General features: G+C 32.6%; 1 long non-coding RNA gene across 1 annotated transcript; it reads right to left on the reverse strand.

The window, feature by feature from the left end:
• Positions 1-3,799: 3,799 nt before the first annotated feature.
• On the reverse strand, positions 3,800-50,632 carry LOC146999533 (uncharacterized). Its single transcript, XR_015039799.1, has 2 exons — positions 50,510-50,632; positions 3,800-4,565 (listed from the first exon to the last, which is right to left on the reverse strand). It is a non-coding gene; the product is annotated as an uncharacterized LOC146999533 (long non-coding RNA).
• Positions 50,633-72,089: the final 21,457 nt, after the last annotated feature.

Consider the following 72,089-nt stretch of genomic DNA (forward strand, 5'->3'; position numbering starts at 1 on the left):
CCTTCCCTTCAGCGGAAAAAAATTCAGAAACAATGAAAAGCAAAAAATTTTATTCTGAATAATAACTTTATAAAAACTGTTTTTTCATTCTTCGATTCCTTTTGGATGTACCTTCAATATGCGTTTTGAGTAATTTTATATCGCTATAGAAATCTTTACTATTTTTCTTTAATACAAATCTTTTCAGTCTTTTTTGCAATATTTGAGTGTAGGGAGTTTCTATGTCCCATTTTGCTTTATTTCTAACAATTTTTATTGTATTTATGCAAGTCATTTTTACTTACTAATAGATATCGTCATATTCTGCATTACCTCATATTTGTAGTTTTGTACATAGTGTTGGGAAGAAAAATTCATATAAATATAGCTAAATATAAGTATTTGGTAGATCTAGAACGATAGATTTGTCATGTTCATTCTTTTTCCTGCGTTGATAGCCTGTCCTTTCCCACTATTAATAATTTAGCTTGACTTTCCTAGCTTTGAAAGGATAAAGTTAAAAAATTACCGTGAAATGTTTATTTTTTTTACAAATTTGGATTGGTTATGAACGTTTCTTCCCCACTCAGCAAAAATGTATAAGTTTGCATCTTCGATTTTACAAAACACCATCGACAGTGGGAAAATGTCACATTTGTAACATAAAATCTGTATTAATTTCAGATTCAAACTTATTAATAGGGAATTTAAATACATAACGCAAGCTAATTTAAAATGCGGTTACCTTGAAACTAAATTGCAGTCCTATTGTGAAGAAATATAGAATATGGGTTAACACATTCTTGCTAGCTTAAACATAATGTTTTGTTATCACAATGCATTAATATTTAGTTATTTTAGTCATTTCTGAATTTGTTATGAAACAAAGATAAAGGAAGTAACTCGAAGAATTAACATTCGACAACGTACTCGCAAGTGGTATCTCATCAGAAAGTTACAATCCAACAATTATCAGAAAGTTGCAGCCTAACAATCTACTGCAGGAGAAAAAAAAAGCGATTGAAAGATTAGAAGAATTTTGCATATCATGCCGATAAGGGCACATTTCTAACCAACATTTGTGAAAATAAATTTTATAAATTTCGTATAAGCAGCTGCTGAGCTTACTCATATTTGATAACAATGGTATATAGGAATAATATATTTTCTTATGCTCTAATCTGTTGTATGGAAGCGATATGCCGTCAAGGTGCAGAAAGTAGGAAAAAATAATGGAAAGTAATAATTTTCGATTACCCAGCTTCCTATAGTTTATTAAAATGTGACTACAAAAATTTATACTTTATATCTGCTTACAATTAAAGGAGATTTAGCAATTAAATAATTATGATGGACGTGGTTAAATTCATAAATAATTCGCGAAGGTAAATAAAAATACTACTACATTCTCTTTTTTTCAACGTTGATCTCCATTATCGAATACTGAATTTTGGCACTGAAAAACATATACTTAAAAGCATAAAACAAGATATTGGCTCATAGTCACGATGAGTAGATACCGATTGTTGAACGGAATTTCTTAAAAAAAAACGAGTTTGATATATTGTATTAAAAATGTTGTTAATTTCATGTTAAAATAATAATTTTTAACAGTTGTAATAAACGGTTTCCTAAAAATGCTTTGCATTTCATAAATAAATTTAAAGCTTCACACGATTAAATTAAAATTTGATTTCTTTAATTTTATTTTGACTAATGAACTGTTGTTAAATATCAAAATATTCACGATCGTTTAGTAATTAAAAATTTATTATTTGAGAGTACTTATATTATGCGCAAGTCAGATTAAATTATAGCATTTCAAATTTCGTGTCTAATAATAATATTAATTAACAAATGAATTTAGTTAAAGATTATTAAAAAGTAATACATTTAGATAGATAGCACTTTCTTCTTATTACACTAACATGGAATAATAATAGGTCAATAAATAATTACTCGATTTCAGACGATTAATTTAAAAGCTAAAGTATACTTAAAGGAGGGTGACTAATAAATAAAACAAAATCTTTAAACAGGTATGAGGAGAGGACGTTAATTCAAAAACGCACTTTCATTGAGCTAAAACGTTTTTTAATCTAAGCATTATGGCCAATGTTTCAGTTTATGAGTTTACTTTTTAAAATATTGTTGTTATGTAAAGTTAACTATCATGCAAGTTTCGAAAAGCTATAATGAATGAAGAAATATGAATGCAATTGATCTTTGAATAACTTTACTGAGACTGCATTCCTCGTGGCATCATAAATTTAAAAGTTTGCAAAAGCGGATTTGCCTAAAGTATTTTACTTGACTTACCAACGTTTTTAAAAAGTTCTAAGATTTCTAAGATGCGTTTCCTCTGGCTGAAAGGGTATTAGAAACATCAAGATCTTACGCCGATTTTTCTCTCTTTTTTTTTTTTTTTTTTTTTTTTTTTTTTGTGTGTGTGTGTGTGTGTGTGGTAAATGATGTTAACTCGAAATAGAGAACTACGGAAGTGTACTTTCTTCCAATCCATTGACTTAACACGGAGGGAACATTCAATGAATAGACAGACTATTTGCATTTCTTTCTAGCAACTTATACTAATACTTCAATTGCGTTAAACATTTCTTATTAAGTAATATATTTCGACGCACAGAGTTTAACTTTTCGATATCTTACTTTTAAATTGAATCGAAAATTCTACTTTGCTTCTTAAATTCCGTTATCGAATTTTGTTTTACTTCTATTTCGAAAATAAATTTCTGATTGCACACTTTTTGAAGAATTATTACAGAGATATTACTTATAATAAATATTCTTCAAACTAAATTAATTTACCATGCTAACACCAGAAAGATGAAATATTTCCTCTTACTGAAATAATTTAATTTTTTTAATATTTCAAATTTTTGGAATAAAGTATTTTTTTCCATACAAGAAACTAAGTAAAGCTCAAATTAACAGTAAAGTATATCCTATTATTATGGCCAAATTTCAAGGGTTTATTAGGAAACCTTTTTTATTGTCTAGTGTAATGCACAACAAATGGTATTATTCTGTTTTATTATGTATGACGAGTAAGGTTGAAACACTTATCTTTAATTTAAAGCTGTTAGTCTTAATTAGGAATGTGTTGTCATTAAAACTTGGGTTAAGAATAAATACAGTGTTATTAATTGATCAATTTGTGATTGATGGTTTAGAAGTTAATAGGTATAGATAATAGGTGATTGATGGTTTAAAGGTTAATAGGTTTAGAAGTTAATAAGGTATTAGCTTGTTTAAAAATTATTTGTTCATATAATTATTATTTAAACGGACTGAATAAGTGTTTGGTTTAACTTAAATTATATATTTTAGCGCAAATATCATAAAACGCTAAAAAATATAGTTATGCCATATTAAATAGTACTGAGGCATATATATTTACATGTTAAGTTACATTCTTTATCTCTTAAACTAGGACTAGTTTCTTCAGAAAATACAGAGATATTTTTATCATTACATATGTGCATGGATATTGTTTTCGTTGAATATAATATCGGTTGTTTGAATTATTCAAACTGAAGCAAGTGTTTTATTGTGAACTTTATATAAAATATTTTAACATATTTTCACTAACTTATTCTATGTTGTTTTCAAAGTGGATGTTATTCGTGGTAACAGAAGATGCTTTTATATCGAGAGTACAGTACAAATAATCTAGTTATATGTTCATTGGATAAAAAAGAGATTGAATCAATAAGTACATTCATTTTGCATATTTAAATTATTTGTAATATTTTTAAGAATGCTCTGCTCTTGTCTTAAGAATACATTTTACTTCAGCATCTCATAACAAAAATAGTTAGTTTATTTATTTTTTAACAATAACATAATCTTAAAAGATGTTTCTGTTCAGAAAACGTTTCATCTCAATTATGGAAAACTAGGATTGGGATCTTTTATTGTGAGAAAGCCTACTAGGGGTATCTACTTAAAGGATGGAAATCCTCTGTGGAGAATTTTCTGAAAGAAACAGTCTCTTATTAGTCGTATGCGTGGCCACATCTTAAAAACAATCATTCAGCCAGCCGTTCACTAGGATTCAAAGCAGGGACGGAACACCAGCGTTCAACATTTTTATCCAGTCAGTCATTACGAACCCAGGTATAATAAACACAAATTTTGTCTCTAAGATATCAGTATGTTTCAGTGTATTATTTTTGAGCTGCTCTTCAACGTTTGTAACCATATCCTTGTCGAATATTTACAACGGATTTTTGTTTTAAATAATTCCCTTTGGAGAACATCAGACAATGCTTTAAAACGAAGGGGCAAGCAGAATTCGTTGGTTCGATGACCGCCTTACAAGAGCATTAGATAGTAAAGTAATTACGTATCGTTATAAACACTGACTGTGTGACTTAGATCTTTAATGCTACGAGTATCTTAGCTTTTGCTATCTTCGCTATCTGACAATACTTGCAGAATGCAATGTTCTTCAAGATAAAGTCCTAGATCTTCTCCAGTTACCCACTTTTCAAATGTACTTGTCTTCAATATTGAAGAAATAGGTTTCCTTCTCTTCTTTGTATCTCTGATATTTGAACGTATTTCTGAAAATATAAAATAATAATAAAAAGTTAGTATATTTTTATCAGTGTTATGGAAGATTCAAATTTATTTCTTTTAAAAGACATACTTAAAATATTCCAAGAAGTTTCTTCTGATAAAATTTAATACGCTTAAAAGACATAGATAACCAAGGTATGGTTTAGAACCGTTTTCTCTTTGTTTTATACTTCATATTTTATTTGAAATTAAATACAAATATTTTAAAATTCAGAGATAGCTGTGATTCTAAAAACAAATATTAAATAAAAGATACTGGCAGTCTTTAGAGTATTTGGTAATATCGTTTATTTCTTCAAGGATTAAAATGGTATAATAATTATTAAATATTGAACATATTATTATACAGGAAGTAGGAAACGTTTTTCGATAATTTAAAAATGAGTGAAACTAAAAAAAAATGTTCAAATTTCGCTAATTTAATTTCAAATCCGTTACTAATATATCCGACAGCTGATAGAGAATAGAAATAAAATGTTTTTCCCATGTTGTTTCAAAAAACAGTTATGGCATTCCATTACTCCATATCCATTTCAACGTTAGTAATTTACTTGAGAATTACTAAATTTAATTAACTGAGTATATGATTTTATAGTTGCATTTTATAATAATGTTTTCTGTGCTCTTACTGTTTGTTTTAGCGCAAGATTTCATAAAAGCAGATGAGAGGTGTAATCCATTATGGAAGAACTTTATTTTTTTTTTCTCTCAGCATTAAAGCTTCACTTTATATTTAATTAAAAATTGAAGTAAACCACTCCATGTATTTTACTCTCGACACTATTGATAATATCACTAAAATACAACATCTAATGCTGAAATACAGTCATAGAAATGTGGGTACGTATTTCTTTGCCTTTTATTATTTAGCGAATGACTTAGAACTGACAGTAAATTTTATTCGACATTATTTTTTTATTAAGGAAAATTACACTGATTAAAAGACCTCATATCAATTGTTTAAATTAGCTCAATAAGAAATGCAGGTTGTGTTGATTACTTTTACTTCCTTGTACGAAATAAAGGAAGTATTATAATAGCGGAAAATTTCGAGTATCATATTTCAAAGAAAATAATCATTTTAAACACTCTCGAAACCATTTAAATGGCTTTTTGCGTAACCTTTGTACGTACGGACAAAAAAAGGACTGTTTTTGCAAACCAGGATTGTAAAATGAATTAAAATGGATTCAGAAGAGATTTTTTTCCCTGACATCTGTACGTGAAAGTACGTACGTACTATGTATTTATATATCTCGCATAACTCAAGAATGAGTAGCCGGAGAACGTTGAAATTTTGTATAAGGGACTGGCTATAACATCTAGTTGCGTACTTCCCTTTTTCATTGCAATCGGCTGCACCAGTCGCATATATATTATATATATATATATATTCCCACTCTGTTATCTGCCTCGGTGAGCCAGTTATTTTTATTCTTATATGTTGGTAAACTGTGCATTTTTTTTTTGAAAAGTGATTGAATTGTGCTGACCTTTTGTTCCAGTTAAGGTTTTTATGACTTGTTATGACTTGGTTTTTATGCGTTAATCTGCGTGCAATAAACATAGAATTATCAACAATTTAAAAGTTGTTTAGAATTGGACTAAGCCTAAGGTGGCCGACGTTTGTTTACATTTGAAACTCAGCAGAATAGTAAATTAAGTCAGTTTCTGAACCTTCAGTATCTTTTTGCCGAGTGAGACCAAAAGTAAACTTTAAATTTTGAGTACCGAAGCACTAGAAAGCCTTTGTATCTAACTGCCAGAATATCAGAATAATAGAACTAGAAAACTTGCCGTTATTTACGTAAGATAACTAGCCTTTGTGAAATGCATTAAAACTCTCCATTATATATATGTATGCGTAAGAAAAATAAGGAATATGTAAAACATTAATTTATCAACGGAAATTTTTCTTCTCTGTTCTAAAAATAGTAACCTCTATTTGCAGTACGTCATTTGTAGAGTAATTCATGTCACATAACTGGTGTTACATAATTCTGTTGATGTAAATTCAACTAAAATTCAGCAGCCAATAATAATTTTACAGCAATATTAACTATCCAATCAAAATGCATTGAGAACTCAAACTAAGTCTAAATTAAGATGTCACCTTGAACATAACGCACTTGCTTCCTAAGCTTTTTCTTTAAAAAGGCTTCTCTGTCGCTATGCATTTTCTCGTTGAAGGGGGGATATGTAAAAAAAAATCAGAAATATGTAAAATATTAATTTATCAACGTAAATTTTTTTTCTCTATTCGAAAACTAGTAGCCTCTATTTGCTCTACGTCATTTCTAGATTCATTCATGTCACATGACTCTTACATAATTCTGGTGATGCAAATGGAACTAAATTTCAGCAGAAAATAATAATTTTACAGCAATATTAACTATTCAATCAAAATGCATTGAGAACCAAAACTAACTCAGTCTGAATTAAGATTTCACCTTGAACATTAGTTCACCTGCTTCCTACGCTTTGACTTAGCTGGACTGCTGCCTGTCTGCTCCTTCTTTCTTATTGCAAATTTATCTAAAATGTAATAGGATAGTCATATTTAATGTGCCAACTTGATTGTGGCCACAACATATTTGTTGAAATCAAAAAGGAGGATTTAATCTGCCTTCGTCTCCAATTTCCTGTTCAGTATGGGTCAACACTTCTACACCATCAAAATTCTACTAGTCATTACTTCTAAGTTTGTTTTTATTACATATATATATATATATGTATATATATTGTTACGAAATGTACAGGTACGGTAAGATAGCTTCCCCTCAAAGCAGGTTTAGGGTTGACAGAAAATGGCAAGGGAAAGGACGACATTATCACTGGAGCTAATACGATGCAAGAAGCCAAGAAGTTGCAGACACAGTTAACCTGTCTTCTAGAACGTGCTGGAATGCAGTTACACAAATGGTGTTCAAATAATACAGAACTATTGAAGACTAAAGAAAGTTCAACTCAGGATTACTCCTTTTAAAATACTGATGAGCCTCAAATTACAAAGGCCTTAGAAATGTCATGGAATACGTCTACAGACTGTTTTTATTACGATTTAACCCTTTGCGGCACAGTGTGTCCGGTCTGGATACAGCTAAAAATTTCCTTCTGTACGCATAGAAAAATTGAACTAAAAAGGATTTATAGGTTACCATATAGCTTACTCTGAACCTTCTTTATTTATAGTAGATGGCAGCTCAGCACAAACCAGTCCATATATGTTAGCCATGTTTAGTTTTTAAGACTCTAATTTTTCAAATAAATCTCCCAGATTTTTTTAGGGTATAAAAAAATTGTTTAAAAAAATTTCTATGTTATTTTTTGGCTGTACGCTATTTTCCTTATTCTATATTAGTTTTAAATTTTTACCTTGAAATCTTGCCTAAAATCAAACGGCGAACCCTAGGTGTGCCCAGAGCGGGCTTACCGATTATCTAGAACAACTGAGAATCTGTATTCTTTGCTCCTCCGCACCTCATCGGTCAGTTCATTGACAACAATTCTCGTTTCAGCACTCTTTTCGAAGCTCTATTCAATCAGTGTGCCCATTTTGAGCACACCCAATTAGACTGCCTACCTTTTTTTTTTTTTTTTTTTTTTACCAAAACTCCAATTTTAAAAGGTAGCGCGCCGGAAAGGGGTAAAAATACTTGATATTGAAGAAACAGGAACACAAACAGATGGCTTATCAACAATAGGTCGCCTCTTTTTGATCCGTTAGGTTTTATTGGAGCTGTTACTACATAATCTAAAATATTTCTACAAAACCTTTGGCTTCTAAAAATAAATTGGAATACACCTCTTCCTAAACATTACTTTTAAGAATGGAAGACATTTTTGCATAGTCTCAAAATAGTCAACATTTATCACATTCCAAGATTTGTTCTAACCAACGGATTACAGCAGATAGAAATTATAGGATTCTGTGATGCTAGTATGAAAGCCTATGGTGCTGCAATTTATGTGAAATGTATATCATCTTCGAATGAATGTTCATCAAGACTTCAGTGCAGCAAGTCTCGCGTGTCACCTTTGAAGTCAATTACCATTCCTGGTTTAGAACTTTTTGGTGCAATTCTATTGGTTTGACTAATGAAAAGAATATTAAAGGCCATTCTAATACCCATAGTCAAGGTGTATTATTTCACTGAATCGTCAATAGTGTTAGCATGGATTAAGAAGGAATCTCATCAACTAAAGACATTTGTTGCTAATAGAGTATCTGTTATTCGCAGCATGACTGCTGTTCATGAGTGGTATCATGTTTGCACTCGTAATAATCCAGCTGATTTGATATCACGTGGAGCTGAACCTAAGGATCTTCTTCATAATCATTTATGGTGGTATGGACCAACGTTTTTGACTAAGGAGAGGTTCTTTACTAAGCCTTGTGAAGTAATTTCATCTGATATGACCGAGGTGGAATACGTGAAAGAACTCAAGGATAATGAAATCTAAATGTGAACTCTTAATTTCCTTGTTTATATCATATTCTTAACATTAGTAATAACTATATTCGTGTGTTACGTTTTGTTTGTACATTTATAGCCAATTGTAAGGGGAAGAATTTAATACGTTGTCTAATTGTAAGGAATTGGATGACGCTGAGAAAATCATGATCAGGTATGTACAATTACAACATTTTAGCAAGGATATACTATTTTAAAAAAAGTAAGAATTGTGTTTCTTCCAAAAGTAAGTTAAAAAAATTATATCAATTTCTAGATAATGACTCTCTTCTGAGACTTGCCAATAGTAATCTTATTTACAATCAAAAATTTCCTTATGTGATGCCAAAAGATTATGTATTTACTAGATTAATTTTTCAGTATTACCATGTTAAATACTTACATATTAGTTCAAAAGCACTATTATGCATCAGGTTCGTAGTAAATTTTGGGTTGTTAATGGTCGAGAAATAGCTCGAAAGGTTGTACATGAATGTGTAACATGTTTTGAGGTTAAACAAATTGTATGTGAACAACTTATGGGAAATTTACCTGGTGAAAGAGTTAAACCAGGGTTTATACTCGTATTTCATACTTGTGGACTCGATTTTTCTGGTCCATTCCTCACCAAGTAGGAAAATCAGAGAAAGGGTAATTATGTAAAAGTGTACGTTGTTATATTCGTATGATTAGCTACTAAAGCAGTACATTTAGATGTACGAGGGCAATCCCAAAAAAAGGTCTCCTATTTTTTGGGGACGTAGAGAAAGTTTTAATACGGTTGTTGGCAACACTGTTGTGAGTGGTGCCTTCTCCGCTACCACATAAGCACGCAGGCGCTTCGCTCGGATGCTCAGTCTTGGCTTGGCAGCCATTCGAAATGGAGCTCCCGATAAACGTTACCGCCAAGTGCGAAGTGTGCGCAGTTATTCGATTTTGAACGCAAAAGCGTTAAACCGGTTGAAATTCACCGCCTATTGACGGAAGTGTATGGACAGTCGTGCATGGATGTCAAAAGCGTTCGCAAGTGGTGTAGATAGTTTACAGCCGGTCGTACTGAAATTCATGACGAAGAAAGGAGCGGGAGGCCGTCAATTGCCGACGAGACAATCGCAAAAGTTGAGGAATTCTCAACTTTCGCGATTGTTGAGTTCATAAAATGCGTAAAGATCGGAGGATCATCTGGATGCTCCTGAAGATCCTCAACACTTCCTGAAGGGCATGGCGGCAAGCTGGTATGACATGGGCATTGTAAAACTGCCACAGTGTCTACAAAAATGCATCGACCGAAATGGCGATTATGTTGAAAAATAAAGCATTCTTCAATCTTTAAAGTGATGTAGAATTATAGAAAATAAACGGTTCTTTGTATATCTAAAAATATAGGAGACCTTTTTTTTGGGATTGCCCTCGTAGTAACTGATTTAACCACAGATTCATTACTTGCTACTATTAAAAGATTTATTGCTAAACGTGTACAATGTAATACTATAACATCAGATAACGGTACTAATATGGTTGGTGCAAATCATTTAAATATCCTCTTCAGCGTACAACCGGCAGTTATAAATTGACTTTAGAAGAATTTTGGACTGTCACACAGATTGAAGCTATTCTCAATTCTCGTCCAATTTTACCTTATCAACAGATGCGAATGGCTTTGAAGCCTAAACGCCAGGTCATTTTTTTAATTGGACGTTCTATTACTTCTTATCCTGAACCGGAGTTGTCTCATCTGAAGAATAATAGACTTTCTAAATGGCAGATTATTACCAAATTCATTCAAGTTATTTGGAAACGTTGGCAAACTGATTATTTAAATAATATCCAACAACGTACCAAATGGTTTATTAATAAAGAAGATTTAAAGGCAGGCATGTTAGTTGTGTTAAAGGAAGATAATCGTCCCCCATTTAAATGGTCATTACCCAGAATTCTAGAAGTTCTACCTGATAAAGATAATAAGGCCCTAATTGTTAAAGTGAAAACGTCAAATGGTGTGTATATTCGATATATTAGTAAAATTTGTTTATTACTTATCCAAGATACTAATGCTTAGCTTATATTATTATGTTCTTATTGAAAATTGTGCTTTACATTAAGAATAAGTTCGATTGTAGCATAGTGAATGTTTATGTTCTTAAAATGTTTATATTATTTTGTATTATATTCATGATGAAAGATTATCTATTAGCTTTCATATTTGTACTGCAGAATTAGTTGTTCTTGAAATGTTACATTGTATGGTTTTTGTAATTTACATGTTGAGATTTGTAATTTAAAAGGGCGGCAGCATGCTAAGTTAAAATACAGCATCACCTATTGGATATGGAAAGAAACTCTCACTTAGCCTTCTGGAAACAACATGCAGACCATATATTAAAATTGAATATAGATAATTTCTGTAAATAAATTAGTTAGTTCTCTATTATACAGTCCGCTCATTAGTTCAGAATTATAGCATCATAGTACACATATTAAAATGGAATTATTAAAAGGAATCATTAAAAGTGAAAATGCAAACAACAACCTATTTAATTATCGTCATTGACCGGAAGTTAGTTGACTTTTCAAGGGGAACAAACTATGTTCTGATCAATTAAGAGTAATTAATAAATGCGAAAGCGTTTCGTCCTTTTCTCAAATATGAATCAAGACTGAAAAAAAGCTTTTTAGTAAGACTGAGTTTAAGTTGTTCAAATTGTTAGTTAAAAATCAGAAAGAAATTGGTGGAGCTGTCAAGTTTTAAATGCAGTCTTCTAGTCAGAATATACAATTTTTATAAGAGTGTTATTTCTTACATAATAAAATTGCTCCCCTTTATATATACGTGTAAAATTTTAAAACATTCAAGCCACACTTTTACATGAAAATATAAAAATAAAAATATTTCAATGTAAAAAAAACTGCATTTTTTCATAAGGTGGGATATAAGAGGAGGGTAAAAGGAACAATTATACAAAATTTAAGAACAGGTTTCTGTTTTTGTATAAATACTCCCTCAACATACTCTAATTTACATACAATAATTCATCAATTATAGGTTACACTTAATTAATTAATTAATCCCTAATTCTTTACATTTACCTCAATCTTGAAATAATTCAAAATTGTTAAAATTCAAATTTTTAAACAATAATCTAATTTCTAATTATTACTACAGTAATTTTCAATAACTTTCTCTAAATAAAATAATTACAAATCTCTAACTTTTATTGAATAAAATTATGAAAAATTAAAGTTTTGATATCAAATTTTAATTATGTTTTTAAATATAGTCTACATCTTTGAATTCTCATCTAATAAGGAAAACAGTATTCAATATCTAAATCTGTTGTATCATCATCAGGGAGTTGGTGCAATGAACGAAGTAAATATATCAGCCTATTTTAAAGACCCACATTAGAGTTATTGCTTAAAATAATCTCTGAAAAATAATCAAAGCAATAAATGTCTTTATCACTCCAACCCCTGCAGGATGGAGGGGTTGGAGTGATTAAAAGATAGATTAGTAGTACAAAGTAGTACTGTAGTAAGTAATACAAAGAAATTTCAAACCTACAGCATCAATATCATAAACAAGCTTAAAAAAGTGTACAAATTTTAATTTTTTAAAACTTTTTAACAGACCGAGTCGAAAACCTAAAACATGTAAATACATGCAATCTAACACAAGAAAGAATCATAGCATGAAAATTGGAAACCGTACAGTCTAAAATAAACATTTTTCGGCAAAATTACCCGAACAAGCATTGCAGAACCTTCAGTGATATATAACAAATACTGAAGCAAACGTGTCATCCGCTACGTTAACAACGTGTGCAATGTGAAATTCTAACAAGGGTCTCAAATGCGCATTTCAGCAAACAGGAAAAAAACTGAATATCGAAAATGAAGGCATCTCGTGATGAGTAGGTGAGTTTTTCTTTCTAAGCCCATTTCGTCAATTTACAGTGTACGAAATCTCGAGTAAACAAATTTTCGTTTAAAACGTTATGTTCTTAATATTCATGTCCACGAGGTGTATTTTCGTACTAAACCGATGATACTTTAGTACTTTGTAATCTCGTACGATAACCAGTGGCCAAGTGGTAAAGTCACTGAACAATGGTAGTCCAGTCTGAGGTTCCAATCGCACGAACGGGCTGGTCGCACGGGCGTTTTCGTGGTTTTCATTAGCCGTAATACTAACATGTATACGAGTCAGTTTACCTTAGAAAATCCTCCCCTAAGGCATCCCTCCCCTTAGGCAGATAGCCCTAGTGTGCTTTGCCAAAATTTATGTAAAACAAACCAATCCAATCTCGTATAATTTTCGAGATAGGAACATTGCCACTAGGTGGCTCTGTAAGCGATCTCATCTAGAATGCCTATACCTTACTATATCTAGAAAATGTATAGTACTTTATGACTATAACTACAGTCTTTCGGTAGTTAAACGGGTGGTGCCGGACTTAAGTGTGCACCCTGTCTTCTAAGCTTTCAAACTTTATATGAAATATGATAACATGATTTATCAATATTTGTAGCGCACGTTTGTCACATTGTAACCCAAGTGACACTTGACTTACAATCTTACAATCGCCGCATAAATAACTTTCCATTAGCTGACAGCCTTGCGCCCTTTAAAACAAATAAAGATAAACTTTTTTTTTCGGGGGGGGGAGGGAACTAGTATAGGAAAAGAGTAATCATTTAACCCTAATTTAAGCTGACACAGTACTTTGCGTTCTTTTCAATTTGTCTATGTCGGGAGTGTGAAATATGGTCTGTTTCCTAACTTAGGGAATTGGCAGTCTTACTCGTAGGACCATGAATAAAAATTTCACTACAAATGGTAATTAAGCGACCTTCTTTCTTATTTTGTGTTCTCAGAGGTGTAATTAAAAAAAAAAAAAAGAAAAAAAACCTGTGGACCCTATGGACGTTCATTATGCCAGAACATTCGCTTAGTAGTAATCTATTTCTTTATCAACTTGAAACGAATCGTGTTCAATAAAATATTGGCGTTAACGCCCAGATAAATGTCAAACCAAAGAGGCTTTCATTTTAGGTCACTAGGAAAATCTGTTTCAATCAAATATACTTTCTGCTTATACCTAATAACAATGTATTAAGTAAGGTTTTATTCAATTTATTCTTAATTCTCCTCTCTATCCTAGACGTAGAACTGCTTATGCGATGTTTGTAAACAAATTGTTTTTGAACATTGTATGAAAATTACTAATTATTAAGATAATTCTTTTACTGATAAGAAACGAAATACAGGTTGTTTTTAACCATATTTTCGTATATTGGATATAAACTTGGTAAATATTAATGATAATGCATAAATCGTTTTTTAATATAATTAAACTGTATTATTCTAACATTAAGCTAGCTACTAAAGTATTTTCTAAATGTCGATTTGTTGTTCTGTCATTAAAACTTACTTTCCCTAACCAGAGAAGATAATTTATTTTAACTTTTTAATATTAAACAAAGATATTTGCTTCCATTAAAAAATTTCCATGACGAATTATAAATTAATTTCTCAGTTTTCTATAATTTTAAATTTATTTTAATTAGGTTTTTATTTAATTTCCAGAAATAAGGGTAACTTCAGTTTCAGTCATGTGAATATTTCTTAATGAATTATAAACTTCTTGGCAATTTGTATTTAACTTATTGTATTTAATTTTATTACTCTTTCTTTCCATTCTCCCACGTTTGACTTAAAATAATTCAAAATTTAAATGTTATTACAAGTAAAATAGACTTATTTATTAATTTTTAATTTAGATCCTATTGTAATTTACTTTTATCTGCAATCACGATCAATAGAGGACATGTAAACTAACATCGAGTGTTTCTTCAAACAACATTTCAAAATATCTTTCTGATATAAAAAATATCTTGATGGTTATCTGAATCGTCATTTTTAATAATTCTGAACTCATCAAGAAACATCATAATATTGCGAGTAGTTTTTTGATCACTCTACAACATGCTTAATTTTCTAACAATAGTAAGAGAGTTTTGTTTTAAGGATATGCAATTTGTCCTCACATATTTTAAATAACTTCCACAATTTTATTTTATCAACATGAAATCATAATAAACATTAATTAAATAATTTCCTTTAGAAATTAACTAGCTCAAAAAATGCGAATATCAGAATATGATTTGCAAAGCATTCTAAAGTATATAAAATTAATTTATAAAATTAATTTCAGAAAGCTGTGCAACTATATCAGACTCTCAAACAGTTTCTTCATCAGTTACTTAATAAAAATGTTAAAAATAAATAATTTAATAAATAAAATCTGTAGTTAAACACTCCATGATAAAATCTATTATTTCAAACAGTTCTTCTTTAAAGTGTCAACATGTTTTAAATATATTTTGAAAGTGAAAACAAGTATTTAAATCCTAATATTAAAAATAATGTGTAACCCTATCTTAGCACTCAGATTTCAATTTAAAACCTGAAAGAGTTTTACACTGAGTACTTAGAATAGGGCTATTAATTTATGAATTATACACCTAGTAATTAAAGATACAAAATATAATGTCTCATACTTAAAATTAAGTGTTCATAGTGGTCGACCTGAAAGGTAAAGGAAAATTTGTGATAATATTATGAGTAAATTAACACCACGTGGAGTCTTATGCACTAGTTTAATAAATAAAAAATCTTAATGACTCAAGAGTAGCTATGCATTAATTTTAGAGGATAGCGTACGTTCGAGGCGTGGGACGAATATTTCGTTCAAGAGGCATGATTTTCTGTTTCGACAGAACAGGAAATAAATTAATTGGAAACAATAATCACCTCAAAGATATTTCCTGCAAGGTGTTTAATAAAGAAATATCCTAGAAAAACTAGAAATTTTCCGCGATGTAGAAAAATCCATTGTGTGTGAGAAAGGCATACAGCAGCTAAGCATTTCCACCACTTCTTTCTGCAAAACTTGAGAAACTGTTTCTTACTTAATTTATGTAGCGCATGTATCAATAATTTTTTATTTATTTCCTGTTATAGACTAAGAAATAAAACATCTTCAGATTTTGGGTTCATTGCGCAGTTGTTGTTGTCTTATCCATGTAATTCATGAAAGAATGGTTGCCAGAGCCACAAGGAGATTGGACTTCTAGTACCACACCAGTTTTAAGGAAGTGCACCTCGGTTGGTGGTCTGAGAGTCTCCCACCAAACCACATGAGAGAACTTTCAGCTCGCCATATATTTAGAATGCCCCCCATGCAGCAAATACTTTACATTTACAAACAATCATGCCTTTTCCGGGATTTGAACCCGGCCCTTTGGTACCGCAGTGAGCTTCCCCAACCGCTATACCGCTTGAACGGCTCATTGGGCAGTTTAACTATCTACAAGAGATATGGCGATAACATGTTTGTAAATTAAAAAGCTAAGCAACATGATAGAACAATAGAAATCTTTCAATTTAGTTTGAATCATTATCAAATATTCATTAACTGTTTAATTTTGTGGTAGCAAAGGATTCTGAAATTTCTCTAGATGTCAAAATATAATTAACAGCTATATAAAAAATATTTTAAATTTCATAACTGTTCTTTTCCCTTAAAATATTGTAAAAAGTTACATCCTCGTTAGAACATGTCATAATTTACTTATGAAATTCTGATTAATTTGTTTAAGCATGTAAGAATATTTATTCGAGAAATCAAAACCCACTGCTTTACGTTCATGAAAAGTTATTACTTGGCAGCAGATATAATATTTAAGGCTTTCCTATAGGAAGTTTCCGGAATATTTTACGGCTTTTCGAAAACTCTTTGAAGTTGTTTTATCTGGGCAGCTCACTGAAATGAATCAATTGCCCCATTTCCAGAAATCATCTCGCTTTCTACACCTTTTTACGTTTAAAATTCAAATGCATCTCTGGATTTATTATTAATTTTAGCTAGAAACAGTCGTTCGTTTACATTTTTATGTTTACTGATATCATCCTTCTGAAATATCATTAATGAAATAATCTTTATAGAGCCATTTTATTTCTCCCTCCATCAACGGACTACATTTAAACTATGGGAGAGAATAAATGAGACGCTCTTTATTTTATCTTATTTACATATATTTCCTTTACGGTAGAGCAGAATAAAAATAAAATTGGTATGGAAATTAAAACTTGATTTATTCTTTATAGCCCTAGAGAAAGTAAAAGTACGCATACGATGAGATTTGAGTCTAGGTTTTCCACGATGCCTCTATTACCTTCATTTGTTTCCCTCAAGACTTTACTCAAACTCCATTTTAGTTGGAAACTAAAGGAAAAGTGTGCAGTTGCGCATTATAATGCTAATTTTGCATTATTATGTGTGTGGCGCTATTACCAATGTTTTGAGATGGTAGTGATTAATGCAATTGCAGGAACGTTAAACGTCATATACATTCTATGTATAAAAATATTTTATTTTTAATTTGATGTTATTTGCCGTATTACCTCTATTGACGACTATTTGTTTTCAGTAAGAATTTTATAACTTTCATTATCGATTTTCATAATTTTTATTATTTAATTTATTATTTATATTATTTACTTATAATGTTTGACTTATAACTGATAAGAAATTTTGGTTTCTTGTTATTGATGATTGTGTTCTTCTCTCCAGTACTGCTTGGAGTTTTCTACACCATCGTTTTTGTGTTTAGAAATGTTTGAAAATTTTATAAGGTCTAACGTCTTTCAATATTGTAAAATGTGACCGACCTTTTGTTAGACGTTAAGCGATTTATCGCTTAGTCTAAAACGTTAAGTACAGAAATTTACCAAAACTCCAAAAGATCCTTTTATTTTTATCTCAATAAAATGAACAGAATGCATTCAGGATGCTTGCAAAGTTTGCTAGCACTCATCGCGAGAAATACAGCGTAAAAATTCAAATGTAAATATAAATTTAAATATCTAAACGCCAAAGGCTACATAGAGTAATTTACGCGAAGTTGGCTCTGAATTCCCCGGCATGAATTTTAACTATCGGCATATGTCAATGCCAAAGACGAGAACTCTTATTTAGAATAGCAAAACTAGTAACATGGCCTTCAAGCAGCAGAATAAGTTCTTTCTTAACAGAATATGGATATTGATTATGAACTTGCGTATGTAGCTCCAAAAAAGCCCCTGATGGCACATGGCTTTGATGAGCTAGCAGGTGGAACTCCAATAACGGTCAAGAAAGTGAATAAAAGGGGGACCATTGTCTCCTGTGCTGCATGTGTGCCAATCTAATTTAAAACGACGAGAGACAAAAGTCACGCCGCGCAAGAAAAAAAGTAAATTTTATACAAGTATACAAGCTTTGAGCCATTTGTATTAATTTTCCATTCCCTGAACCAGTCTTCAAGATCTAATACAAAATCCTGGAGTATAGATGGCAGTTTTGGGTTGGATAGGACTTAAGGTTATCACCATATCACCAACATAACAAGCTAACATAGAGTTATGATCCAGTTTATTTCTAGATAAATCGATTTCATAAAATAGGTAGAGAATAGGCTCAAGACAGGAACCCTGGGCCTCTGTCTTAACAATCTGAAACAAAAATACACGAGAACTAATTTGCATTCTGGTGGGAAAACGGAAACAGAGAGATGTAAAGGTTCCAGACATAAGTTAAAACAGGTTAAGAAAAACTTCATACGCATAAATTTACAGACATAAATCCAGGCATTATGGGTAAACTCATGAGCCTCACAAATTGTTTTAAAGTCTTATTTTTTCGTAATATATATATTTTTTCTATTCTTGCTATTCCTCTCAAATTTTTAGAATATTTTATACTTTTAATTTTAAGCTAAGTACGTTTTCTGGTGCCGGCCTGTCCGGATCGGATAAAAGTACAATTTAATCTGCTTTTTACCTTATAAAGTAATTTTTAATAATTAATTTCAATTATGAATTGTACATTTTTTTTGTCAGAAACAGGGTGATTCTCTTTCACACTTGTCGAGACACCAGCCTCCTTAAAAAATGTAAAATCCATTTCTCAGGAGAAAAAAGGAAGAGAGAGGAAAAAAAAAGAATGTTTTCTTTTTCTTATTGTTCTTTTCGTTTCATTTTTTAATTCACATTTCTGGATATTTTTTAATTATTTTTTTCTTCTAATTTATATTGCACTTAGCTTTGGTTTATCTAATTTTTTTTCAAACTTTCTCTCGGTTTTTAATTTTGTTTTTAATTTAAATTTACCTCACAATTACTTCGTTTAAAGGAAAAACCTCACTTATATCTATTTTGTACAATACTTTGTTTTGCACTAATTCCCTTTGATTTTTCTAACATATTAATTACACACACACACATATATACATATATGGTTGAAAATCAGACGCATTGTTTAAGACTAAAGTACATGTATTAAGATAATTGTATGTATATTATCGTTTTAATAAAGAAAAAAGCAGGCAATTTTTTTTATCAGATACTTTTATTTAGAAGGCAGTGACGTAAAATATTTATTTGAACTCAATTAACAAACTAAGCGCATTTTAGTTTAAACAAAGGACCCATTTTAACAACACACCGCAATCTCAGTTTAAAAATCTAAGCACATTAAGAAATGCATGACTTCTGTTCAGTTCTATTGAGTTATGTTAATAGAATTTCATTACTCTGGCGTATATCTAATTAACTGAATTTCGCCCCATTGACTTTAACTATTTAAATATTAATATTATTTCATATACTTTCACTACTATTTTTTACATTTATTTCCAAGGAAAAGGCTTACTATTAATACTACTATACAGAATTTAATGGCTTACGTTTTACTCGCATGTAACTAAATGGGCGCAGTATCTTATGATATAAGTTTAAGCAAATTTCAAAGCAATTAAAATTCTAAATCATAAAAATTATTCACAATAGAAATCTTAATACAAAGCATGCGTTATGTTTTAAAATAGAAAAGAAAAACTCAGCTAAATAGGAAAAGGATTGTGTGCTGTTGTTTAATATTACTCGTAACTTTACCATACCTGAGATATTTTTTACAATTTTTTCAACACAATACCCTATATAGAGTTTTTTATAAAATGATAGTACGAACATCATATAAATTTATATTTTTTATAAAATGATAGTAAGAACATCATATAACATTTATACGACAGACATCATATAAAGATTTACAGAATCATTTTAAAGGAATAAATTTCTACAACTAACTTAAGTAGTGAGGAAATGAACATAATTTTTTAAAGTTTTATTAAAATAAAACTGATTGAATTTTATCATAATATTTGATAAAAAAGTATTTTTTAGAACTTGTCACATGTGATAAATAAGTATTTTTTGGAAATTGTCACATGTGATAAATATATATTATATGTAAAATGTAACTATATTTATTTTAATCATCGATGAAGTATAATATTTTTAATAATTTTTATAAAATCTCATTAGCAACAACTCTTTCTTACTGTACTAAAACTTAATTATTTATTCAAAAATAATCAGAAATCATGCGTAATATTTGCCTGCTAAAATAATAAGATAGGTTAACTGCATAAGACTTCCGTGTTTTTTTTTTTTTTTTTTTTTTTTTTTTCAAAATCCTCGTTGATCATTTTAAAGGCGAAACATTTGTGAGCCGTGAACGAAAACGGCGCATACGAGCATTAAAAGCATTGCAATATTAAGTAAAGATATCAAAAACGATTTTATAAATGTAGCAGAAATTTTTAATCATTTTTTTATATATTTTATTCTATTACTTCATATCCTCTTGCTATCCCCATCCAAGCATAATATAGCATAAAATAATGCACATTATTTTTTTTCGCTTTGGGTCATCAAAAGCTTAAGGAAAAAATCCCATATTAATTAACCTACGTGTACATTGAGATAACATACCATGCGTAAATTATGGCATATTTAAGTTGAAAGCTTTTTTTCACTAATCTAATGTAAAGAATGATTTGCAAATTTGCTTGATCAGATTTGTTTGTAATGGAGAGTATATTACTATGGCACATAAACAGCCTTCGACACCTTTTATATGTGATAGCAAATATTTTAACAAGTAACTAACTCATCAACAGCGTAATGAAAAGAGTTCTTAGGAATAGTTTGAAATTCAGTGTAGACATTACCAGAATCTAATTTAATTTTTTAAGAAAAAAATAATTCAGCAATATTTACAATAATAATAATAAATTACTAATTACAACGTTAACAACATAGTTCAAGGATTTAATACTGACAAGAGTTTCAATAAATTAGTCATAAATGTGTAGTAGAAATGATACGCTATAATGAATTCCTACTTTTAACTATTAGCGATTCATTTTTTTTGCTGAAAACGTACAAACTTACTAGATATTTGGATATTTCAGTTACAAGTGTAGAACTATTATATTGCTAGACTACTGTTCTCCAACCGGAGTTTTAGGGTGCTGAATTCTATTGAAACATTTCTTAAAATTGCTATGCACTGAAATTTAGGGAACCAATGAATGATATAAAAGTCACATTCACTTTTTAATAGAGATGTAATAAAACCATTTTCCTTAATATTAGGCAAAATTCGACATTATCATAATCAACTATACCGATCCTGCTGCTGACAAGTGGTTTATTGTGAGAACATTGAAGTGAGTTGATCTAAGAAATACTAACTAGCTTAGAAGAGAGTGAGATTAATTTATGTTTGATTTCTATTGAAATGGATTTTACTTTTAGTTCTTCATTATCTATTTTCTGTAAAATTAATCGAGAGATATCGCATTTTACAATAGTTTATCGGTACATGTCACTTATAAAACTTTTTGAAACATTCTTTATTATCATTTAAAACAACTCGATTCTCTCAACAATAATAATTTTCAGCTTATTATTTTCCTTTTCTATTATTTATAAAAGGGCATGATTTTGTATAGTAACAATGTTTAAGTTATTTTACATTTTATTAATGAAATCCCCATTAACTTTATTTTTGAATGACTACAATTTAGTAATGCAAAGATCTAATACCAAATCTCCTTTTCTGTGGACCTTATAACATCCTTTTATAAAATGGAAATAAATTATGAGGTCTATGGAATAAAGAGTGCAAATTTTATCGCACATAAGAAGCAATGCAATGAAACTTCAGCAACTGTTTTCTTTTCTTTCATCTATTTTATTACTTTTCTTCTACTAAAATTATCCAAGCAAAAAATTTTCAATTCATCATTTTGACTCTTTTAGTGTTCAGTAATCATTCGTAGTAATTAATTCACGTAATCCTCACTTTTCCAAAGTTTATTAAAATGTTTTCTTATAAGTTTATCAAAAATGCTTATAAATGTAGTATGTATTACCTTCCTTTAATTTGTTAGCTATCAAGAATGATTGGCAGGACGAAGAATAGACAGGTAAAGTTACATTATACTGTATGTTTAAACAAATATATCTTTAATATACAAATCAGAGAATGTAACAATTAAACTTCAGATATTTTTTATAATTGTTTTATTACATCTGATATGATCAATATGTGCATGCCATAGTTTGTTAGTCGCATCATAATGTGATGCTTCCCATAATGTAAACTTCTCGTTTAAACTATTGCTTGTTCAATTCTTTGTGATTGAAAAGGACTGATATAAATTAGCGTTTCTTAATCTATGTTTCGTGTATTACAAGTGGTCATCGAAGCTTGTCTTTTTGGTTCTCCTAACTTTCCAAAAAAAGACAGAAACTGAAAATCAGACTAGTTAAGTATACCGCACCAGGACCTTGAACCGCACCTTAGCTGAAAATCCTAGCTCCGAAATTGCACATGGAAATCGTCTATCACCTTTTTTCTTAAAAGACATATTTAAGTAAAAGCAATCTTCCTACTATACGTCTTGACAACAAAAGGACGATTTTAACCTTCTGTGACTGTGAGGCTATCCTTTCGCTAAACATCTGGCGCCGCACCTGCAAGTGAACAATTACATTTTATTTATTGTTGAATAGAGATTTTAGACTGCTCCCGTTAAAATCTGAATGAATAAGATGCATAAATTTAGATTATATGTTTATATAATCTTCGTGTTTATATTTGTTGTAGCCAGTCACAAATAATAGAAATTTATATGCGTTGTTGGTTCATCACTTTTTCTGTTAGTAAAATAGTTGTGTAAGTGTCTGAAATCCTTTTTATGTGATAGATGTTGGTAGCTGCGCTTGTTACATAATGACCATAATGGAATGATCATTATGTAACAATGTTACATATTGTTACATAATGGCTATAGTGGCTTCAAACCTGATCTTTGAAAAGAAAGAAACGCGATGATATTCGTCATTTAGGTATTGCTAAGTTAGCAGAATCTATGCGGGATTCTGATGGTAGAGCCATTAAAAATATCTGATGGTACTCGGAGCCGTTCGAAGAATGTAATATTTTCTTTAACATGACAAGAGCTATTTGGAATTTGGATTTATTTCATGTGCTAATGAGTGTGAACTAAATTCCTTAGTTCGTTGTAGGTTATTAAATGCATGGAAACGAGTGTATGCAATTTTCAAAAATTGAAACACAAATTAGAGATAATTGTGTAGGTGTAAAAGGAACCAAATGCAATTTCACGCAAGTATAAAAAGGAAGCATGCAGAATTCTCATCACTGTGTGTTGAAATGAACAAAGAAATAAAGTTTTTTCTAATACAGGTTCCGAAACTGAAAAGGCCTTAAAGGCTTCTTTATTGCAAGTCCTCACGTGGCGAAGAACGAGATACCTCATTCTACTGATGAGACCTTAATACTTCCAGTCACAAAAAAAGTTAAAATATTTAATATGTTACAAGGATGTAGTTAAAACATTTAATATGTTACATATATATAGTTAAAATGTTTAGTATGTTACAAGGATGTAGTTAAAACATTTAATATGTTACATATATATAGTTAAAATGTTTAATATGTTAAAAGGATGTAGTTAAAACATTTAATATGTTACATATATATAGTTAAAATGTTTAATACAATTTTATCTAAGAATATTGATCTAATACCTTTCAAATAATACAATTATTCGTCAAATTAATGATGCGGTTTATGTCTTAAAATATAGACCATTGTTTTCCAAACGTTTCGGTATTGAACTTTGGATAGGAAAGGGGCCTAAAAAGTTTTAAAGGCTATCAATGATAATCAATGGGTCTATTTCACATATACACCGTCTAATGATCGGCATGATCAAGATCTCATTGATAACAAATAGTAATAAGAATAGTAAGAAGAAAAATGATAGTTACTTATTTATTTATATTAAGCTATATCATAAATATCTTAGGTTTTAGCTCTAAAATTAGCTTGGTTAATAATGACACTGATAAAAATCGAAAATAAATCCATAATTTTGATAACCTAATGCGGCTTTATATTATTGGAAAGGATTGTAATTCAACAGATATATTGTTATATGCAAGGCACTTGCGAATTTAAAAAAAAAGTTTAATGTTCGCTTCCAGAATACTGAATCTTTGAATATGCCATCATGGCTCATAGAGCCACGGAACGGGGATATATACTCGCGTGCAAAATTAACAGAATTTTCAGATTATCTCTATTTTTACGAAACGTATTCAATCAAAGTTACTAATTAGGCACCGAATAATTATGCAAATATGTGGAGCGTATACTACGCGTGCATGTCTTCGGATCTGTGATCATAGAGTGGAATATAAGCGCATGTGGAGCTTTCGGCGATTTGTGTACTCATATTCCTTCACAACATTCGCCAGGTTTCTCGCAAGTGTTTGGTAATTTTTATAAAGTATCTGTAAATTGAGTAGCCTTGAACATATGGACGGCAAAATGAGATACAGGATTATCGGTATGCTGGAAGCAGGCAATCACAAGCGCTGGTGGCCTATAGCTCAATATAACGTCAATTATCATCTGCAATTTGTGGAAACTTACTTTTAGTGCGGTGACACAAGACTGCTACAGCTTGGCAGCACTTATGTTAGCTATTTGATGACACTGGAACCCGAGTACGATCTACATTTGTCCGAAGGCTTCGTGAGGTAGAGCTTACGTCGGAAGACCCGCTACACAATTGCCAGAAATGGCACCATTCATCTGAAAATTGCCACGTTGCACCTAGGTGCGTCAAATGTGCCGGTTTCCATAAAACTGGCAATTGTGATAAACCTGGCAGAATCGAAAATCCTGTATGTGTAAATTGCCTTGGGCCACATGTAGCTTCATACAGGGGGTGCCCTAGCTACAAGAAAGCCAACAAATCAGCCAACATCAAGCCAGGAGTCAGTTATGCCCAGGCTATTAAAACTGTAACAAACTCCAGCAATGCTTCTGCCACCAATGTCTCTGCGGATGCGGGTCACGTAAATGTGCAAAGTTCTCAGAAAACTACTATGCCTATGCATACCAATAAAGATATTAGCACTCCTGATCATACTAAAAATCAAGAATTAAATTCTGAAAATGTAAATTTTGTTTAAAAAAATAGTTCTAAAATATTTTTGAATTAATGAATATTATGAAGGAAATTGAAACTATTTTTGGTTGCAATATTAATCAAATTATCAATATTTACAAAAGCAAACTGCCAGAGCTTAGAAAGTGTGATAATATCTTAGATGAAATTCAAGTCTTACATTTGATTCTGGAAGAAATCCACGGGTTAGTTAACAAGGTGGGATTATGCTTAATGGACTTGTAATTGTCACATGGAGCGCTAATGGGTTACTCCACAGACTTGACGAACTACGTATTTTTGTAAATGAGCATTGTCCTGATATTCTACTTCTACAAGAACACAAGCTTAGTCCACATTTCACATTCCAGATTGCCAACTACTGCTTATACAGATTCGACCGTGAGAGAACAAGCAGACATCCAGGAGGAGGACTTATCCTCATCAAGCGCTCCATCACCCACCACCACACAACACTGCCACAGCTTTTAGGCCTTGAGGCCATAGCTATCACAGTCACCACATTCACATCACACCCACTCACAGTTATCTCTATGTACCAAGCAACAAAAGATCCCAAGCGAATATTGCGCAGGACTTCCAGGCGCTATTTCAACTCAAAAACAATAATAGGCGGAGACTTCAACGGACACCACCGCGCATGGAACTGCAATCGCTCCACATACCTAGGCACTGTAATTCACCGTTTTGCCACTGAGGCAGGAATTACCATTGCAGCTCCAGATACCCCAACACGCTACAACGACAGATCAGCCAATGTTCTGGACTTTTTCCTCCTCAAAGACTGCCACTCCAGATCCATCCAAACCCTCAATGAGTTATCCTCTGACCACAACCCGGTCATGATACAGGTGGGGACCTCTGTCTGTAGCACACCACACAAAAAGGCTTTCATTACTAACTGGGCAGGATATGCCAAAGCCTTAAACAACACCACACTTCACATTCCAACAGCCCTCACAGGTGATGAGTTGGATGCTTTGGTCAACAATTTCACCTCTGACCTAACAACTGCCCTGGATGCCAACAGCACTCCTGTTTCTCACAGGCAAAAAGCCACTGATCCTGAACTCAAGAAACTTATCCAGGAGAGAAATGCTGCCCGCAAGGTATGGCAAAGGTACCGGTTTCCTGCGGACAAAACCATACTCAACCGACTCAACCACCAGGTCAGGGCTCGTAATCACCAACACACACAACGCGACTTGGCCAAATATCTCACCTCCCTTTCAGCAGGTAAAAGCTCTGTATGGAAGGCGACTGCTAAACTTAAGAGATGCCACACCAATATTCCGCCCTTAAACGGCCAACAGAATATTGCCCACACAGAAATTGAGAAAGCTGAGTCACTAGCTGATCACTATGCTTCTCAATTTTGCACAAACAACATTTCTCACCCTCAAACAGAACACCTTGTTAACACCACACTAACAGAATTCCTTTCAAAGCCATGCACGAACAACCCTCAGAGTCAAACCCTCAGAGGTCTGTCAAACCCTCAGAGGTCTATGGCTACATCGAAAAACTGCTGGTTAAGAAAAGCCCTGGCATAGACAAGATCTCCAACAAGATGATCAGATGTATGGGAATCCTCATGCTGCTGAAACTTACATCTATCATCAACGACATGCTAAGACTGGGATATTATCTAATGCCATGGAAGACTGCCATTATTATACCTATTCTCAAGCCTGGAAAGCCTCCTGCAGAACCATCCTCCTACAGACCAATTAGTCTTCTGTCCTCGCTCAGCAAGGTGGCGGAGCACATCATCCTGACAAGACTCCAAGTCTACATGGACCTTAAAAATGTCATCATTCCACAACCACATGGTTTCAGGAAGAAACACTCCTCTGTCCACCAGCTGTATCGGGTGACGGAATACATCTCTCAAGGACTGCAGGAGCGGCAGACCACAGGTGCCATCTTCCTTGATGTAGCTAAGGCCTTTGATCGTGTCTGGCTGGAGGGCCTCATGCACAAAATTATCTCTCTGAGTTTCCCAGATTGCATTACAGCCATCACATACTCCTATCTTAAGGATAGACACTTTGTCGTTCGTGTAAACAACACATACTCAACCTCACGGGCTATCAGGGCTGGGGTCCCACAAGGGAGCCTCCTTGGGCCCATCTACTATAATATCTACACGAACGATATCCCACAAACACCACACACCACCCTGGCTATGTACGCCGACGACACGGCAATACTTTCAAAAAATGCATCTCCTGGTCCAGCTATACAAGCACTCCAATCTCACATCCACACACTCGAGTCCTGGCTCACTGCCTGGAAATTCAAAATCAATGTGGACAAGTCGGAAGCGATCTGGTTTACGAAAAGAGTCAACATCGACTCGGAAGACTCCATCCTCATGTATAATACCCCTGTACAGTGGACTAGGCAAACCCGATACTTAGGCATTACTTTAGATAGGCGACTCACATGGACCCCACACATTACACAGCTTATTGCCAAGTTCCGTGCTCGTAAACGAACACTTACCCCATTAATTAGCCGGAACTCCGTTCTCTCTATTGATAATAAGTTGCTCATTTACAAAACCCTTTTGCGTCCCATACTTTCTTATGCCTGCCCTGTTTGGGGATATACCAGCCATACCAATATTAATAAACTGCAAGTCTTGCAGAATGTTACGCTTCGACAACTCTCCAGAAGCCGTTGGTTCATAAGAAATACGGCCATTCATGAGGAGTTGGAAATTCCAACTATTTCAAATTATTTCGCACTCCTTGCAGAAAAATTTTTCCATAATATTCCTAATGTTAACAATAGTTCAATTACTGTGCCTCACTATGACTACTCACTTGATATTAATAGCAAGCGGCCGCTTGCGATACTAAGATATCTAAATTAATACAATTTTTATAACCTACTTATGTAAACATTCTCCCTTACTTGAGCTTTGTTTTGTTTTGATTTGATTTCTTTTGATTTGATCTGATTTGAACTGACTCGCCGTCTTAATTTCTGTGTATAGTGTACATATTTCCTACTTTATGTCTTATGTATTTTTATTCCTTATTATGTATTATTTAATTACCTATGGAATGTTATGTATTTATGTTTACTTACTTGTACTATGATGAGTGGTCACACGGACTCCTATTCAGACTAGCGATAGGCAATTTCTTTTTCACTACGCCATTGCACACTTATCTCCGTCTAAGGCATATCAGCTACTGGTGTTTCTTCAGGACTCATATCATCGGTTCTTGTTACGAACTCATAGTGCTCGAATTTTCTATCCAACTGCTCGACGATAAAAGATTCGAAAATCGCACACCTCTTATCCCGGGATAGCGTTGTAACGCGGGAACCCACTTTGCGAAAACTCATCGAGTTTGCCTGAGCCGAAGACCCGCTGTTTGCGTCCCGCTCATAGCAGCCCACAAGAGAAGGTGTTTAGCGTGGTCTAAAAAACATGCGCCTTGGAACAGACTTCAGTGGACGCGCCCATCATGCAGACCACTACACCACGAAAGCACGCTAAGAAGGCGAGAGAAGTTCCTTATATACTCTCCCTTTTAAAGGGCGACTGCGGTTTTTAGGGGACCCAATCGCCAAATCCTGGATGTGGAGAATTATCATCCACCAACCTTTTAGTTCGGGCGCCACTATAGAGACATTATGTATTTTTTGGAAGCAGGAGTGATGAAAAATGAGTAACGATCTCACCTCGCCAGGAATCGAACCACGGGACGCTGGAAAACGTGTCCAGAGTGCAGACCACTACACTATGAAGGCACGCTAAGAAGAGGCACTCTGGAGAAATACCTTATAAGATTATGCATATTACTTTCGTCATGTCTCATTTCTAGTCCATTATTTGTAGAGTAAATAATTTCTCAAAACACTGGATGTCTTCCAAGCTTAAAGAGGCTGTTTAAATGAGTTTAACATTACTTACTTCTTATGATATGACAACAGAAAATCTTGTACAAAAGGTAATTTTCTTCTCGGCAAACGACTATCTTGTATTCTGATTTACATTTATGTCCATAAATTAAGGATAATGCCAGCTCCGGCAAATGAAGGTTCAGAAACAAAACAAACGAGACATATTCATAACGCCCATTTATTAAGCAAAGTATAAATAAAAAGAAAGATGGTGTATGTACGAAGTACCATTCTTAAAAATAACGATTTTTACTCCTGCGAGCAATTATAAAAAATATTTCCCTTAATAAAACTTTACATGGTTCATGTGATAGTTAATATATTCTATTGTGGAGTCTTTGTGTTCTTTTCAGAAGCATTAACAGTAGACCCTATGTGAAAGACTGCATAGCGAATGCTCGCTGTGTCTTGAAGAACAGATACTACAGAAGAAGATTCAAGTTACCTTTTTATTTGAACTAACGTAAAACATGCACTTACTCGGTGCTCACAATTCATCACCACTTGTGGGTAATAATTGAACAAAAATAAAAAAAAAATAAAATAAAATCACAATAAATTAGCATGGCTTATAAGGTATTTCTCCCACCTTCTTGGTGTGCCTTCGTAATGTAGTGATTCTGTATGCTGGGCCTGTATTCCAGAGGTCCGTGGTTCGATTCCCGGCAAAGGCGATTGCTCAGTTTTCATCTTGCCTGCTTCAAAAAAAAAAAAAATACCTAGTCTAGAGGCTAACGACTCACTCCTTATTTATCTAAACCACTAAATAGAATATCAATATAATTTGAAGAGGATGGCTAACACCAACTAGAGAGCTAGTTCAAACAAGCCGCATAAACCCGGAAATAATTCCGCTATTACCCGGCACGACCTCTTGAAACACAGCTACAATACTGCTTCTGAACACACTTAGATTTTGAAGATTACGTCATTAAAATTTACACTCCGGCAGGAAACTCAAATCAGGAAGGAAAAGAAAGTCAAACTAAAAATAATTTGTTAGAAAAAATTCAGGTCCTTATTGTATGTCTTCCAGACGATGAAACACAGTCCGTGCAACGCCTAGACATGCTGAGTATCAAAATATCGAGGTGATCTTCGAGAGGATTACTCCACTCAGCAAGCAATGATCTCCGAAGTTCCGGCACACATGTAGGGGGTGCTTGAAGTGCTGCAATTCTTTGTCCAAGCATGTCCCACATATGTCCTGTCGGACTCAAGTCGGGTGAGAATGCTAGCCATTCCATACGGGTGATATCCTCTGACTAAAATAATTCCCTTACAATGTTTGAACAATGAGGATGGGCGTTGTCATCCGTAAACACAAATTCTGCCGCCGTGGCAGCCTTAAACAGATGTACTATTTGTTTCAGAATGATGCCCGATAAATTTGACCTGTCAGGATTCCGATTTAAGCATGCAGATCTGTTCCGTAACCCGGTATAATTCCACTGCAGAAGCGTGTACCAGGAATTCTCCATATGAAATTCCGACGTGAATCAGACTACAAACTAAACCTGGACTCGTCGGAAAACATCACACAAGCGTACTGTGACGGTGCCCTCATTGCATGCTGTTTACTCCAGGTTAACCGCTGGCGACAGTGAGTTGCCGTGAGCAGAACACATCTGACAACCCTTAAGCATATAAACCAATCTGTCCCAAACGGCTGTACACGGTTTATCTTGAAACTATCGGACCCGTGACTAAAGATAGCTGACGATACAGGTCTGATGCTGTTCTCCATCTGCTTTTTTTGTTAGTTACTGCCAAATAGGGGTTATCATTCGGCGTTGTAACCCAGGAGTGACCTATACTGTAACGTATACAGACATTTCCAACACTTTGGAATCGTTGTCAAATCCTAGAGATTAAACTTTAGGCTATTCCAAGTTCTTCGGATATTTCCATCTGAGTATGCCCACATTCCAGGTGGCGGATAATTCTACCACGTAAAAGATAATCCACATGCGTCCTCTGTGTCATAACTATTCAGATGTGGCACTAAACGGCTTGCAGAACTCTTGTGAAGAATGTTACTTCTTTGCTACCATTTTTATATGCACTTCTCTTACACTCTCGTCATTGTGACACACTATCGGCCTCATCTGATGACTTCATGTAGTTTGCATATTATTCTTGAAGATGTGTGTGGTAATTTTTACTTCAGAGTTTTTACTTTAGAGTTCGATTTCCGTGTGATTTTGAATTGTCCTTAATTTATGGACATGAGTGGACTTTAACATTCTACCAAAACCACATTGTAGAATAAGAAATACACAATGTTTTCTTTCATCAAACGTAAACGAAAATATTTGCCTAATTTATACCGTTTCCAAAAGTTTAGTCTTAAACTTGAGAATTTTGGCTGCAGATATTTATGTACTTAAGCAGCCTAACACTACGTAGCTTTATTACATTTGATAAAGTATTCTTTGAATTTATAAGGATTCTGTCTACATGAATTAACTATTTTAGCCTAAATTTATTTTACTTCTTATCTTATTGACGAATTATAGCAATTATTAGGCATTAGCCCTATGGAGCTAAACCTAAATTATTAGGCATTAGCACAAACGGGCGTTAGCCCAGAATGGTTCTTAGTCTCGAAATGACATTTTGCGTAGAATCACTGAAATGCGATGTATCCCTTTTTAGATTGTTGCTATCAAATATTATCACCCTGTATTATATTTAAAGAACCTAAATACTGAAGAAGCTGTATGAATGCATGTATTTTTCTCTCAATGTGGAAGAGCAATAGTACCTAGCGTTATCAAATTTTGAATAACGTAGTCTTCCACCCGAACATAGACACCTGGAAGCCCGACTTTGTTTTATTGTCTGTTTCATATTTTGTAAAACTTTAACGAATTTTTGATTAAAAAACTCAACGATTTCAAAGCGAGCAGTAGCAACAGTGTAGGAAATTAAACATTTTTATCTCCAGAGCACGAGACTGTATATCGAAAATTCTAAAGCTATGCTGTTTTTAAATATTTTTAGCCCAAATACTCTCGAAACGTGTATGTGTCTGTAAATGAGAAAACGCCCGTTTAGGCGTAATATGAAATCGAAAAACTTTCAGTTTTTTTGTAAATTTTATTTATATTAAATAAAAGTTTTCTAATACTTTTTAATAACATTTTAACGACATTTAGTTTAAATATCATCAACACTAAACATATATGCCCACCAGTTGCATGACATTGTTACTGAGAATTTCTTTCACTAATAATATCTAATCTGATATTTTAACGTCAGTAATTTTACATACTTTTTAGCTAAAAAGGAAATTTTGTCTAAGGTTATTCTTAAAAAAAAAGACAGAAAAGAAAATGAAAAAAAAAGCTTGTAGAGACATTAGCTTTGAAACAGGAAGAAGTGAAAAATATCCTCGCCAGGACTCAAACCACGGATCTTTCGAACATGCGCCGTGCGTGCTGAGCACTACACTACGAAGGCATATTAAGAAGGCGGTAAAAATACCTTATATACTCCTCTTTTCAAAGGGCGACTGGGGATTAGGGGACCGACCAAATGTTGGCGGTGGAGAATCATCATCCACCACCTTTTTTTAGTTCGGGCGCCACTGTAGAGACTAGGTTATTTTGAACCAGGAGATTTGAACAATGAGTGCTTACTAACATTATTACACTGTTTAGTAATATATTGTAGAGACATTAGATATTTTGGAAGCAGGAGTGATGAAAAATGAGCAACCACTGGCACTCGAACCACGAACCTCTCGAATACGCGCCGAGTGTGCTGACCACTACAGCACGAAGGCATGCTAAGGAGGCGGGAGAAATACCTTATAAGCTATTTTATTGTTATAAATAATAAGATTTCAAATATACTTCTTGCTTTTATACATTAAAAATGTAAGTTTTGTTATTAAAATACTTACTATTTTCGATAAAGTAATTTTATTTTAATGTTTTTATTTGACATTTTTTATTTGACATGTTTCAGAACACTAGAATAATATAAAATGTTTTACAATTAAATATATTAAAAATGCAAAACTTCTTCAAAGGGACTGTTAATTTAATTACAGTGTATTTAAGAAAATGCGATCTCGTAAGAATTTTTAATAGATTGGAATGCAAAAATAGTTAAAAAAAAAGGGAAGAGCAAATTTCTTCTGAAACTCTTTTAGTTTTTTGACAGAACCATTCCATGGGCTGTTTGAATTCTTTCGATTTTAAGAGCAGCAATTCGTTTTCAATGATTTTTAAGGTCTTATTAGCGTCATTAATGCATTTCCATCGAACAAATCAGACATAATCTCATTTTCAAGAGTTGCATTTTGAATAGTAGACATCTTGGAATTGTCTAATGATTTATTCGCAAATTTATTTGACATTAACTATAAAAAGTACCATACATAGGCTCATTACGCATTAAAAATGCAAAAAATAATGATTGAAAAGATAAACTTCCACATTGTTTCATAAAATTTTTCATGCATATCTTTCGATGCATTTAAAAAATTAAGCATTTTTTAAGCAATTTCTTGAAAGCATTCCATTATTTTATAGCTAAATGCAGTTTTCAAAATGTCTTTCTTATATATTTGGCGTCCTAGGCTAAGAGATGGTTTTTGTTGTAATTAATGCTACGATGTTGTAAGCAACATATTATCACAATTGATTATATACAATTTTTTTCAAGGATTTTCAGCAGATGAAAATTTTACAGTAAATATATACACTGCGACTTCTCGTAAGAGAAGATCCTGCAATGTTCGAGTCTCCGTATCCCCCTTCCTACGAATTTTAACCAAACAAAATACACAAGGAGGGGTTCTGTCATAGAGCTTTGACTTCGATAGGTCAGGTACCTATACAGTTGTACCTTGCTAATCAGAACAGGCTTAGCGCGAAATACTTTTAAAACGAACTGTTTCTTTGCTTTCCATCAGATTTTTCTAGAATTTTACTCTCTTTAACACGAAATAACTTTTAGCTGTTAATTAATTATTTTTCAAAACGTTTTTCTAATACGATCGAAACATGTTTTTCATCTTTCTCCGTGCAATTGTTCAAGTTTTAGTCTTCCTCTGAAGTGATGAGATCCACTGACGATAGCATATTAGCTTGCTAATGATAATTACTACTTAATGTTTTTATTCTAAGATTACGAGGGAAAGTTTGGTGTTCCCGGTAAGGCTACATTGACCGCAGAGGATTTTCACCCTTTTCTTTCCAACACTCCCTACACTCTGGTGCAATCTGGTTTACTCAGACATATGCTATGACACACGGTATCCTTTTTTATTCTTTCACCTGAGAATTCTTTTATTATAAAAACTGGATCGTACAAATCCAAAGCTTAGGGGGAAAAATTAGAAATTCTGAATGATGTGGGTAATATTAAAGGGGGTGGGGGAAAAAACTGATATAAATATTTTCACGAGTAGTAGTGCTTATGACAGAAGACAGCATAATTGAAAAACAGACAGAATTTGACATAACAGATGCATGAAACTGTGGTGAGCCTGGACTTTCAGAATCTGCTGTCATGAAAAATATATCTCATTGGGTCAACGCATATAATGCTATAGTGAATGCCAATAATAATTATATTTGTTCAAGACATTGACCGCATAATGAAGCCCTTATAGTACAGTAACTATTAGTACATTTCTCGATTACAAACGTTTTAGAAGTTTTTATTTCTGGCTTGTTTTAGAAACCTTTGCCACTTCAAATGCAAATAGAGTTAGTGAGAAGGAAGCTTTTACTGCATTACAAAGTGTGTGCTGTTCCCTGATGTAAAACGTGCAGATCCCAGATCTGTAGTAAAAACATTGAAGGAGTTTCTATGCCTCTTGGTGACACTATAACATAAAGTGAAAGCAGATTGAAATTTAGGTTAAAATAAAAAGATTGAATTTACTTCTTTTTTTATTTGAAATGTTTCTTTATGTGCAAGTAGCCTGGTAATAGATCTATATAACTCCGAACGCAAAAATTACTGAGCAAATTATTATTCTTTCAAACTTAATATTATACAGTAAAAAATGTAGAATATTGTCTAATACGGTACCCAGTATGAGCTTTCTTTGAATTTATATTTTTGTTCCTTCTTTCATGAAACCACTTCCGGGAAAGATTATTTTTAATACAAACAATTATTTGTCAGCTTAAATGTTGATGTAAACACAATTCAATTTTGAGATTACATTTCGAGGGAGAAGCTTCTAATTACAATTGAAATAAAAAGTATTTTAAAACATAACTGTACAACATTATTATAATGCTAAACCAAGCTTCTCGTTGATGGGACACTGCAATTTGTGATGACACCTTTTCCTAAGTTCTGAATATTGCTGAGAACGATAGAAAGATATATTTGCTGCATTAAAATCTATAATCTAAAAGTATTAAGATCTTTGATAACTTATTTGAAATATCATAAAAAATAATTCAAATTGTTTCTATTCGTAGTTTTCGTAACCTGAAACGTATCAGCCGAATTGACCATTTTATCATCTGGAAGAATAATTTTTAATTTATTCTTTTCAGTACAGCGTATTGTGTTATAAAAAAAAATTTCTCCTCCCTTTACTGCGTGCATTCTTGGTGTAATTGACACACTAACGGCTAGCAATCGAAGATCTGGAAAAATAAATCACATAGCCACAGAAACATTTTGCTTTATACTCTGAAATGTGCGTTGACTCCTATTTGAACTTTTCATGAAAGAGGAAGTTCAGCTCTCTAAGATAGCTGCTTCAGTTTTCCCTGTTGTATTTTGCGTATTAAAGGCTATTAACAATTAAAGGGCATCCATAACTTTTAGACGGTTTTCATGTCTAAAAGTTATGGATTTTTGTACTTAGAAAAAAAACCTTGCCTATTCCCCTTACACATGAATTAAGCTTCGGGGAAAGCAAAAAGTTCGATCTTACAAGATACTGACATTTTATTTTTTGAGAGTAGAATATTAATACGGAATACTTAAGCCACGGTAAAAAAATGCGTTTTCAAAAGGCATATTTTTTATTTACATGATATACTAAATACAAGCTGCTAATGTTTTGGCTGAATTAAAATTAAGAAATATGTGTTCTGGTATGAATATGGAAACATCAGCAAATGAAATTTGTTGCAAAATATTCCTATGGCATATTATACGCGTATTAAACTTTAACCCATTTATTTTTTGGATTCGTTAAACTTTTCAAGGAATTTAGCTTTCTCTTTAAACTATTCAAAGAATTCAGTTATATGATTTACTTGTCTAAACTAATTCACTGTTTTCACGGGAGTTCCAGCTTTCGTGATTCTTTAATTCGTAATTTTTCATACGTGAAAATTTTTAAATTAATTGCAAAGGTATTTGCATAAAACAATGCAACGTTTCTTATGCTTTTGCAGAATGTAAGTTATGATTGTTCTACTTAAATGGATGCACCTTACAAATAAACACCTTTCTAGTAATCCTGTACTAGTATGCAACTTACTAGTAAACAATTGTCATCTAAAAATATCTTAACAAAATTGTTCTACGTCTATTTTTCCTAAAAAGCATTATTTAGCAAACAATAAGTAAGAAATACAAAGTGTTCGAAAGTGAAAAGATATGCTAAAACATATTAAATTTGAATAAATAGTTATATAAAAGCATAATCTATGCAATACTAAAGACTTCCCTGATATATTACTTAACAGCAAAAAGTGTTATTAAGCTGCAGTTCTTGTGTTAGGGAAATAATTTGTTCATATAATACTTATGAATGAAGCGACTTAATCGAAATAAAACAATGCCATCTCAATTATGTGCAAAAAAATTACTTGAATAGTTGAAAGAGAGTCTGAAAAATAACAATATTTTTTAGTTGGATTGTTCTAACAATTGTTTGTTCAGTTACAACTGAAATTGCCTCCATTTCCCCATCGAAATTGGTCCGAAATGGACCAAAAGAAGAACAGAACGCAAAAATTACTGAATACCGTATTTACTCGCGTAAAAGTCGCCCTCACATAATAGTCGAACCACCGTTTTGAAGCAGAAAAAATCGTCAAAAGTGTACAATATTGCATAGTAGATTTCCCCCGCATAATAGTAGTACCTAGACTTTCCCAGTGAAAAATTGGCAACAAAAGGGCGACTATTACGCGAGTAAATACGGTATATGCAGGCTGTCACTTTGTCGAAAGGCTATAAAATAAAAATAGAATTCCTTAGCATTAAATAAATAACTTGGCATTAATAATAAATAATTATAATAAATAATTTAAAATTAATTATAATAAATGGTTTAAATTAATTATAATAAGTAATTTATAATAAATAATATTCCATTAACAATAAATAATTTTGACCAAACTTTTAAATCCGTGACTGGTTTACTTTAATGCTGAAACGAAAGAAATTGAGCTCGAAGTGAGAAAAACAGAAATATTAAGCAAAAATTTGATATGAAATATTAATCATACGCTAACTAAATTGATAAATATTGCCATTGCTGATAATGAAGTCCAGTGAAAATTTGTTTCTTACTGATTCTAATGGTATTCAATTAAGATAGTACATTTGCTGGTATTTTCGGACTTCAGTTTTTCCAAGGCGCATACAATTAAATATTTCTGTCGTTGTTTATATATCCCCATACAGTCGAATACTTAAAGCAACTTAGTTCTTGTAGGCAGACTTGTATTCTAATTTAGGCAAACGGGCTGTCTGCGGAGTTGATTTTCATGCTGTCTTCATGTTTAACCCTTTACTGCATGCTACCTTTTAAAGTCGGAGATTTGAAAAAAAAAAAAAAAAGGTAGTCAGTCTAATTAGGCCTAGAGGATTACACAAGTAAAATTTTGTGAAGATAGCACTTATCGTTAGAATTCTGTGGGTGTGCCCAAAGTGGGACACTGATTGAATAGATCTTTGAAAAAAGTGCTGAAACGAGCAATGTTGTCAATGAACTGAGATGCGGGGAAACAAAGAATACAGACCCTCATTTGTCCTAGATTATCGGTGAGCCCGGTCTGGGCACACCTAGGGTTCGCCGTTTGATTTTAGGCAAGACTTCAAGGCAAAAATTTAAAACTAATATAGAATAAGGAGATTAGCATACAGCCAAAAAATAACATAGAAATTTCTTTTCAAACAATTCCTTTTATACCCTAAATAATATCTGGAAGATTTCTTTGAAAAATGAGGGTCTTAAAAAACTAAACATGGCTAAAATATATGGACTGGTTTGTGTTGAGCCGCCATCTACTATAAATAAAGAAGGTTCAGAGTAAGCTATAGTAACTTATAAATCCTTTTTCATTCAATTTTTCTGCGCTTACAGAAGGAAACTTTTAGGTGTGTCCAGATCGGACACACTGTGCCGCAAGGGGTTAAAGTTCATATAAGCCAGTTTTCCTTAATAAATTCCTAACTAATACATCTTTTCTTTTAGGCAGATAGATTTGCCATATTCAAGTAACCTAATCTAACGTTTTTATGAACATTCGTTCTATGTATGCAAACACTTAAATAATGCAGAAATAAAAAACGAAAGTGTTGCGTAGACTATATTATTCTTATAAATATTAAAGATGAAATCTTTTTAGCCACATATTTATTTAAAATACATGGTTGATAGATTTTAAAGTATTAGATATTAATTTGTTTCATCTTGGTTTAAAAAAAAACAGATTACTCATCTTCTGCATGTAACAGTATTATATAACAATAAAAATTTGTCATATTTATTGTTAAGATTTTGTCATATTAATTTCAAGTCAAAGTGGAAACAACACACCGAACATATAAACCCAAACCAAAACAAAATGTTCGAATAAGATGGAAAGGAAAAACGCCTGTGATACGAAATTAAAAATATCAGAGCTCCCACTGAGAAAAAAAAATAGTCTAGCTTTAAGTTAAAGAAACATTTGCATTAAAATTACCTAAAGAGTTCTGATGTATACTAATAACAAAAAACAATTTACTGTTGTCAATAAGTGTACTTTATTTTGCATTTAATATTTTGTTTAGGAGTCTCGTTAATTTTTGTTGTAAAATGCAGTATCAAGTATTTATAGGTTTATTAACATGTATTTCTCACAAAAATGTATCCCCAGACGATAATGCAGGCAGAATCCAAGTGGATTACATCTGATCTACTGCCTATGTTTTTGCGTGTATATACAATAATGCTAAACAGACAGAGTTACATAAAAGATTTCAAGTACTTTTAGGTGATTTACTGTAAAGCACGAAAGTGTTTTAGTCATTCGTTCACTGTTCCAAGATTGGTATATTTTAAATTAGTTTCTTCAGCTTCTTCCATCGGACTACGTTAGATACAAGTATTCGATTTTTGGAAAATTTGATATTTTTTACACATTATTGTGAAAGAGGCTGTTTTGCACTATATACAAAATGTGATTTATCGTTTCCCACCGGTTTGCTTTTCGTGAAGATATAGCCAATACAGTTTCGAAATCTTTCGAAAATATTATTCAGAACGTAAATAAGAAAGAAACGTTCTAAAGATTTATTGTGGGTGAACGTTTGTCTGCTTCTTGATTTATGATTCAGCTTTCAGCTGTTTTAATAATTGAATTGTTTTAATAATTCTTGTCAAATCTAAAAATAAAACAGTTAATTCCCAGTCTAGTTGAAATCATTTTTGTTTGCCATAGCTAATTATTAATTCTTTTTTAAAAGTGAATAAAATTGTTTATATTAGTACCTATGACGAAAGATGATCTATAGATACAAATGAATACATAGAATTATCTATTTGGCACACAATGAAACGTAAACCTTTCATGAAACTGATGTGCAATAAAGCAGTTTAAAGATTAAAAAATAAAGATTCTTTAACAAGCGAAACACTTTAAGCAAAAGTTTTCAGAAATTAAACAGAAAAGAGTAAAGGAATTTAAATAATATTTTACATTTCTTCATTGAAACTGACTTTTACATTCTTATAATATTGTTTGAATCTGTAACTTTGCATTTACCTCACCGTTTTATATTTCACATTTTTTTTTTTTATTATACACTGCTTGCTTATCTCCTTTCTTTTTTTTGCGTTTGTGAGAAACTAAAACGTCCTTTCATTATATTCTTCTGATACGGTATATCATTGTGCTATTAGTCAGCACATAAGTAAGCTATATTGAAAAATCAATTGCGATGCTTTGAGATTGCATTGAGACTCATTCCAAGAAATTTCTTATCAAATCTGAAAATGTGTCTACATGTGTGAAGTTCCTTCCCCTGATGAAAGACGAAGAACGGAAGTGACTTACCCCGGAAAAACCGGTCGAGGCAGGCTGGTGGGGGGGAAGAAAGACTGGACGGAGAGGGGACTGGGAGTTGGACCGGCGAGCCATGCCGTGTGAGAACGTAGAGAAAAGAAATATGTTTTAATTTCTTTTGCGCGCCTTGTATATATATATTGTATATAGTTTATTTTACAGTGTATTCGTTGTATGGTGTATCAATAGTGCAGTTTGTGTAATAAATTAGTGAAGAAAATGTCAAAGCGGACAAGTGTTATTTTCCCACTATGGTAAGTTTACACAGAAGAACCTACCTCGTGTTTTAACGAGCGCGAGGCATGACAAATGGCGTAATCGGTAGGATAGTGGGAAAAATGAAATCACCAAAAATACGAAGGAAGTAAGATCGTAAAAGGTGATTTGAGTGAACGTGGTTTAAATGAAGGAAATAAGTCACGAAAGCAAGGAAGATGACAAAAGATGGTCATGAAAGACGGAAAGTGGCACGCGTAAGCCTACACGTGCAAATAAACGAAAGGGTGTATGAAACCTCGTCGTGTGAAAAGTGATCATCAGTATTACCGTGGTGATATTATTAAGTGAAGTGTTCGTGCAGTGTTGAAACAGTGGCTGGTAAAAGTGATCATCCGTATTACCGTGGTGATATTATTAATTGAAATGTTTGTGCAGTGTTGAAACAGTGGATGGTAAAAGTGATCATCAGTATTACCGTGGTGATATTATTAAGTGAAGTGTTATGCAGCGCGATGAGGAAATTGTACAGAATTGAGCACAACTCGTCACTTTTTTACTATCGGGATCAAAGGTAAGTCCCTCTTAATTTCTTGGGAAGCACAATATGTAAATGAAGAGAGCTCCCTCCCTATAATTACTATAGTAACGGAGAAAATTAAAATTGTGTTAATGTCGGTTAATAACATGATGAGAATGCCAGGCGTTAAAGCCAGTAGACACTTAGAAAGTATATTTTATATGCAAATAAGGAATTATGATTAATTTTGTTATTAAGGAGATAATGTATGCTAAATGAATGTTAAAATAGTTCAAAAATATGTCAGCAGTAATTTCGAAACATTTAATTGTGTGCTCATGTTACTAATTAAGGTAGAAATTATCTAATTTTGTTGTTGCCGTGTTTTGGCAAAATGTTTTAGTCATTAAAGTTAATAGGTTGATTAAAAATTAATTAGTTTAATGAGAGAACAATAAGTAAATGTTTGTTTCATTTCCAGAATATGTAAGGTATTACGGCGTAAGGCCAAAGTATTCAGAACTATTTTTTTGTACTAATTCAAAAGCTAATATAATTTTTGGTATTTATGTGGTAACAATATATGGTGAAATATATGTTAATAGAAATATATGTTAATAGTAATATATGTTAATAGTAATATGGGAAAGGTATTCATGATTGTGTTCACTAATGATAATGTTTGCTAAATGAATAATGGTAGTATTCAGTAGTAGTGAAATATGTATGTTTGCCTGTAAAATTAAGTGTTATTTATGTGTTGTATGGGTAAAGCTGTAAAAAGAAATACCAGAAGTGAATATGGGTCCTAAAAGGAGAAATAGGGTGTCAGAAGAATCTGATGAAATTATTAAGAACATGCAGGCTCAAATTAAGTTAAAGGAAATGGAGCTGCAGCTAGAAAGGTGTAAGTTAGAGGCAGATGCGGCTAAAGACCGATTAAAAGAGATGGAATTTCGGGAAAGACAATTAGAGAGAGAACACGAGATAAAAATTAAAGAATTAGAAATTCAGAGTAGGAAAATAGATAAAGGAGGAAATAAATCGGGCTCAGAGGTTGAAGGGGTTTCAGATGCTGAGAGCAAGGGAAATGATTTCTTGAAACATTTAAAAATAATGAAAGGAGTTATGATTGACCCGCCATCTAAAGCTGAGGAATGGCCGTTCTTTTTCCATCATGCGGAAATGATGTTTAATCTCTATAAAATTCCTGAAGAACATGAGGGGAAAATTATTTTGCAGAGTTTAAAAACTAAAGTTAAAAGTTTGATTTCAACTCTGGGTGAAAGGGATTTGGATAATTACATTAAGATTAAAGATACAGTATTAAAAGAATTCCAGATTACCCCATTGCAACATAAAAAGAATTTAGAAAAATGTGTAAAAAGATATGAGGAAACGTATACTCAGCACATAGCGAAGGTTGAGGCAGCACTTGATTTCTACTTAGAATCCAGAAAAGTTAAGACTTTTGATAAATTAAGAGAACTATTGATTGTCGATCAAGTAAAAGATCAATTACCCGCAAATGTTAAGGCGCATATACTGTTAAAAGAGGTAGAACACTGGTTATCTCCGTCAGAGCTTGCAAATGATTTGGATAATTACGTTGCAGCAATGCTTAGAAATTACAATACGAGTGCTCAGGAAGTAAATAAAGTGGGACCAAAACAGGAACCGATAAGACAAGGGGAAAAATTAGGACGACCAAATAAGAGTAAGGGGAATTTCAGTTCTGATTACAGGGTTGATAAGGGGAAGTACAAAGGGGTAAAAACTTTAGAACCTTAAGGAATGATGCAGGCAAATAAGAAAGTTCTAAAATGTTTTCAGTGTCAGGGTGAAGGACACATAAAGCGTTTTTGTCCAGCGATAAACCTGATAGCGAAACCCAAGAGAGGAAGCGAAAAAGAGGATACGGATGAGGTGGAAGCAAAGGGATTAAATAAAATATGCGTAGGGTTGAAGTTAGCTAACTATGCAGAAGAAATTCCGTTAACTAGGGCAAATGGGGAATTACCTAGGATAGAACTGCAGATAGGCAACGCTAGATTCAAAGGAGTGATTGATAGCGGAGCAGAAGTTACTGTAATCCGGAAATCGGTAGTTCCACAGAAATATTTGGAGTCTGGAGGGAAGATATGGTTACAACCCGCCCAGGTAGAAGCCCAATTAGTTACAGTACCTATCAGTATCTGGTCAGGAGAAAAGGAGGTACAGCCTTATGTAAACGTTCATGCAGCAGTAGTGCATAATTTGAACGAGGAGGCTTTTTTGAGGAGGCGCTGGTGACACCTCGAGATTTTAGACTTCTCAGGGAACAAGGAGATATTTATTGGGGAGAAAATAAGGAAGAAAAACTAGTATTGGGAGTTGGTCAGGTATCGAGTAACTTGGACGGAAAGGAATCGACAGAAAAAGCCAGTCACGAGGTCGAAGGTGAAACGGAAATAGCTCGTACTGCACCGTTGGTAAGGAGTAAAGATGAGGGGGAAGTAGAAGTGGGAGGCAGTGAGCAAATGTCAGCTGATAACCCACCCTTATCGCAAACTCAACGTTTTAGACAGGAGCAAGCGGAATGTATTTCGCTGAAAAGCGCGTTCATGGATGCACGTAATAACAAGAATGGGTATTGGCTGGAGTCAGGAATTTTGTACCATACGGGAAGTGTCAATGGGCAGCGATGTAGTCAGTTAGTTGTTCCTCAAAGCCGCAGGAAAGAAATTGTGAAGTTGGCTCACGAAAGCTTACAAGGGGGGCACTTCGCAGCAAAGAAGACGGCGGAAAGGATTAAAATGTCGTTTTGGTGGGAAGGATTGTCAAAGGAGGTGCGGAAGTGGTGTGAAGCTTGCAAGGAATGCCAGCTACGAAGGAAAGTTAAAGTGAAGGATAGGGCTCCAATTACAGCAGTAGGGAGGCCAGAACTTCCATTTCAAGTGGTTAATGCGGACGTTTTAGGGCCGATTGAGCCGAAATCTTCAAGAGGGCACCAGTATGTGTTATGTGTTGTTGATCAACATAGCAGATGGCCGGAGGCAATTCCACTAAAGGCGATAACAGCGAAAGCTACATGTGACGCTTTCATTGATATTTTCATGCGAACAGGAGTTCCGAGAATGATAGCCATGGATAACGGAACGAACTTTAAGGCTAAGCTAACACAAGAATTTTTAACTAGGTTAGGGACCTCGCCAAAATTTTCTACGCCAGGGTATCCGCAGTCAAACGGGCTAGTGGAAAGGTGGATAGGAACAATGAAGTCAATGTTGCATCACGCGATAAGTACTCAAGGAAGAAACTGGGATAAGCAGTTACCATATTTGTTATGGGCTTATAGGGAGATACCGAATTCAACTACCGGAGTCTCACCATTTTTGCTGATGTATGGTCGGGTGCCAGTGGGGCCACTGGCGATACTTAAATCAAGTTGGGTAGATGAGACGGTATTACCACAAGGAATTGGGGAATCAGTTACTGAATATTTAATTTCTCTTCGAAATAGGTTACAGGAGGCAGAGAAATTCGCTAAAGAAAATTCGGAAGCTAAACAGCAGAAATATGTTCATCATCATAATTTGAGGTCTAAGGAAAATGAATTCGAGATAGGAGATGAGGTAGTAGTACTGATACCAACGCCAACAAATAAACTTTGCTCGAAATGGACAGGACCTGGAGAAATAGTTGCGAAAAAGTCTCCACATTCATATTTGGTAAAATTGCCAGATGAATCTGTTAGACACTTGCATCAAAATAAGTTACGGAAATATATACAGCCTATAAATGCAGTAGGGATAATCTATGAGGCTGACACAGAATTTGGGGAGGTGCAGCACGCGCCTATTCAAAGAAACCCTAAAGTAGACAAACTTTTAGATAGGATCTGTGTTTCAGAGGAATGGAAACATTTAGATAGGTCACAAAGGGATCCGTTGAGCAGATTAATCAAATCTTTCCATGTAGTGTTTGACGGGGAGATTAAATGTGCGAAGGTAGGATCCCACAGTATCAGGTTAAAAACGGGAGTTGAAAGAAAGCAACCTCATGTTTATAAGGTACCTGAGGCGTTGAAGCCACAGGTGGAAAAGCAAATTGCTGATTTGTTAGAAAGAGGTTTAATTGAACCTTCCACAGCAGAGATTGCTTACCCTATTGTGTGTGTAGCGAAACGGGACGGAAGCGTACGTTTATGTTGTGATTATTGAGGACTTAATGCGGAAAGTCAGATTGTCCCATTTCCTATGCAAAACGCAGAAGAGCTTCGATATAAGGCAGGGGCAGCACGTTATTTTTCTACGCTAGATATTCTTAAGGGGTATTGGGAAATCCCTATGGAGAAGGAAAGTAGACATCTGACGAGTTTTGTTTCTCCGAAGGGTCAGTATCAGTGGAAAGTGATGCCGTTCGGTTTGTCAGGTGCTACCGCAACTTTCCAAAGAGTTATGAATCAAGCTCTTAGACCACATAGTGATTATGCTGAAAGTTTCATCGATGATATAATTGTCTATTCGTCAACGTGGGAAGAACATCTTAAACATTTAAGAGCCGTACTCAGTACTTTACAGACATTGAACTTTACGGCTAATTTAGAGAAATGCTCTTTTGGCAAGTCGGTCACATAGTAGGCTCAGGCAGACATGGCCCAGATCCAGAGAAATTGCAGGTCATTAAAAATTTGAAGCCACCTAGAACCAAAAAGGCATTAAGATCAGTTTTGGGGTTATATAATTACTATCGAGAGTATGTTCCGAATTATGCAAAAATAGCTAGGCCGTTAACTGAGCTCACGAGAAAATCTATACCTAATGATATACCTTGGGGGTCTGAAGTCGAGAAGGCATTCAAAGAATTAAAGGATGCATTGTGCACGGCATCGTCTTTATATACGCCGGATATACGGAAACCTTTTGAAATTAACACAGACGCCTCACTAATAGGTATTGGAGCGTGTTTACTTCAACGAGATGAGTATGGGAAAGCTAGACCGATAACATTTACTAGCCAGAAATTAACTAGCGCTCAGTCTAAATGGAGCACTATAGAAAGAGAGGCGTATGCAATTATTTGGGCTCTCGACAAGTTCGAAACTTGGACATACGGAAATAAAATTTTGTTGCATACAGACCATAACCCATTAAAGTACTTAACCGAAGGGATACCCCGGAATGCTAGATTACAGAGATGGGCATTAGCTCTATCCCGCTTCCAAGTCACTGTAATGCATAAACCAGGAGCTAAAAACTCCGATGCAGACGCATTGTCGAGGATCCCTCACGAATGTATAAGTGACCAATAATCTGAACTCAATTGGAAAAAAAAAAGAAACTAATGTTGATATCATATATTTTTTTGTGTGTGTTTGTTTATTATTGTAACACTAGAAAGGATAATGTTCAATGCTAGTATGGCAAAAAGTATATAGATATTGTAATTTTCATTTATTATTTTTTTTGTATTATTGTGGTTACTCTAGAAAAGATTGTGTTATTAGGGTATATTAGTAAACGAATTATTCCTTACAGAAGTGTCAGTGAGTTGATATTGCAATGTTTTGTTTGTATCGCTATAGAAATTTGGACATGTGCAGTTTTTATGTTTATGTGTTTTAAGTGTTTTTTTTTTTGTGTGTGTGTTAGTGTTAATAACTGCAGCATGACCCTTTTTTTTGCTCTCTGATTTTACTGTGATTCCTTGTGCTGTGTCCCGGAAAAGAGGGACTACCTGGTAAGTGCCAAAATAATATGGGTTTCAAATTTTTCGACTCAGTCGTAAATATTTACAAACCAGAGGGGAGGTGTGAAGTTCCTTCCCCTGATGAAAGACGAAGAACGGAAGTGACTTACCCCGGAAAAACCGGTCGAGGCAGGCTGGTGGGGGGGGGAAGAAAGACTGGACGGAGAGGGGACTGGGAGTTGGACCGGCGAGCATGCCGTGTGATAACGTAGAGAAAAGAAATGTGGTTTAATTTCTTTTGCGCGCCTTGTATATATATATTGTATATAGTTTATTTTACAGTGTATTCGTTGTATGGTGTATCAATAGTGCAGTTTGTGTAATAAATTAGTGAAGAAAATGTCAAAGCGGACAAGTGGTATTTTCCCACTCTGGTAAGTTTACACAGAAGAACCCACCTCGTGTTTGAACGAGCGCGAGGCATGACAACATGCTTACATTCGCTTATTTCCCTTTTGTGTATAAGAATAAGCAAATATAATCGAGCTCATGATTTTTGTCGTACACTATTACGTATTTCTTTATTTTACTACTTAAATTACAATAACGTAATACAGCTTTTTTACTCTCTCACTTTGAAGATAAATGAACAGTTGCAAACCATCATTCAACGGTCCACCGGGGAAGATGGCCTTCTTACTTCTCTGAATTAAAAACAAAGAATCCATTCTCACTTGAATAGTCATCGGTGTCTTTTCAGAGTGGAATGAAAACCTTTTCAGCTTGAGCATAGTTGGCAATTAATACCTTAAAAAAGGAAATATTTCTTAAAGTAGGCCAACCAGAGATTGGTAAATTAAGATTTTGTTCCAAAACAGGAATTTCTTTTTCAACCATCAAGATTTTATATTTTAAATTATAAAATTAGAATTCTTATCTGAAATCGTCAGTTATGTCATGAAATTTATGTCATTAAAACTCTTAATGGTTAATATAATTAACAAATTTAATTTAATTTTCAAATTGTATAATAAATTCTGCAATGGGAAATTTTTTCAGTATTAGTTTGATAATCAATGCAATTTAATTTCGGAAACGATGTTTTAGAAGGATGTCAAATTAATGATGAAATGTCTCTTCGAACAAAGATTTAGATGAATGCATAATAGGTCATTTGTTCATGAATAACATGAGAAAAGCTTCAAGTAATGAAAGAAAAACTAGGTATTTTATGTTAATTAAATAAGGTAACTGATTTTGGTTGCTTTTGTTAAACTGCATATAAAATTAAAGTGCATTTCATATAAATCTATGAGAAATTCTGTTAACACTAATCATAATATAACATTTTGTAACAGCACTGAAAGCCAAAAAAAAAATTGAAAGTTATTGTCCTAATTATGTGAGGATCTTGTTAGCAACAAGAGTCTCTCTAGTCGAAAGTTTAAGAGCATTCTGAGCTCTTACCTTGTCTAAAAGAGTCTACAGACTGAATTAGTCACGCCTTCTTAATTTTTAGGTTGTGTTTTACGTTCTCCGATTCATTATTGTTGAAAGGATATCAGAGAAGCAACAAGATCATTGGTACATTAGCATCCCTAAAATCGTGAAGCTTTGGTAACAGACAAAGTGCACATCGATAAAATCCCTTAACACTGGCCGCGAAGTTATGATTCTTGTGATGTCAGGTGGAGCCGTAATTGAACAAATTATTTCTCCTACAATGTCCGAGCCTGCCATTTCACGCTTCGTAACAGCTTAATCACTGTGACGTGCGGGAGATCATGCACATGAATTTCTTATCCTTGCCTGGTCCGCTGTAAACCTTTACTGTAACTTTTCCTTTTTGATAGCACATACCAAGATGCAAATGAGATTAAAGAGGATTTAAGGCGAAGGTTTTGAATCTTTTAGAGATAGAGGTTTTGGCAGCAGCACTTGCATCTTTATTTTAATTATTATTCCATTAATAGCTGTTAACATTCCAGCATTAGCCATTTTACTGGCCGACTCTAAAACGCGCCGTTAAAGTTTTGAACCATGTTATTTAGGTCAATTCTTGCATAAAAAGAGTATTTGAAACTTTTGTAAGACGTTTCTGTACTATTTCAGACGGACGATAGCTCGCTCGTCAATCTAATAAGGTCCGTAGGACTTTGAGTTAAGCTTACACAAATTATTATTATCACTTCACAGACCAGATAAAAGGTAAATTATGTAACGAAAAAAAGTGTGATTAATTGTCCGCTAAATATTAAAAAGTTACAGTATTTATTTCAGAGCTTTTCATAATATTGAGCGACTTTACAGATATATGTAAATTAAAATTTCTTCACAATTATTCCTTATTCTAACCGTTAATTTATTTTAATGCTATTCATAAAGCATACTTTAAAATATTGTTAACTCAGAATAGTATTGAGCATGTATGAGCAATCTGCATTAACAAAAAGTTCACTTTAGAGAAAAAATCTCCAAGATAAAACTTCTAGAACTAAATTCACGTCAAGGATTACCAAAGAAAAATCCAGGTACTTCTCGAAATACTTTTTTTCAAAATTTGATTTTGATACATTTTATTTATTTATTTAATCCCACCACACACATTTGCTTTGAACGGTTACAGGCGAAAGCATCGCGGCAAAAAAGAACTGCGGAATAAACAACGCTAATGGAAAACGTAATATAAAATATTATGGGAGAAAAGAAAGCAAGAAGAGATTATTGCTGTTCTAAAACTCCGTATTATAAAGCATCGTCACAAAAAATAATTGTTAGCAATAACTTCGCAGGTTTAAAACATTATCGTAAAAAATACAGTGGTAAAATATCAAGCATGTACACATCATCAGAATGATGATAACGTCGTAGACAAGCACTTTCTGATTATAAAAATTTTAAACCAATTTTCGCTTAATGAGCACAAAAAGAAATAATGAGTATTTTTATGTTTATTATATAAATATTAAATAATCATTTTTACTAACAATTTGCAGGTTTCTTTCTTGATTTTTATTAAAATAGCAAGAAGGAAAAATAAGCATTCGTAATCTGGAGATTAGTAAGAATTAATGCTATGTATTAGCTAATAGAATGAAATCTTATTATTTCTTTTAATCTCATAACTAACGTTTGTCAGACATTTTGTAAAATTTGTAGGTATAGTATAGATTCTCGCGTTTTTAGGTAATATAAACTAACGATTTCTTAAAGATTTTATGCGGAATTATCGCCAGGTCTTAATGCAACAGAAGAGTCAGAAGAGGGGTGTAAAGAACGATTTATCCAATCACATATCCCCATATAGTCGACACAAATGGTCACCCTTGGACTTACATGAGGCCAACACTTCTGATTTAACACAAACAGGTAATGTTGAACTTGAAATAAAATGTAATTAAACTAACCTAAAAGCTCACAGGATAATTGAACGCTCAGGAAGGTTCTGACTAGTAGAAGCCGACGGAAAAATGCTTATGGCAAGAAACAATCAACACCACAGAATCAAATCACTAGTAATTCAAAATAACAACGTATCCTACACGCATAGCACACTCTAAAATCCCCTTCTAAAAGCTTCGCTTAAATATCATTTCGTTCAACCTTAATTTGAATACACGCGCGCTATCTGATTAGCATTCTGGCAAGAAAGCATGGGTAAAAACGAGACTGTCGGGAAAGTGGTGCAGTAGGCCTTTTCAGTCGCCCATTATGGATCCCAAAGTAAACTATTAGTGTTTTGTAAGCTTATCTACTCAGTCACATGTGAATAGAGATGCTTTCGAATTTCAATCAAATGTAAGTTAATTTTTTTTAATCTGAAAGCTTTCAGATTTTACATTACCCCCACAGGGACGTATTGTGGCTTACCTTTATTTATTAAGTATCATCTTCTCGAACTTAAAACATGAAATTCAGTTCAACAGCAATATCACAAAATAATTTTAAAATGAGCATATCTTTAGAATTTCCGATACACAGTCTCGCGCGCTGAAGATAAAAATCCCCCCCCCGTAGTGTTGCCATTGCTCGGTCTGAAATCGTTGAGTTTGTTAATCAAAAATTCGTTAAAGTTAAGCAAAATATAAAATAGATAACAAATTCCAAATTTGGGCTTCGAGATGCCCATTTTCGGGTGGAAACGTACGTTATTCGAAATTCGATGGCTCTAGGTACCGTCGTTTTGAAACAATGCGAGAAATATACATACATTTATGCAGATTCTTTATTATTTAATTTAATTTCTTTAAAGATAACATAGTGCTGTAATATTTGGTGGCAACAGTTTGAAAAGTGAACCGACATTTAAAGTTTTCAACGCAAAATGCCAAAACCCTACTAAAATTAATACCCTACGAAAATGACGCAAAAAGTTTGTAAATCATCTTATTAAGGAAACCAAACATTGATATGATGAAACAGGAAAAGACTAAAAAAGGAAATTTAAAAAAGTGTATGGCAACACTTTTGGGACACACAAAAATGTGGGGATTTTGCTGCTGAATTTTATGCTCGGTAAGTGCTATGAAAAGCTTAACAGTAAAATTAAAAAGGCAAAAATAAGTTACGTCAACAGGAGTGATTAAAAGAGCATATTAATAAGCTGCGAGCCTGCAAAAGCACGAAAATCCTTAAAACAAACCCTTCGTTGCGAAGTTAAAATTTGATTCCTACCAGACTTTTGCTTTTCATTTCTTCTAACATTTCTAAAGCACTTCAGTAAACATTAAAAAAAATAATATTAAATGCTTAAGCGATATTGATTCTTTATTATCAAACTTTTATTACATATTGTGGGCAACAAATGATTACGTATATGTAAATCAGACTTCAAAATAAAGAGATAAAATATTTGCTCTACATCACCGAAAAAAACCTTCTCTGTTTTTCCTAAGTATATTTGTATGTTGATTTTTAACAATTCAGGTAAACGTAAATCGTATTGTTTGAAACTTTTCGATAAAATAGTCCTTCAAGAAAATTATATCGGTACGGGAAAAGATTTGATATTTGCAAACATTTTCCCATTGCATTTAACGTGAATGATCAGAAAGAATAATATTACTTGCTATTTAATGGCATCCATTTTTTCCTTTCGTTTAGACTTACGTCAGATCTTTCAGATTTAAAAAAAACATGCATAGTTTCCTTTCCCAAACACAAAATAGCTCTTTCTAGAGCTTTTCTCTTACAATTACATAGAACAACTCTTTGAATTATATCCCAACTATTCGTTAGAATTTTTGCATGCATTTTACTTGAGTATTTTATTAAAATAAAATGTTTTATGTGAAGGTTATATCTGACGGGCTTTTTGCAATGTTTCCCTTAATATCAAATATCATATCTTGCTTGGAAACGGTATTCAGTCTTCTGAAAACAGAATAAAAGAATATAATAAAATAAAGACACTCAGAAATTCAAATTTTATTTGAATAATGTAAAAATATACTTAGCTTCACAAAAATTCACTGGGAATCGTGTTCCCTTAAAATTTATAGCATTCAAAATTTGGAAGAAAAACTTACTCTGCTCTGAAATAAGAATGCAGAGTACTTTTGTTACATAAATAAAATTGTGCATTTTCTGGTTTTGCATCCAAAAGAGTATCACAGTTTAACAAAGCGCTCACAAAGGATATAATGAAACAACTTTGTGGATTTACAACATTATTTTATTTGATGTTTTAACTTAAGACCTTTAAAGATTGAAATTTTCGCATTTGAATTTTAAATTTAATCGTTTTATGACAAATTTATCAAGTTTTACTTCTTAAAAATGTATTTGAAGGAAAGAAAATAAGGAAAAGTAAAGTAAGTGATGCAAAGTTTGATGACTTGATTGATGGTGATTATTTGATTTTTATGCCTGTATCAAAAATGACTAGAAACATAATAAATACTTAAGTAAATAGAACTAATTTTTGATTCGAAAGCAGTAAAGGAAAGAAATATAAATAACATACAGGGTATTATGAGGTAATTTTAAAACGGGGTAATAAGTTACATCTGGTGTTTTTATCTACTGCACATTGCCAAAAACATTAAGCCTTTCATGAATTAATTTGAGAGAATGTGCTCTGCTAATAAATAAGCGAGCGTACGTTTTAGTTCACGGCTCCTTACGGCTTTGCATAAAATTAACCTGAAACCCGTGTATAAGACGAAACCTGATAAAATATGGCCTGTTTCCTCCAGTCCTCATCAAAAGTAGCAGCACAGTTAATATGTGATAATTCGTAATCGTAAAAACTGAAAGAAGACAAAATAATTTTATTTTGCATAACTTAGTGTGGGCGGGGAGAAACTGGACCTTTCTGAAAATGGTAATCATCTCAATGTAAATGTTTTCGTAATAAAGAATCTCAGGTAAAATATTTTGGTAATGAGTGTTTTTTTTTTTTTTTTTTTTTTTTTTTTTTTTCGGGGAGGAGTCGTATCAAATGCGGCCAAGAAGGGAAGAATGACGTTACTTGCGAAAACAGGTGTGTTAGAGGTCATAAGAGAAGATGTACTGTAAAAGAAAGATGTTTTTAGGTCTCGCTTCAGTATCAATATATCACAAAAAAAAATATGATAGAGTTATAAAGAGAGTTCTTTATCGTGAGTAGTTACCAAAATTTATATATTTATGTACATTGTACCAAAATAAAAACAAATTATATAGGACGCGGAAAGTTTTGAAGTGTCATTTTTCTTTTATACATTACTTAACAATGTAATAACATTATAAATCACTTTTTTGGTTTATTAATAACATATATCTACTTATAATTGCGAATCAAATTACCATTCTGAGATGATTTTATTGAGAATATCTATCTGTTTATTAAAATTTTATTATTATATTATTTTTGTCTATTCGTTTCTTCCCCGCCCCCTTGGAAACATATACATCCACGCTTTCTATGTATTTGCTCGCGTGGCATATTGTTACGTTAAAGGTCGCGCGGCGTCTAACAGACGCCAGGTATATTTTTGCTGTACTAATATATATTTAGGTTATTCAACTCAAATTTATGAATGCAAAGGGATTATTGAAATAACATACATATATTTGTGGTATCATATTACAAACACAAATAACAAAACTTCAATTTACAGTGAGACTTAATTTTATTCAACTTAACTTAAATACAAATGAAAAATACAAGTAAAAGTGTTTCATTTAGTTGGTTGCACAAACTAGCAATCAACGCATATTTTCTGAGCGTTTTCTAAACATAAAAATGTTTACAACTGCGGTATTTGTACTTGGTGTACCTGTTCTTGGAACGGCCACATTCATGACATCTCTGCCTTTTAGTAGTTCAAGCCTCTACTGTAAGTTGAACTGTACGCTCATCTGGGAAAATGCTCTGAATATCCTGCTTGAGGTTTCTAGGTAATGATGAACATTGAGAACGTCTACGCAAGGAATCATAATCTACCCAAAAGTTTTAAAAACTCGCTGCGCCTGGTGCTGATTGATAAGTTATTTGCACGATATATTATTTGAACATTTACAGCTGTTACATTCATCATACTATAAAATATGACCATAGGGCATCTGTTCGTTTTCTGGCGACATTGTGAGTGCTACACAACTGGTCAACAGTATCAACTCCTGATTTAGTTGCGTTATGAAAGGTTATCATTTGGGCTTGTTTTTTCACACAATTTATCAATTACATTATCATGATGCATAGTGGAGAGAATCATAACCACCTTGTTTTCCTTAGTTACATAAGACATTAGAGCCGTTCTGAAACCTAAACAATGATGTTCCTACTTCCCGATTCTTTGTATGTGTAAACTCTGGAGGAATGTCACCTTATTCTTTCTCCGAACAAAATAGTCCCAACCAAAGTAAGATTATTTTGAAGCAAAAAAATGCTACAGTTGTCGAACCTCAAACAATATGAAAGGAACCTAAATCGTTTTTCACACATTATTAGATGGCATAACTCAACACCCATTTTATCAGAGAACCATATCTCCTTGGTATTTGCTTGATTGTTCTTTCTAGAAGCACAAATCTGTAATACGCCTAGAAAGCGCTTTTATTTCAATTATGTCGGTCAAATGGGCATCCCTTTCCCAAGAATAATTTTCCTGTACTATGGGCATCTTTTCATTTGTGAACTTGACTATATTAGATGGCATGCCATTGTCGAAAAATTATGCCCAACATTGCTCCGGCTTTCGAGCATTTTTTGCGACTGGTAAATGAGTGATAATATTTTGTCGCCGAGTGCGTACATCTTTTATTTTTAGATGGGCAAACTTTTGATCATTTTTTCGGCCTAGGAAATAATTATCGGCAATATAATCATTACTATCGCTATCATTTGAGTTTTTCTTGCTCGGTGCCTGTTTTCATCTCTTGTTTCCACTCTATCTTCTTCTGCATCACTATAATCATCAAACTCATCACCTGATTCATATTCTTCCATCAGCATATGTAGTACTATTTCTCTGTCACGTTCATATGCCATATTGAATTTTTCTGAGAAGTCATTTTGAATCTAAAGGTAAGAAAATAAATAATAAAAACAAATTTTACCCATAAAAATTATAAATACCAAAAGAAATACATTCTTTTTACATTTAAAATTAAATATATTCAAAAATAATTTCTTTTACCTATCACTAAAAGGAAAAAGAAAAACACTACTAGGGACAGCTGTTGATAATATAAATTAAAAATACTAAAATATATAAATTTTAAAATACTTACCTTTAGAATCAAAAACGGTCGCGTGGCGTCTCCTAGACTGCAGCAGCGCACATCGGCATATAACCTCTTCCTCTCAACACTAAAATGAAAATAGCGTTGTTTCGATGATTTCTACTTATTTGTGTATAGTTGACAGAAAGGTAGGCGGCAGCATAAGCTTGCTGACGCATCCTTTTATTAAAAAATTAAAAAAGAAACATCCCTGGCGTCTGTGGGACGCCATGCGAGCAGTTCAGGGTTAAGAGCATTAATTAGCACTAATTGTTTATGAAAAGTATTCTAGTTTTTATATATAATCATCTTAAGAATAAGGAGATTTTATGTGGTTATTTAATTGAATATGGAAAAGCAAATGAAGACTGGATGACAAATGCATTCTTTCGTGTAGAATTTTCTAGGGAAAACAGACTCATATTTACATTACATTTAAAGAAAACCACGAAAATGCCTATACACAGTGCTAGGCTGAAGGCTGTCTCGTGCAATTCATTTGGTAACTTTGCATCTAATTTCCAAATCCCCCCTTTTTTGGTTTAGTTCATTTATTCAAAGAAAAATACATGTTACTCACTGAACTTCATACATTAGGCTGAACACAATGAACAATATTTCCGTAACAAAGAGAGCTTTCTGAGAACTTACATACTATGACGACTACCTAGATATCTCGCCAAAACTAGCGACTTTTGTGGGTTATACAGGTTAAACCTAACATAGGTTATAGAGGTCTCTAAAATAAAGAGTATTACCCCACACTAGTCCCGCAATTGCACAAAAGAAACATTTCTGTTCAAAGTTCCAGACCGGAAGGTAACAACATTAATGCATGAATTCCAAACTAATATTGCTGAAGACTCAACAATAATGCCAGATTCGTGGCCTGGATATCAAACAGAGGAGCTAATTACTGCCTTTTTAAAAAATTTTAAGGTTTATCATCAATATAATTTTGTTGACCCACCTACGCAGACTTATACTCAACACGTTGAAAGGATGTGGGGTTCCGCAAAATGGAGGAACAAACGAAGCCGCTATCATTTGGATACATATTTAGTTGAATTTATTTGGAGGAAAAAACAGGAAACGCCTTTCGATGCTATTTTGAAAGCTATTTCCCGCCTCTTTTCCTCACCATTAACTACAATGTTTTCTTTTAACCAGTTTTAAGTAAGTTAATTTAAATTTTTTTTAAATTCGTATTAAGTATATATTTCACATATATATATACACGTTTATTTATAATATATATATATATATATATATATATATATATATATATAATGTTGTATGATCTTAAATCCATATATATTCGGGATTTTTGGTTTTAAGATTTGTTGCTTTATAATTAGGATTTTTATTCTTTAAAGAATTTCTAAACATTAACCAAAAAACGCCAATGGAGATTTTTATCGGCAAATGCTGCCAAGGTAGTCGTCATAGTACCTAAGTACCGCTTTCTGACTGTACGATCTATTTCACATTTAGCAAACTTGTGGCGAATAAATTTATTCACTATTCTATGTAATTTATGCAATTTTTGTAATGCTGATACATTTTGTAAATTAAATGTTTACGTGCAGTTCGGCAGTCAGAATCACTAAAGAGTATCTCGGTTGAGCGGCTTTCCACAACTGTACATATGGAATTGTCCAGACATTTTAAAATTTAAAAAAAAATATCTAGTCTCATATTATATCTGCCTAAAGTCCATGGGACCGCACACAATAATTAGCACAGACACAGTAAAATACTGGATACTACTATGCTCTACATGATAAACATTGCGACAAAAACAACGAGAAAAATATCGTAGCATAAATTCAATGACGGAAAGAAAATCTGATATGGAAACTCGTTGTGGTACTTACATATTATTCCGTCGACCGTTGGTGGAAATTTCGGCAAGACCGCCAGTCATCAACCGTTACTGTGGAATTATGAAGAAAACGATCATCCAAGATTGGCGTGAAATCGCGCTACTTAATCGGTCAACGGATAATTGCGCACATATCCTCGTTGTGTTAAAACATCATTCTGGAAAAGAAGATGAATAAAATTTTCCAGTTTAAAAAAAACGGCATAGTTAAAAAAGTTACGAAACGCAGCAGGATGAATGGATATCTGAAAAGTAAGTGTCTTTTGTGCCTTTGAAATCGTTAGAAATTCCTACGGGCGTTTTTACTTGTAACACTGTACGGAACGATTTGGCTCTTAAAGAAAAGATATACATTCGGCATCAAATTTAGAAGACAATAAGTCTATTATTCTACATGATTATTAGGAAATATTGTGATGAGTTTAACTTCGAAATATCTTTTTACATTTTTACATGTATTATAATAATGTTGACATCACCCATAAACTTTTTTTTTTTTTTTTTTTTTTTACTTTGCTTATCCAAATTTCAGATTCCGTTTTCTCCCACTTGAGAGCTCGTAGTATTTTTAAAACCTTGCGTGAATAAGCAGCTAGCATCGTGAACCATAAAATTTTATTGAATAATTTAATCTCATATCAGGACACACAAAGATCGGATATTATAAGTATTAAGATTTCTGATTTGATTTGTAACTCGAATTTCAATATAAAACTGTTAGGATTGAGACGTTATGCAATACGAACGCCATTCCTGCAAGTTCAAAGTGCCATTTTGAATTTGTTTGATAATACACACGAACACTGTAAAATTATCGCATCTTTAGTGACATAATATAGTATATAACTGAAAATCAAAGGATAGGTTCTGATTTAAGGAAAAATCCTTCATTTGTGTAAACGTTCCATGGAGCTTTAATTTTTAAGTGTCTTCGTCACATACGACAGCGCGTTTTAATCATCAGCGTATTTTCGAATAGTTGAACATACAGAGAATTTAGTCCTTTAGTTTTCAGGTAAGTTAATAATTTTGTTTTCCTTGTACAAAGAAATAAAACATTTTTTGCTAAGAAATATACGTAAACAAATTTTACGGCTTAATCATGAAAGGGAGTATTGCAGTAGTTTCCTGCAAATAAAACTTTCTGTTTTCACAAAGAAAGAACGAACCTGAGTTATAAAACTCAGAAAACACTACTTTATAGTCTTCACAAAATTTGGAAGCGTATGATGTAGAAGGTATATCGAAACATCAGGCTGAGTGCTTGGAATTTCTTGCTTTTTGATGCATTGAAGTGTTTATAACATTGGAAATTCCTTTGATAAAGAACGTAATTTCTTTCCTGTAGAATGTCCTTTGCTATAAAATGTTCTTTATTCCTCTTTAAGTATAGCTGTGCACATGCATACAGTTCGTTATCAACGTTTATACTCTCTTCCCACTTTGAGTTTTTAGAAATATATCATTCTTTCTTAACAATTTACTTGAGGAAAAGATTTCGTAAGTTTTAAATTATCTTGAATTAAAGTAGTGATGTGATTATTGGTAATGTGACGGATAAAGAACTAGGAGGCATTTTGAAACGAATATTAAAATATAAAACTAGGCATTTTCGAGTGTTTTCAATATGAAGCTGTTTGGATTTTATTACTCATTTGAAATGACTAGTGAATTTAATTGAAACAAAATCTAATGTGTACACCACATGACTTCCATGTACGGAAAATACGCATTTTTTCTTGCATTTTATTTAACTTATTTCCTCGAACTTGATTAGAGATACATTTCTCATTCAATTAATTCAGTACTCACTTTGCGGCAAGGCAAAAATGCACAAAACCTTAAAACATCTTGCTTAAAAATTGTAAAATACTGAAAAACATAAAACACCAAATGAAGTTAAAATAATTATAAAAACATTTTTACAATTAAAATTACAGTTTCTACGCAAAAACAAGCAATTCGCTCAGCAGGCAAGAAGGCAGATTTTTCGATGGACAAGTTTCCTTTTGGTCCCACTTGCAAAAAGACACTGACGGTGCAGAAAGACTTAATTCACTATTCTGCTAAGTTCCAAATGTAAACAAATATGGCTGCTATGGTTTAAAAATAGGCTTAGCAACATTTAACAACTTTTCAATTGTTGATAATTCTACAACTATTGCATGTAGATTAACTAAAAGCATAAAAAGCTTAACCGGAAGATTATAACAACATAATTCAATCGATTTTAAAGCAAAAAATGCAAAATTTACCAATATTATGTTTCGCTACTTGAATTGACGTCGTAGCTTTTTATCTGTGCTTAAAAAAATTATTTGCATTCAAATATGATAGAAAAGTAATTTGTCGGCCAAAGAAATAATGTTTGATGTGCCTAAAACTGAAGATGGCGATTCGCCCAAATTAGTTTTGTCAACGTCTAATTCCTCCCAAATCAACCCAGCGATAACTACAGCCAGAAGTTAAAAGAAACGGATTCATGACTATGCACTTAGAATATTATATATATATATATATATATATATATTCTACTGCTATACAAACTTGTATATATATATATATACACAAGTTTGGTGAGGCCGACTGCAGCCAAAAGGAGAGGTGTACAACTACATGTTATAGCAGTCTTATATACAAAATTTCAACGTTCTGAGGCTATTCGTGTTTGAGTTATCCGAGATACATACATACATTCGTACAAAAGCCATGAAAATATCTCTTCTGAATCCATTTTAAATCAGTTTTAGAACTCCTTTGGTGAAAAATTTGGTGAAATCCTTTATCCTGTCCTTACGTACAGATGTCACGAAAAAAACATCGTTAAATTGCATTCGATCGCGGTCAAAATCGATATTTTCGTTGAAATATGATACCCGGAATTTTTTAGGCTTACAATGCTTCCTTTACTTCGTACAAGGAAGTGAAAAGTATACGATCGAGTAATTTTTATGCCCGCAATGACAATAATAATAAAACAATAAATTAGCGAATTGAATAAACTACAAACAACTAAAATGAATAGCATGTCTTTAGCAATAATTGTAAAAATGATTATAAGCTGAAAATGATATAAAATTCTGAAAATTTTGCTTTATTCTGCAAATGTAAAATAATTTCTAATTTCACTCAGATACGTCATCATTAACACAGCAAAAAATTTGAATTATGAAGATTTCTAGATTGCCTCGGTTTCGAAAACCATTTTTCAGAAACTGATGAACTATAAGTTTCAAATACACAAATTTTAAAGTTCGAATATGCTATATACGAAAAGTTTTTACTAAATTTATCTTATTATTATTGAACATACTAAACAGTCTCCTCGTAGCGTCCTTCGCTATTCTCTATATTTCAAGGTTGCTTTGTGAGTTTTACTGCTTAATAAATTTGTTAGGATATTTTATCTGAATATCCGAAATAACGTGAGGATTATTTACCTGTGAAGGAGGGATGCCTTTATGGAGGATTTTTCTGGGAAATTGGCTTATATTCGCTTTACACATGAGGAAAACCAACAACACAACCAAGCCCGTTAACCTGTGTTCCGAATCTGAGTCAGAATGCCAGTAATCAACGGCCTTAATCAGTCGGTCACTGAGACCATGTTTTGTTGAGTCCTAATCGTCTTATTCTTGCGATCTTGAAGAGAATGTTGCTTCTGTTAGGTAGCTAATACAAAATCTGTTACTCTATTAAATCATACGTTATTCTAATCTGTTAATCTATTAAAAAAGGTAGATTAATTTTAAAGCCTTTTAATTTGTAAAATAATTATTTATTTCGGCATAGATTGTGCTATTATTCGTTACTGCCAATAAACTGTGGCACATCTATCTTTATGAAGAATATTAATAATAATGTTATTATTATAATGTCATTATTATTATTTCTGAAAAATAATAATATTATTAATATTGTATTCAAGTTAAACAGAAAATTAGTCCTTTGAGTTCTTAGGTGTTTCTCTGATGATATCTTATCAGTTCTTCATTAGATCTTATCTAAAATGGCTGCTCATCCTATGATATGCATAAGATTGTTTTATCAGGGAACTTCCAAAACGAAAGATGATTTAGTATCTTCCATTTCAATTGAGTATCTTGTTAATGTATTATAGTCAGTTATTTTTGGAATGTAGGATGCTCACTTAAGTATATGACTGGGAAATTTAGACATTTAGAAATTTTTCACGTAAAAATGATGGAAAACGTAGATTTATGTAGTGGTATATTTGATAGATATTAGAATAATTTCTGTCTTAAATATTAACTTAATTTTTTTGCGGGGGGAAGGCTTTCAGTTTTGAACTTTTCACTTAAGTTTCAGACTTTCAGACTCTTAAAAAAATTCGTATTAAAACTCTTCTTATTAAAGAAATTCCCTATTACTTAATCAGCATCATTGATAAAGTTTGCGTGAGCATTTTTAAGTTTTAATATTTCTTAAAAACTTTTAGCATTAAAACAAAGGTATTCTGAAACCAAAAACAAAATATTCATTTAGATTTCTGCCTTGCTCACTTGTTATAAACGTCCTAGCATAAAAGGTTAAATAATTGTTTTAATCGTATTTATTTTAATTTTTAAAGTGATTTAGTATTATTTCTCCTGTTACGTAATTTATTTTAAAACTAGTTATTTAATCTTAAACACTAGCATTTAATATTTTCCAAATGCTGTTTACCAATAATGGTTTTTACATTAGAATACCCTGTAATATGAGCATGGCATTAAAAAATTCAAACCAGCCTGTAATGAGGCAAAGGAAATAAAACTGCAGTTTTAAAAATTTCAGGTTACTGTAAAACTACTCGAAAAATTTACATTTACACTTTCAAGGAGGGAAAAAAGTCTTGTATTAAGAAGACATTGCGATCTGATCTTACTATGCAAATGTCAATTCCAAATCTCAATTAATCTGAAACTGCTCTGTTACGATAATTCTATTAGTTTAAGAATTAGCTTTTGAGAAATTACAGAATAGAAAATCGTTTTTTTTAAATAAGCTGTTCAAAACCGCCGAACTAAAAGAAGTTGTCATGATAATTTTTTCATCACCAATTAACGCGCATGAAGTCATGCCTACTTATTTAATAAAACAAACTTAATTATTCAAAGCGTACCTGTCCATTAATTCCCCAAATTCCTTTTAGGAGGCTTTCTCTCTATATATATTCCCCCTAAATTGCAATACTTTCTATTTCGCCAAGACGTGAAATCCAAAATCCGCGAAATGTAAGTAATAAACGTTTCTAAAAGCACTATTACTCATCTATGTTTCAGATGGACACTTGTTTTTCAAACAATTTTTTTAACAACTGAACACTGGTAATTCGGTTTTGTTTGGGCTCGATACCAGACGAACAGGCTGGCTGCGTATTTGGTTTTAGTGGTTTTCCCCATCTATAACGTGAATACGAACCAGTTTTCCCCAGAATGTCCTCCACTATAGTATGGCTCCTCTTAAGCAGATAACGCTCGTGACTTTGGCGTATTTGAATAATCTAAAGAAATTTACCTAAAATTCTTACCAAAACAAAGTTCAGCGCCCTTACCTGTAAAATTGGTAATATTTTCTTTCAAAAGGTAGTGTTCTCTATATTATATATTAAAGAAGTTTTACTCACCCATAGTTTTTCTTAAAGACTCCTTTACAGCAACTCCTTTGAACTGAGGGTTAGATTTCCATGAATTGTATCTTTCCGAAATTCAGATTCAGAAAATAAATATCTTGTTAAATGTTATTACATAGAAACGAAACACTTTCTAGAAGAGAACATGCAAAGCACGTAATTTAACTTGTCATTTTGCCCCTTTAAATGCAACAATTTATCAAGTACTTTGTCGGTAAAGGTTTAGGTAATTGCTTCAAATCTGTGAGCAATCTGACCGATAGCGCCCTTTCAATTTTGCTTTGAGCCTTATGGATCATAATTACTACCTTAATTATATCTCGCTTTATTCATATGCAACCTATTTGTGTTTGTCAGAAACTATTATTCAAATTAGAACCTAAATAGAGGCATCTTATTCAGTTTCTGCTTTATAAGACATGCAGCTAAACAATATAAAATGTAATGATTTTGTAAAGATAGAACAAAGATAGATTTGTATACATTTTGTAAAACTTACAAATTTTTGATTAACAAATTATATGATTTGAAAGCGAGCAGTAGTAACATTTTTCGAATAAAGCATTTTTATCTCCAAGTCACGAGATTGTTGCCACTCGGAAAAATGAGAGCGAAAATTAGCGCTTTCAGAGTTTTTAATTAATACTTCGGCTGATTAAAGTCGTACGAAAATGGGAATAGTCGAAATGACTCCACACGAGTTTTTGGAATCGGAAATAATGCATTTAATATTTGGCAATGCTATTTTTATTTCATCTTAAAACTTGGAAAATTTTTTTGTTAACAAACTCTAGGATTTCAAAGCGAGCAGTGGCAAAAACTTTCGAAATAAAGCAGATTTCAATTTCCAGCTTGCGAGAAAGTTGTCACTCCGAAAAATGGGGGCGAAAATTATCGTTTTCCCCAGTTTTTAATTAATATCTCTGATTTTAATCGCATTCAGCTTTTAAAAAAATTGTATAACGTCAGGTAAAATTTCGAGTTTTGTGTTTAGTACCAGCAAAAAAGAGTTATCAAGAAATTCATTTTTAATTTTATACATTCTTTACTCAATTTTTATACATTCTTTTTTCAGAAATTAAAAAGAATGTTATCAACAGATTTTTGTTCTAAGCAAATAGACTCTAATAGAAAAAATAGCAAATAGATTATAATAGAAAAGTGTACAATCAAATGCTTGCCGATGCTATATCTCTGTCTTGGAAAATATTTCCTTCGACCATTGATGTTCACAATGTATGAAAAAAGATTTACACGTATGGAGTTAAAAAGAGATTTCATGAAAAAAATTGAAATAACTGGTATTTGTCTTTCCACGGAACAGACAACCAACTCTTCAGAGAGGCAATTACTGCTGTGCTTCAGAAATATTTTGCCTCGAATTCAGAGGAAAATGATGATGATTTGCATAAGGAATACTGTAAGTCTGCGCGTACTGCTTATTCTTCTTTTTTTGATCCTATGTTTTCCTGTGATGAAGTTAATACAGTTATTTCTATGCTGGATCCAAATAAATCATCTGGTCCTAATTCTATGTCAAAGGAGCTTATTAAACAGTTTCATTTAATGTTTCCTCATTTTCTCCATAAACGTTTTAATGTTTGCCTAGATGTTGGCATTTTCCTTAGATGTAGGCACTAGATGTTTGGAAAAATGGCCAAGTAATTCTTATTAATTTGTTAAAGGAAATGAGTCTAGGTTTCCTCACTTAGATAACTGTAGATGTATAAGTTTACTTCCTGCTTTAAGTAGGTGCTTGGAAAAACTTTTTATTAACAGAATTTGCTGGTATCTCCGCCATGGAGACCTTCTTTCTGGTGATCAGTACAATTTTACACCTCAAAGAAGTTCTGAAGACGCTCTTTGATGCTTGAATGAAATTATCCAGAGAGGTTAAAAAGAAAACCTTACACACTATTTTGGTCTTTTTGAATATTAAGGGCGCCTTCTGACAATGCGTGGTGGCCTCGCATTCTCAATCTTCTCAAAAAAGTGGAACTTCCAATGAATACTTTTTCACTTGCTGCTGACTTTTTAAGTGATCGGACGGCCAAACTGCAATTGGGCTCGGCTTCTGCAATCCGTGACCTTAAAAGGGGTTGCCCTCAAGGCTCAGTTTCAGGATTTATGTTTTGGAATATTATTATTAATGATTTCCTATCAAAGCTGGAAAATCTTGCTTGTTGTGATATTATTGCCTTTGTGGATGGTATCTTGTTTAGCTTCCAGAGTAGAGACATTTCTGCTATTTTTTCCAGGCACAAGAGACTTTAAATCTCGCCTCCGACTGGTCAAAAGGTTTTAAATTAGACTTAATCCTCATAAAACTAGAGTTATGATTATTGAAAAGCGAAATATTTGTTCTGATGCATTTCAGTTATTTCTCGACGGCGCTCCTTTGACTGTGGTAAAGCAAATGAAATATCTTGGAGTTTTCCTTAAATGTAAATTTTATTGGAAGCGACACTCAACTTATGTATCAGAGAAATGTGAAAATTACAGCGTGGATTACCGTATTTGACGGCATATAAGACGCACCCTTATTTAGACGGCCACACACAAGGAAAAAAAGTTTCAATAGCGTGGTTTCTTTTAGTTCTTACGTTTCGTAAAAGCCAAATAAACAATTATTGAATGCAATTACCTTCACGTATAAGACTGTGTCCTTCACGTATAAGACACAGGTAACTTTTTTGAAACCAAATTTAGGAAAAAAAGTGCGTCTTATATGCCGTCAAATACGGTAAGTCGTATTGCACGCAACACATACGGTTATTAATTACAACGTTCATTCGCTCATCTATAAACAAGGAATTGCACCCTAGGGTCTGGGGTACATCGCCTAAGAAGAAGGCAAATTATAAATATTTACGACGCCTTCAAAGGTGGATAATTCTGAGGGTCATATGTGGATATTTATGAAATTCTGGCTTGTCTCCAATCGACATTGCCATTCTTCATTGTATTGCCTATAGAGAAAATTTGTCTGCTTCTGCTCTCTCAATATGATTGTATTTTACCTCCACCTGATCTCCCACATCCTTCAGGAAAAAATGCTGTTTATTATTCCATTTAGCAGTAAAATCGTAGATGATTATACAGATATACGCCTGTAAATTATTATACAGATGACAGAAAAATTGATGGCAAGGTTGGTCTCATATTTGTTATCTTCAAAAATGGTCTTGAATTTGAGTACTTTCAATTTAGAATTAGAGTCGAATGAACCGTTTTTATAGCTGAACTTTTGTGCTTAAACGTCGCCATCAAATTGATCTCTGAACAAAATAATGTTGTTTCAGACTATTTCATTTGTACTGATTCCCTATCATCCTTGGACGTCCTAAAATGTATTTCTTCCTCTAATAATATCATTATCGAGATTCAAAAACAACTGAAAAACTTAAAAGATTAAAATATTTCGGTTTCATTTTCATTTGTTCGTGGTCATACAGGTGTTGTTGGGAACGAACGAACCGATTTCCTTGCTAAGATTGCAACTAAGCGGGAAATTGACACTTTTGTCAATATCTCTAATTCTTTTTAGAAGACGGTCATGTATGAAAGTATTGTGGAGCTGTGGAACCACGAATTCATTAGCTCAAATAAAGGGAATTTAACAAAGAGATTTTTCTCTTCCATCAAAATGAGATTGTCATGTCATCACTTCTTCACAAACTATATAAATTAACCCAATATCTTACTGCCCATGGAAATTTCAAAAGTTATCTAAACAGATTTAAGTTCAGCCCAGAGTCTGTATGTGATTGTATCCTCGGTGGCGAGGAGAATGTTTAACATGTGTTTCTTCTGCGTCCTAAATATGAGAGAAAGAAAATTCTTGAAACTGGGACTGAAAAATTTTAATATTAACTGACCTCCAGAATTTTACCAATTTATTTCTGAGAGAAGTGTCTTTAATAGTTTTTGTCAATTCATCGAAAAACTTTGTAATCATTCTTAATTTTGTTTCAATTTTCCCTTCTGTTTAATTTGTATTGTGTTTCATACTTACTTCTGTAAGCCTCATGTGATACTGTGTGGTACATGGGGAACTTCTTGTGTTTTTTTAATTAAAAAAAATAGAAAAAAAGATGCATACTTGATTAAAAAATGCGTGCATTTTCCTTTTCTACTTGTGTTAAATATAAATACTGAATAACCTTTATTTTATTTTTTTAATTAATTTTTTATTTCAAACTTTTATTTTAATTTCACAACAATTAATATCTTAAAATGATGATATGATATTGTCTTAATTTCATGTCGACTTTTATTCGTATTTTCGAAAATTTTCTCAATAAATTTTTTTTATAAATACTCTTCTAAGAAGCCTTTTTATGTTTTCCATAATATAACATAACATCAATCATTTTGTCTTCTTTTTCTTAGAAACTGGTGCCAAATGTCTGGGACAGATTTGTATATCGATTGGAAAAGAAACATCAAAGTGATTGATTGAATTTCGATTTTATATGAAACTATTGAAGAGCTATGTATCTGGTGGCAAAATATTTTGAAGAAATAAGTGAAAGTAATTAAACTATATTCAGAGCCCAGAAAAATTGTACAAAGAGAAATTTTTGGCAATTTTACTAAATCAAAATATATTATGTTCAGTAGTTAACTTAGAAATAAGTTTTAAGTAGTAAGCTGAGTAGTTAACGTAGTTATAAGTAATTAACTTAGAACAAAATAACTAGTTTTCGGATTCATTTCACTCAGTCACTGTTAGAAAGAATCGAGAAAACCTAGGAAAAAGTTATTGGATTTTTTATTATACTCATTTAAATTTACATTTTATAATTGATAATTTGCATTTTATAATTTATAATTGATTATTTTTAATAATTTAGATGAGCAAATAGTCTTTGATAAAATAAAATTCACACTAGCTTGTAAAATTAAAGCCCATTTTGGCTAATGTCGTTTAAAAGTTTTGTTATGGTGCTTAAGATAATTTCAGACTAAAATCAATATTTGAAGTAAAATGCATAAATATTAAAATGATTTTCATTAAATACAAAATTTTCGTCATGGGTATGAAACGTTCGAAGTGCAAAAATTTCTATTATACCATTACAAGCTGTTGACTTAATAGCCTAACTCACATAGCTACCTACTCTTCGAATAGCTAAAAATTTTCGGAAAGTGTAGAATTCTTAGAGAAAAAGGGTGATAATTAAGTTTATACTTGGATTTCAGTCAGACATGTGAAGTATGATAAATCTGCATATTATTCTTTAGATGTTCAGCAAATGAGTTATCTTCAAATTCAGCGTAACTAAATCCTTCATTAAATAAAACGCTAAGACGCTAAACTTTTAGTCTTTTTCAATAACTTGTAAAATTTCAATGGTGTTTCTTGCTTTTTTTAACATTTTGTTGTTCAAATAAGCATATTTTTTAATAATTTAATTTTGCAAATATTTTTTACATTGGAAAGCAAACAAATATATGAGGAAATACGAGCGAGCATGGCCTAATCTGCTATGTGATTTTAAGGAAAATATTATTTAACAAAATTAATTTTAGAAATCTTTTTAATAAGGTTAATAATTCGCACCAAGGAAAAGTAGTTGTTTTAACAATATAGGTTAACATAAATTTCGGACCCAGAAATTCAAGAGTTTTTTTGTTTGTTTTTCTTAAATTGCATATTCTAAACATAAAAAATGTATTTGTTGTTCTTTTTCACATACCTAATTTACTTTTTTGAATACAAAACCTTCAAAATTTGACTTAACAACTATAAGATATCATACCTGTTATTAAATTTTTAAATTAAATTCTGAATAAAATGACAACATTAAATTAATAGGATAATTTTTCTTTTAATTGGAGACTAAAACAATACAAGTGGCGGATACATGCACGGTTACATCTCATTATGAAATTAGCACTTTTAGTGCACTTGTAACTGTAATACCCGAAGTGTTATTTTCTTGCTTTGACTTTTGTAGTGGTCTTTAATTAATATATCATAGCATTAATAAATTATAACACATATTTATTTTGTCTACTTGCGTCTACATACTAAATATCTAAATAATACGACAATGAGAATATAATACGACGACAGATTTTTCTCATAATTTGGTGGAGAACTACAACAAGAATCAGACATCACAGAAAGGGTATCCCATATAGTATATTGAACCAGAGCCGAGACAAGAGTGAAGCAAGTGAGGCACTTGCCTCAGGTGAGTCATTGGGCGCCAAATTGACTAGACGCATTCTAAAATTACGTTAATTATATTTTTAAATCTGTCAGTTATTATTAGTTGAAATAAACTTCGGTAACTTAAATTAATAAAACAATAGGAAGAACTGCAAGAAAACTTGGAAATTAATGCAATGTGTATTTCGATGTTATTTCTTATTTATCAAAAACGAATTTTTTAACATTTTCATTTGAAAGTTAAATAAAATTGACTATTATTATTTTTCTGAATTTATACGGCTACGCTTAAAAATTCTTTAAGAACTGTGATATAATTATGCTATCAGAATTATGATATTTTGATTTTTAATGCATTTACTTTTGTTTACTACAAATATAGGTACGTATAAATATATAGGGGCGCTCGTATACCTTTTTGCCTCAGGTGAAAAAATATCTTGGCACGGCTCTGTATTGAACATCTGGTAGAACAGATTCAAGCAAATTTTGCATCCAGTGTCAATGTTTAATCATTGTTGATAATCTGCATTTCGATCTGCTTTCTACAGGTGTCTTTTCACTATTCGGTGGAATTTTTTGACAATTCAATAAAACTTTTCTTAACCGCATTGGATAAAATCATTTACAAAAGTTTTGGCCGTTTCATATACAAAAGATTTTTATGACCTTCTTTCTTTCCTTTAGCATTTTGTTTTAAAACACCTGAAAAGTTATTCTATATTTTTATTAATATGGTTAATAAAAATTTTATTAACCATATTAATAAAAACAATTGGATAATATTTCAAAAATTAAAATTTTTATTTAGCTTTATAACAACATATTCTAATTAAATGTTTAGTAATTAAAATAACCCGCATTTATGTTTTTAAGAAAGCAAAAGACAAATTTTTGATATTGCGTTATTATCTCTAAACTATATACTCATCGTTTCAAACTAGGTTTAAATTTTTTCAGGAAGATATTGCAGCATTCTTATCGTTTAAAGAATTGAGAAGCATATCAGAAATGATACATTATCCTCCGTATTTCAAAAGCACATATATGCTTATCTTAATCGAAATATTTTCAAATACCGTAAAGTACGCCAAAATGTTACGCAATATCATAAAGTATTTCTAAGTCAGATGGCAAAGTGTGCGGACTAAGAAGTTCTGCTTTCTAGCAGAAGATTGTGAATTCTGTATATTTGATTTTCTTGCTGCGCGAAATAATAACATTCAAAATATGCGTCTTACTATGTTATGAATAGGACAATTTCTGTTGAACTTTGTCTAGCAATATCTCTATATAGGAAATATAAGCATCTGTTCGATGGAATTCTCTTATCTTTTCTGTGAATATATTACACAACGAAGTGCATAACTAGGTTCTCACAAATACTTTCACGTGTAAGATTTTTTATTAATCCAAAAGGGCTACACAATTTTGCGTTGCTTGATTTTAAATTTCGTCCACTGTAAATGAGTTGTTTCGCATTTCGTTGGAATCTCTCTCCATTCGGCAAAATATAAGATATTTACCTTTCAAATTTAATCTCTCAATTGTTGAGTAACAAACTAAGCAGTTTAAAATCAACAGCTGCACTTTTTAAGTTTACCAACGAGCTTGCTTTAAATTAATTGCTTTTATAAATTTCCATTGTATTTTCTGTCGCACGATCTTTTGCGTAAGACGATTCACATCCCAATGAGCATTATATAGTAATAAAGAAAGAAAGTTTTTGGTGAGTTTGAATCTTACGTTTCATACCAGTAGATTCTAACAGAAACGTGGTTAGATTGACTGAATGCAGAGCAGTTTAACTTTTCAGTTTTGACAAAATAAAAAAATGCTATTAATAAGAAGCAGAGGATGCTGGACTGAGAGTGATATTTTGTTTTATTGTATGTGTTCAGTCTATAAGATATTTCTCCTGCCTTCCTAGCATACTTTCGTGATGTGGTAGTTTATACTCTGAGCGTGTATTCCAGATTTTCGTAGTTCGATTCCCGGCGAAGGCGTTGCTCATTTTTCATGACTTCTGCTTCCAAATAACCTAATGTCTCTACAAGTCATCAACCGAAATCTTTCACTCTAAAGATTCACGGAAAGCGAACCGCTCACATTCATCCAACGGAACACCTTTGCAAAATTTCTGCATAACATGCAGTATAAGAAATTTTATGTGGAAATATATTTTAATCGCCAAAGAGGGCGTAAATCTTTCATGATGTCTATATACTTCTTGTTTTGGGATCTGGCATACGCCAGTTGAATGTGTGTTAGACTTGAATAAACTTGGCAATTTAGAAACCTGATTTGTACTGTTCGTGTATCTTGATGTTATGTGGGATTCGAATTAGTGGTTTTTTGAACCAGGATATCTTGAAATTCTTGACAGTTAATATAATATTTTAAACTTTTGGCGTCCAACAGTGCGCACGAACAATTTTTTTTTCTTTAATTTTATTTAGAATGTGGTGTTTTCGTGTTAGTGAATTTATTCCTTTGCACTGAACGTGGCGGGATTAACGTTCAGAATACTTTGAATGTGTTTCACCAGGAAAGTCAGTTAACAAATTTGGATTATAC

Source organism: Stegodyphus dumicola, chromosome 1 (genome assembly GCF_044657685.1).
Source record: "Stegodyphus dumicola isolate Sdum_Otavi_A_Nest chromosome 1, ASM4465768v1".
Classification (NCBI taxonomy): Eukaryota; Metazoa; Arthropoda; class Arachnida; order Araneae; family Eresidae; genus Stegodyphus; species Stegodyphus dumicola.